The sequence below is a fragment of the Vicia villosa genome, linkage group LG1 (assembly GCF_029867415.1).
Source record: "Vicia villosa cultivar HV-30 ecotype Madison, WI linkage group LG1, Vvil1.0, whole genome shotgun sequence".
NCBI lineage: Eukaryota > Viridiplantae > Streptophyta > Magnoliopsida > Fabales > Fabaceae > Vicia > Vicia villosa.
Genome location: NC_081180.1, coordinates 184972827 through 185044915, shown reverse-complemented (window position 1 = coordinate 185044915; position 72089 = coordinate 184972827). Strand labels below are relative to the sequence as shown.

At 36.1% G+C, this 72089-nt stretch overlaps 4 protein-coding genes and 2 long non-coding RNA genes across 12 annotated transcripts; 2 read left to right on the top strand and 4 right to left on the bottom strand.

Annotated features, from left to right (window-relative positions):
- The first annotated feature begins 12914 nt into the window (after nucleotides 1–12914).
- On the top strand, nucleotides 12915–23063 carry LOC131621113 (uncharacterized). Its single transcript, XR_009289448.1, has 3 exons — nucleotides 12915–13180; nucleotides 13302–13586; nucleotides 22993–23063. It is a non-coding gene; the product is annotated as an uncharacterized LOC131621113 (long non-coding RNA).
- A 7766-nt stretch (nucleotides 23064–30829) lies between these two features.
- On the bottom strand, nucleotides 30830–31159 carry LOC131661009 (uncharacterized mitochondrial protein AtMg00810-like). Its single transcript, XM_058930404.1, has one exon. The coding sequence runs from the start codon at nucleotides 31157–31159 to the stop codon at nucleotides 30830–30832; it is 330 nt and encodes a 109-aa protein (XP_058786387.1).
- Nucleotides 31160–33165: 2006 nt separating this feature from the next.
- LOC131621105 (NDR1/HIN1-like protein 10) lies at nucleotides 33166–35160 on the bottom strand. The gene has a single exon (XM_058892324.1). The coding sequence runs from the start codon at nucleotides 35086–35088 to the stop codon at nucleotides 34459–34461; it is 630 nt and encodes a 209-aa protein (XP_058748307.1). The 5' UTR covers nucleotides 35089–35160; the 3' UTR covers nucleotides 33166–34458.
- Nucleotides 35161–35835: 675 nt separating this feature from the next.
- LOC131661002 (protein FAR1-RELATED SEQUENCE 5-like) lies at nucleotides 35836–36699 on the bottom strand. Its single transcript, XM_058930394.1, has one exon. The coding sequence runs from the start codon at nucleotides 36697–36699 to the stop codon at nucleotides 35836–35838; it is 864 nt and encodes a 287-aa protein (XP_058786377.1).
- A 6135-nt stretch (nucleotides 36700–42834) lies between these two features.
- LOC131621082 (uncharacterized) lies at nucleotides 42835–45529 on the top strand. Of its 7 annotated transcripts, none has more exons than XR_009289445.1 (6): nucleotides 42835–43200; nucleotides 43384–43964; nucleotides 44227–44276; nucleotides 44520–44576; nucleotides 44703–45058; nucleotides 45150–45529. It is a non-coding gene; the product is annotated as an uncharacterized LOC131621082 (long non-coding RNA). The 7 variants fall into 7 exon arrangements; XR_009289444.1 differs by having other exon boundaries at nucleotides 42835–43964; nucleotides 45185–45244; nucleotides 45310–45529; XR_009289446.1 differs by having other exon boundaries at nucleotides 42835–43964; nucleotides 44703–44876; nucleotides 45175–45529.
- Nucleotides 45530–50615: 5086 nt separating this feature from the next.
- On the bottom strand, nucleotides 50616–51513 carry LOC131621073 (NDR1/HIN1-like protein 3). Its single transcript, XM_058892286.1, has one exon. It carries the CDS (start codon nucleotides 51421–51423, stop codon nucleotides 50809–50811), a length of 615 nt encoding a protein of 204 aa, XP_058748269.1. The 5' UTR covers nucleotides 51424–51513; the 3' UTR covers nucleotides 50616–50808.
- Between the last annotated feature and the right edge of the window lie 20576 nt (nucleotides 51514–72089).

Genomic DNA, 72089 nt, shown 5'->3' with positions numbered 1-72089 from the left:
CATTCAGAAGATGGTCATCACTTACAAGGATTGGTGTGAAATGCTCCCGTATGCTCTTCATGGTTACCGTACATCAGTACGTACTTCGACTGGAGCAACTCCTTTCTCCCTTGTATATGGCATGGAGGCAGTCCTACCAATAGAGGTTGAGATTCCATCAATGAGAGTCTTGATGGAAGCAAAATTAACAGAAGCCGAGTGGTGTCAAAGCAGATTCGATGAATTGAACTTAATCGAAGAAAAGCGCATGACAGCTTTATGCCACGGACAGCTATATCAACAAAGAATGAAGAAATCTTTCGACAAAAAGGTTCGACCTCGCACAATCAAAGAAGGCGACCTTGTACTCAAAAAGATTCAATCTTTTCTCACAGATTCGAGAGGGAAATGGACTCCCAATTATGACGGCCCCTACGTGGTCAAGAGAGCTTTCTCAGGAGGAGCCTTAATACTCACGACTATGGATGGAGAAGAATTCACCCGTCCTGTGAACGTCGACGCAGTCAAGAAATACTTCGCCTAAATAATTAAAAGAACAGCTCGCTAAGTTGAAAACTCGCAAAGAGCGGCTTAGGCAAAAAAGAGCGTCTCGGTGAATCGAAAACCCGAAAGGGCGGTTCAGGCAAAAGTTAGAGACATATAAAAAAAATAATGATAATAATAATCAATCCCGGTAAACTTAAAACCCGAAAGGGGTAGTTTACGCAAAAGTTAGGGATATATGGCAAGTAACTGTGTTCAGGACAAACTTGATCATTCAAAATCCATAGCGGAGTGTTCATCAGCAGTAGGTCATCTTCTACGAAGCACGAATACAGCGCGACTTGGAGTGGAAGGGAAAGATAACGGTCGTCACGTTTCATCGTAGCCCTTTTCCCAAAAAAATTACCAATTTCCCACTTTGTAAATACTCCATGGAATCAAGCATTTGGCTGATTACCATTCCATATATAATAATTTGAGCCTTGTGCTTTCCTTTGCAATCTAGTCTTATTCAGTTTCTTGGAATGCATTTTAAGTTTAAACAGTCAATTTCTTGAAACAAATGTTTTCATAAAATAAAAATGAATTTACTTGCAAAAATAAAGGTGAAATTTCTTTCTAAGGTTTACAAACAATAGGAAGAATGCAAACAGTTGCTCCGAGAACGGTTGAGATTCCGGGAATCAAGATTTCCCTATGAGGTCGCTTTGCGAACATCTCCCGATGACGGATCTTTACTTCAATTCATACTACTTACTTCGGACAGCGGACAACTGATAACCAGATATTCCCAACGGAGTTCGAACTCCAAGAAGAGGACATCTTCTGATCCACAAGAATTTCAGTCGTATCATAGGATTTTACATCCGCGACAATTCCATTCACATTCACTTTACATTTTATCATTGTCATAATATTCATGCATACATTACATCATAATTGCATAGTCGAATCAGGCTTTGATCCTGTGAATGCCTAAGTCATTGAGGCATGGACTCGAGTTTCCCCTGCAAGTTCCGGAGAAACTTTTTCCTTCGAGACAACAGTTCATACACAAGGATCTCCCCAAGCAAGTCAATAGATGGTAGTCTCCCTCAAAGAGATAGTTTGTTCACTTTTGGAAATCCTCAGCCGAGATTCTCCTGTAGAGCGACACTCGACAGTCTTCTTCAGATAAGACAGTCTGCTTCGCATTTTGGAATTCCCTACAAATTTGGTATTTTCCCAGCAAGATCCGGAAATGCCCCTTTTTGAAAGTAATTCAGAATCTCCCAGCAAGATTGACAAATGATTCCCCCCAGCAGAATCAGTGAATGGTAGTCTTCGTCCAGAAGATAGTTCATGATCCCCAGCGGAGTCAACAAATGGTAGTCGTTCCCCAAGGAAAGACAGTTTGTCTGTTAAATACTCAAGAGATCGACAAACGGCGGTTTCTTCAAACGGTTTGTCTGTTTCTGGGATGCTTAGTTCCCCACAGAGTCGATGAATGGTAGTTTTCCTCTTAGTAAAACAGTTTGTTGATTCCCCAGGCACCAGTCGACGGATGGCAGTTTTCACCCCGAAAACAGTTCGCCGCCTTCAAACAAAGTCATTAGCCCCTCAAAAGAGCGCGGGCCCATATGACAATCTTTCAAGGATGCCAAGTCAAAAGGGAAGATGGTGAAGTTTCTTTATTACCGTCAAATGGTATCTCATCTCCAAGTGCTGATGAGAAGTTTGATGAGGAAACAAACCACTTGAAGTTTCTTTATTACCATCAAATGGTATCTCATCTCCAAGTGCTGATGAGAAGTTTGATGAGGAAACAAACCTTGAAGTTTCTTTATTACCGTCAAATGGTATCTCATCTCCAAGTGTTGGTGAGAAGTTTGATGAGGAAACAAACCTTTGAAGTTTCTTTATTACCATCAAATGGTATCTTACCTCCAAGTGCTGGTAAGAAGTTTGATGAGGAAACAAACCTTTGAAGTTTCTTTATTACCATCAAATGGTATCTCATCTCCAAGTGCTGATGAGAAGTTTGATGAGGAAACAATCCCTTGAAGTTTCTTTATTACCATCAAATGGTATCTTATCTCCAAGTGCTGATGAGAAGTTTGATGAGGAAACAAACCCTTGAAGTTTCTTTATTACCATCAAATGGTATCTCATCTCCAAGTGTTGGTGAGAAGTTTGATGAGGAAACAAACCTTTGAAGTTTCTTTATTACCATCAAATGGTATCTTACCTCCAAGTGCTGGTAAGAAGTTTGATGAGGAAACAAACCGTTGGAAATTTTCTCTTTATCTGAGATATTGTCCAAACACAACTAAGACCAGTTTTGAGATATGAACGTCCGAAACAAGGAGGAGGTTGTTTACCTTTTTCTAAGTATCAACACTTAGTTAAAGAAGATGGATTGCGCATCCTACACTGCCATCCATTCGCCAGAATCCACATCAAGTATTTCTGCAGAAGTTTGTTTCCTCATCCCCGCCGAGTGCGACAACGGGATCAAAGTCATGCAAAGATTATGTCAATTACAACATCTCAGGAGCGCCCAGAAATTCGGGCATTCCTCGATATTTAAGTCTCTTTTACGCAGGAGAGATCGAGATATTAATCTCTCTCCCTCCAGATAAAAGAAACTTAAATAGGGGCATCTGTCATACCCTAATTTTTGACCCCCCCTGAGATGACATATCTTCAGGATTTTCATCAAGTCAGAGTAAGTACCTAGAGCAGTCTGACATTCAATCGAGGGTGTTCAAAGACAGGAAAACTCAGGCAAAGGATCAATCAATAGGAGGATTAGTCTCTAATACAATCATAAGACTCAAGAGCTTCATTATTTCACCTATGATTGATTAGACACCCAGTCATATAAGTACAAAATTACTCAGATCCACAAACTAGGGTTTTGAGCCTTATCAAGTACTAAAATCAGGGATCACCTTTGGGAAACCATAAAAAGCCCTAGGGGATCATTCAAAGACATCAATCATCTTCAAATAACTCATATGACAAGATCCACTGGACATCACACCTCATTTCAAAGTCTACAGTCATTATTTTCATCTGGTCGACAATTAGGGTTTTTGACCTAATTCACCAGGATAGTTGACTTTTAATCAGGGCATGAATCCAAAACTCAAGACATGATTCAAGAATCTCTAATACCTCAATATAATCCATTTACATCATTCATTTGAGGAAAAGATCTTGATTCTACACAAAAGTCCAAAATCTCACCTTATCTGGAAAAAGTCAACTATATAGGATCACCATTGACTTTTGAGATCTTTGGTCAGAAAATGACTTTCAAGGATCAATATCATCAATATATGGATGGTAAAGTCATTTGACCAAAGAAATTCAAAGAAATTCATCAAGGAGCAAAAAGTCGGGAATTAGGGTTTTTTAAGGCATGGTGAGAACTCAAAATTTCACCTACACAACTCAAAAAACTTCCAACATGAAAGTTGTAGATCTTGCAAAATAAAACAACATCTTACAAAGGAACTTTTTCCAAAAGATCAATCATTTAAGAGTTTTAGAAGTTTTGGAGTTTTAGGTCATAAACACTTAGGAATTTTTCTAAGTGTTTTAACCTAGTTTTCTTCCAACTTTGGCCTCATTTTTCACAAATTTGCCAAAGGATTTTGAAGAAACTCCAAACTAATGATTTGAAGTAGATGTTTAGGGCTTTCCAAATTGTGTTCAACCTTCTCCAAATTCATTTTGAGCTAAGAGTTATGCTTGTTCAAAGTTGGCCTCATGAAGTGAAATTATAGGTCATGCATCATTTTTGAACTTTGAAATTTTGTGCACATGACCTCAAATATGGATGCTACACGACCCATAACACATCTGAAAACATGCCATGCATTCATTTTCACCATGCCATGATAATTGAGGAAGATTCCTAAAACAAGAACATGTGATTATGTAATGATTACATTTGTGAATTTATGGCAAATTGATGAATCACCCAAGGAATCTTCTCACCAACCAATTAGAGCTCACTTTGCATCTGAAATGTTCCCTAAGATCAGATAGAATCAATGGATGGGGGAGCTGGCTCAAAAATGCAATGATCACACTTGGATATTCTTTGAAATTTCTTCATGGCTAAGAAACCAAACTTGCTTCACTAAGCAAGCTCACTCTCTCAATCATTACTGAGTCATTTGCCTATAAATAGGAGAGCATACTTCAGTAGAAAAACACACCAAAGCAACCATATTCCTTGCTTTCTCTTTCTCTTCTCATGCTTATTGTTTTTCAAAGTTCTTTGGCAAGAAGAATCGATTTCTTCAAACCAGAGCTTATCTTTGGAAAGTAAGCATTCTAACATCTCAAGGGAGGTCATTTGAGGTGATCCAAGCACCTGGATCATTTCTGCAAGTGGAGGAACACCATTGTTGCTCTCACTTAGGAGCAGTTGCAGTTGGAGGTCCATAGTGCAATTCAGAAGGTTTCCAATCAAGCTAAGCATCCAGGCACGTTCCATAGGAGGTAGTGAAGCTGTTCAGATGGCTGCAGCTCATCTGTAACTCAAGAATCATCACCCTCCATGTTCACTTGAAGCTGAAATCGAGGGAGGTCCATAGAGTAATTCAGGAAGATTGAGGTTACTAAAAGCATTCAGTTAGCATCACTGAGTCACAAGGAAGCTTTTGGGATCATTCATACAAGCTCAGTTGCTCTCTATCATCCTCACGACTTCCATTTTCAGAGGTAAGTTTCTGAACCTCACCTCTTTAATTTAAGCATTCTTTAAGAAATAGCTCGATTCTATCTTGTTCAGCATCATCAGAGGATTGAAAACCCTCTATCATCATTCATTTATCTTTCAGCATAGCCATTTAATTTGATTTTTAAGTTTTAGGGTTCTTCACGATTTCTGGTAAATTAGTTAGATATAGTTGATATAAATTTATGATAGTTACATATTTAGAATCGTGAGTGAATTTAGAGCAAGTTTGGTCTTTACATCTTTGCAAATGGTTGAGAAATGAGCAAGTTCATAAATTTGAAATTTGAGAGCTTGAGGTTGAAGACGAAGATGGTGGTGGCGCGCAATTTTCAAACTCAGGTCTAAGTTTATTTTATTTTAATTGATACCTGTTTCATTAACGACTAAAACGTGATAGCCCAGTGGTAAAGAGTGTTTGTGTGTTGCGCGTGCCCAAGGTCTGGGGTTCGAATCCCCCTCGCCCCAGACCTTTTGATTTTATTTCTTTTTTCACTTCTATGCATTTGAGTAATATATGAATTGCAATGGAACCATGCATATGACACCAAGCGCGCGTTGGCTCAGTGGTGTTGTTTTGGGCTGGTAATACAAAGGGCGTGGGTTCAAACCTGGTTGGTGACAAAACCCTATTTTTTACCACTTTTTCCCATTTAATTTCTTCACAACTTTAACCAATTATTTAACCTATCAAATTAATTTATTTTTACTTCATTTTTCACACACTTGTCATTTAATATATCTATTTTGTGAATAATAAAAAAAATCATAAAAATATTATTTATTTCATATATTTTTATTAGGTTTAAAATAGTATGTTTTAAGAGTTTTTCTTAAATACTTTAAATATACATTCACTTTGTTTTAACCTAATCATTTTGTAAATAAGGTTTATGATAAAACCCTGTTTGTTTTGGTTTTAATTAGGCATAGGTCTTCATCTTTACCTTAATTAAGTTGACTTTTGTCAATTTTCAAAACTGTTTTCAATCTCCGAATAAGTCAAATGATTAGGGTTTTCAAACAACAAAACCTTGTATCATTCTAAATCATTTTCCAACTGTTTTTATAACCAGTACTGTAAAGTACTGGGCCTCTAATAGAGTGTAAGTCCCAAAAACCTTCTCTTCTTAGCTTGTTTTCAAAACTGTATTTTCAAAATCTTCTTTCTGTTTTCAAAACATTCTTCTGGTATTTGAAGGGCATTATTCCCGGAGAAACTCTTCAGATACCTATGTGACCTTTGTCCATCTTCACTTCTTCTGTTTTCAAAAACCATTAACTGTTTATCATATATATATTCAACTGTTATCAACAAAACAACAAAAATTACTGTTGAGGCTCTGTACATACTTCTCCAAAGGCCTCCACTCCATCCAGGTTAGGCTTTACAAGCTTTCAATTTACAGTCTTTATTTAAATTACTGTCAAATATAAACTGTGCATATATTAGTTTAGAACTACGTTTGAGTATAAACCCTAGGACAGTTAAACCATATATATATATATTATAGGAATATGGCCTAGGATTGAGAATGTCTTCCCGGTGAAGGCTCTTTCCTAATTAGAGATCTGTAGTTCAAACCCCCAAGATGAATTATTCCCGGTGAAACATCTTGGTAAAAACCTTAGAATCCAAATAATAGGACACATCCACCCAAAGAGGAATTATTCCCGGTGAAACCTCTTACCCATTTGCTTAGAGCCAAAATAAGTTCAAAACTGCATAGCTTTCTCTTGTGCTATAACAAGGACCCTCGATTAGCCTCCTCTTGGGCTTTGTACAAGGACCCACAGGCTTCTTAAAAGCATTTCCACCTTCCTCTTGAGCTTGTATACAAGGACCCATCAGGTTTCTTATAAACATAGGAACAGGTCTTTAGTCACCTTTTAGCCTACCCTGGTGAGTTTCTTCCAATTTAAACTAGACCTTAAACAAGCTAAGTTTGTCTCAATTTTGCATTGAGTACACCTTTTGGAATGAGAGACATGGACAGTCTCTGTCACCCTTATCTTCATCAATCTTCCTTAGCAGAGTCTAGGATCTATGTTTATTTTCTCCTCAGCATGAGTCAGCCTTCATCTTGGGCTTTAAACAAGAAGTCTCCACTAGATAATCTTTCTGCCAATCATTTCAATAAAATTCCCTGGAAAGGGTTAGCTTCCACACATTCCTTCATGTTAATAAAAAATCCCCTGGAAAGGGTTAGCCTCCAAAGTCAATTAATAAATAAATAAAGATTCATTTCTCCTAGGAGATAATTTCCCCAAAAGAGTCAAAACCCCTGGAAAGGGTCAGCCTCCAAAAACATGATAAAGTCAGTCTTTTACCAAATAATTCCTCCAGCTGAGTCAAAATCCCTGGAAAGGGTTAGCTTCCAAAGAAAAACAGTCTTTCAATAAATAAAATCTCCTCAATAAAGTCAAAACCAACAAAAACAGTTAGCCTCAACCTTGGGCTTCATACAAGGCACCAAACAATAAAACTCCCTTGTCAAAGAGTCTGCCACAACCTTGGGCTTTGTACAAGGCAGAAAATAATGTTTTCCCTAGCTAGAGTTAGCCACAACCTTGGGCTTTGTACAAGGCACACAAAATAGAGTCATTCATAGTCTCAAAAATTCAGTTATCCTTAGCAGTTAGCCACAACCTTGGGCTTTGTACAAGGCACACAAATAGAGTCTCCCTAATTAGAGTCAGCCTCAATTCTGGGCTTTGTACAGAACACCAAATAAAAATCCATCAAATAAACACTCTCCAATTAGAGTCAGCCTCAATTCTGGGCTTTGTATAGAACACCAAAAACTCCTTAGTTTAAATTCTCCCCAGTAGAGTTATTATTTCAATAAATCAATAAAATCAATCAAAAAGCCTCAAGCTTGGGCCTCATACAAGCCAGTTAAAATTTAAATCTTTTATACAGTAGATAGACATAGCTTATCTCTATAGAGAGATATTTTTACTACTCTACCACATTCAAACAAACATTACATTTCATTTCAATTTTAATCAAGTCTCCCATTTAGGATTTTGAAAGGCATGAGCTGGCAGTAAAACCCAGACATGTGGTAACTTTCCCTAATTTGGATGAGCATCTTTCTTTCATTTAAGAGGCATTTTGACTGGTATACTTGCACATACACAAGTAAGGTCCCCCTCTTGAATGAAATGAATTCAGTTATTCTGTCACTCCTTTAAATGTTTGTGGTAGAATAGTACTAATACCTCTCTGTAAAGATGATTTCATGTCTCTTTACTGTAAACAGAGATTTAATTCAAGCTTCAACCTTGAGCTTCAAGCAAGGCACAAAAAATAATTAATTTCCCTAGTTAGTTCCCCGAACTACATTAAGCTCTGACTTCCACTAGGGATATGTAGGCATGAGGTTCACAAGGAACCTCAGCGAGCTAATAAAATACCAAAAATAGTCAGTCTGTCAGTCTGTCTGTCTTTCTTTAATCAATTCATTTCCTTCTCCTAATACAAATGAGAAACTTTCCCAATCATTAGCAATAAACACAAACACAATGACACAGAGAAGGTTCCTGTAGAGTACTACAGATATGTAGGGTGTTTAAACACTTCCCTATGTATAACCGACCCCCCGGACTCCAGAATTTCTAGTCTAGGTGAAATCCCCACACTTAGCAAACTCCTAGGGTTTAGTTGAGATCTTTTTTCCCCTTTCCTACTCGTAGGACAAATAAGAAAGTTCGTGTGATATCGTAGGAAGAACTGAAATAAAATTCATCCCACCACGGGCGCATTCTCCTTCCAAATTTCGCGTGAAGGGTTTAGCGTGCCGTCCTCCCAAGTGAAACGGGGAGGTAAAGAAAACGACCACCACACCAATCCAAGTATATTGCCAACATTCTTGAACAGACTCGTCTTTCTGATACTAGAATAGCAGATAGTCCTCTTGAGTTGAATGTGAAACACGCTCCATCTGACGGTATTCCTCTGCCAGATCCCACCTTATATCGTACTTTGGTTGGCAGCCTGGTGTATCTTACGATTACTAGACCAGACATTGCATATGCGGTTCATGTTGTTAGCCAGTTTGTTGTATCTCCTACTACAGTGCATTGGGCAGTTGTTCTTCGCATATGTCGTTATCTTCGGGGAACCCAGTTTCAAAGCCTTCTCTTTCCCTCATCATCATCATTGGAACTTCGTGCTTATTCTGATGCAGATTGGGCTGGTGACCCCACATATCGTAAATCTACCACGGGGTTTTGTGTCTTTCTTGGAGATTCTCTTATTTCTTGGAAGAGTAAGAAACAAGATATTGTCTCTCGTTCTTCTACAGAAGCTGAGTATCGTGCTATGGCATCTACCACTACAGAAATAGTTTGGTTACGATGGTTACTTTCTGATATGGGCGTCACTTTTGCTGAACCAACTCCTATGTATTGTGATAACAAAAGTGCAACTCAAATTGCCCACAACTCGGTCTTTCATGAACGTACCAAACATATCGAGATTGATTGTCACTTCACTCGTCATCATCTTCAGCATGGAACAATTACTCTACCGTTTGTCCCCTCTAATTTGCAGATTGCTGATTTGTTTACGAAGACGCATTCCATTAAACGTTTTCGTTTTTTGATTGACAAACTCTCGATGCTCTCTGCTAATGCATCTTGAGTTTGAGGGGAGATGTTAGTTATTAATATTACTATTATTATATTATTTTATTGTATCTTTGTAAGGGTAGTTTAGTCTTATCTAGCTTTTAGTATTTATACTCTTGTGTAACCCTTACTCTTCAGTTTTTGTTCATTCTATTGGAACCCTAAATCAAAAGGTCTTTCTTATTCTCTATGTTTGTATACGTTTACTATTGTTAACAGTCTTTTGGTTGTATAAGGGATTTGGATAGTTGTGTGTCTAGAGAGGATTTTTTATTTTTCTGTTCAAATATAGTTTGTTGAGAGGGTTTCTATTTTTCTGTTCAAAAATAGTTTGTTTAGAGTTTTTCAATTTTTCTTCCAAAATTTGTAGTTGATAGAGGGTTTTGCAATTTTTCTGCCAGGAAATTGTAATTAAGATAGGGTTTACAATTTTATGTCCAAAAATTATAATTTTGAGCGGGTTTTTAATTTTTTCATTCAAAATTTGTAATTGGGAGGGTTTACAATTTTCTCCTTAAAAATTGCAACTGTATGAGAGGGTTTGTAATTTTTTCATTTGTAAAAATTACAAGTTGAATAATAAATTTGAGTTTCATTTTTGATTTTTTTCTTTTTTCGTGGGTATGCTTCTGCGTGCATAAAAATTTAGGTCTTGTTATTTTCCCAACAACTGGTATCAGAGCTAAGGTTCCAATTAAGGGAGGAAGGAAGCCTGACAAAAATTCTGGTCAAGCAAAAAAGGAAGAGTCACAAAAAATTCGGATAAAGAGAAGGGACGAGTAATAAAAATTAGGCAAAATACCCTTTTTGGTCCCTTATGTTAACCTCGGGGTTCATTTTGGTCCCTTAACTCCAAAAAGTGTCATATTGGTTCCTTAACTCTTCAAAAGGTGTCATTTTGGTCCTTTTTGTCATATTAGCGACTGATTTAGCGACCAATTTTTGAGTTTTTCCGTCGCTAATGTGACAAAAAGGACTAAAATGACACCTTTTGAAGAGTTAAGAGACCAATATGACACTTTTTGAAGTTAAGGGACCAAAATGAACCCCGAGGTTAACATAAGGGACCAAAAAGGGTATTTTGCCTAAAAATTATGATCTAGGGAGTGTTTACAGTGATTTCTGGTAAGCAATCGCTAATCTTCCAAATTATTAAATATATATTTTGGTTACTCGCAGGATCGACTAGATTGATCCTAGGACATATGTCGAAGAGTGTCTATCATAATGATTGTAGTCATATTTCTGAGTTTTAGTTCTACAAAAAATATTGTAATCTAAGGTTTGATGTAAAAGAAAAATATAAAGTGCAATGCAACGAAAGGAATTGCAGAAAAGAATTCGAAAGTAACTTGACTGTGAATGGAAATGACTTAAACTGGAAATGTAAATATATTTAATTGACTTGTGTTTATAAAGTAAAGACAATTGTTAGAAATACAAATGGTGTTATACGTACATTCTCAGCGAAACTCTTTCTCTTACGCTTGGTACTTGAGTGATTTGTGAGTAATTTGTACAAAATGAACACCTCATTGGATCCTACTGTCGCACGCTCGCGAAAAATGATGAACAGAGTCGCCACCAATATATTTATCCCATAAGGGAAAGGAATACTAGATAACCTAACTCAGAATAAGAACAAGGTCTTTCGACCAGAGAACAGGGCACGGGAGTCGGTTACGCAAGGGGAAGGTACTAGCACCCCTCACGCCCATCGTACTCGATGGTATCCACCTACGTTTGTTGCTATCTAAAGGGTGTATAAATCTAAAGCTTAATTACTAAGGGAATGCATGCAAATGAAAGAAAGAAACACGGGGAAAATAAGGTTTTTAAATAGTTGTGCTCGCTTAGGCCCCGCGACCTAATGCCTACGTATCCTTTTCAGGAATCAGAGCGCCGTAGTTCGGCTCTTTAGTTTTTGTTTGTTTTTGTGTTTTTTAATAGACGAAGTTACATTCGCACTCCGCTGCTCGACCTCTGGAGTCTTAAGCTGGGAATGGAGCGGAAATAACGTGTCCGATTAAAGAATGCCTCGGAGGCGAGATGAAGAAGAGATTTTGAACGTTTCGAGTGGAACCCTAAAGCAAGGGAGACTCGAGTTGCTCTTTGGTTTGTGTTTTTTAGAAGTTGGGAACTTACGCCTGAATGGAACCCTAAAGCAAGGGAGATCCAAGCACTCGAACGTTCCCTAAAGCAAGGGACGTTCAAGCTTCCATTCCCTTTTTAAGAATTTTCACTTTTTTATTAGTGTTTTTTTTTGTATTTTTTTATGGGATTTAATTCAAGTATTTATTAGATGTTTTAATGTTGAAAAGGAAAAGAAACTAGCCTAAGCAAACTAGCCTAATATGAAGGGAATTTTTACCTAATGTTATCATGGTTTCTACCTAAGGTTAGGATTAAAAGAAACATGAAAATTAAAGATCACAATTAGAAGTCAACAAGTAGGATACATGAAAATAGTACAAGAGCATGAAATAGAACAAGTCAAAATATAGCACAAAAGTGAGTTAAAAGTACTATTATTTTTATATTGATTTTTATGGGAGAAGTTGACTACAAATCAAGTAAAAAGACTAAAAACAAATAGCCTAAAAACTAATATTTTTTATGATTAAAAAATGCCTAAAATTCTAACAGATTTGATGGTTTTTATTGTTTTGGAACTTAGAAATTAGTAGGAAAAATCAAGTGAAACTATTAAATCTAAAATGACAAATGCTAAGTCAGAGGGGGTGTTAAAGTGAGATTAAGGGTGCACAGTGAGTAACCAGCGCAGGCCCAGTGCAGTATTGGCCCAAAGGAGTTTTTTTTGTTTCAGAATTTTTATAGCCAAAAAAGAGCATGGGCCAAGGGGGTGTGAATAGCATAGCAGGCCCAAGGTTTGTTGTGATCAGATTTTTACTTAGCACACCAAAAAAGATGTGTGACGGGCCACTATGGGGGTGCGAACTTAAAATAAGGCCCAGTATTGATCCAAGAGTTGTCATCTTATTTTTGATAAAAAAAAAGATTAAATAAAATTAATAAAAATAACAAAGAAGAAGAGGATTAGGGTTAGAAAAGGGGGCGCCGAATCGTGTACCTGAGGACGCTCTCTTCTTCACGAGGTCGCGACGGCGGAATGGGGACGGCGTCGGAGTTTTGCCTCTCTGATAAAGACTTCTGATTCAGCAAAAGCTTACTCACTTCGTTCTTCTCTCCGAACTCAGGCTTACGATACAATCTCTTCCGTCTCGATCTCAAACTCGCACCGTGATTCAAGCTTCGCTATCTCCATTCGCACATCTCCTTCGATCTCATCGTTGCTCTTATCCTCTGGTTAGAGACGAGTTTTCTTTCTGTTCGGTTCCTCTCCTCTTTTCGTTTCCAATTCCCGTTGATGATGAATGTTGTTGTTGTAATGATGATGATTATTGATGGTGTGTCGATGTTGTTGCAGGGGGAAGCTGAAGATGATGCTGAGATGAGTTGAAGAGGTTCAAGGTTGCGATGTGAAGAGTGAAGGTATGTGTTGCAGAATGAAGAATTGAAGATGATGGTGATTTGCTGAGAAAGTGAAGAAGGTGAAGGTGATTCGTGGAGTGAGGATGGTGATGAAGATTTGCAGAATCTATGGCGGATTGAAGGTGATGAATCTAGGTGAAGATGAAGGTTGATTGATTATGAAGGTTTTGAAGAATGAAGAAGATGATCATGAGATTGATGGAGTGGTGAAGGGAGAGTGGTTGATGAAGAAGCAGGGTGGTTGAAGGAATTGATTCAGAGAGAGTGAAGGTGAAGGAAAAATGGAGGAGAAATGGCGTGGACCTTTGAAGAATGAAGAAGGTGATCTTATATAGAGGTATCTAAGGTTAGTTCTCCATTGATTTTTCTGTTATAATTCAGTTAGGTCTGTTAGAGATCAATAACTGATTCTGTTATGAGGTTGTTAGGGTTGGTTATAGGTTTGTTAATTCTGTTTTTTGTTGGTTAGAAATTCTGTTATGAACTTTTGGTTAGAGGAAAGGTTTAGAGGTTATGAACTGGTTGGAAAAGCTGCAGGGTTAATGTATGGTTAGGTTTAGACATTATGGTATGCGGCTGAACCGGTTTTATTCGGTTTTGTGAGAATTGCTATGCTGAACTGCATTTGTATTGATGCTGCAGGTTTGGAAGAGAGATGGCTAATGAAGTCACCTGAGCATGTGTTGATTGGAAGTCTACCCTTGACATCTCATACTGTAGGTATGCTGAAAGTGTTTGTTTGATTTTTCTGTTTTGCAACTATTCGTATGTACTATATTCAGAACTGTGTGGCTGACTTTCTCAATTCACACCTGTCTTAGTGCATTTCTACACTGCCTCAATTTGGGTTTGCATTTGAGTATGAGTCCTGTTTGACATGGTGCTGATGTTTGTACCTTATTTTTTTGAAACAGCCTCGTGTCAATTGTGTAAGTTATGATTTGAAATCACGAACATGGTTTGAAGATTTGAGAACGAGATCACGAGATAGAGGTTGCGGAGACTTCGCGGAGTAGAGCAAAGCTTAACAAGTGGATATCATGATGGTGCTTAGAGAGAACCAAAGTTTATGTACTGATTTATTTTTTTGTAGTAATATAATGTAATGATAACACGACAGGAGTGGAATGGTTGAGGAAAATGAAATGGTCTCTTAGATATATACTGGATCTTGTGTTGGATTTCGAAATGTCTTTTTGTAATTCCTTTTTCCTTGTATTGTACACAAAATAACCAAAAGAATAAAGCATAGGGTATGAAACGATAATCTGATGAGTGATGAATTAGACAGCCATAATAATATCAATCAAAACGCCAATTCTCTTGAGGAATACGCAAAATCTTAACTGACTCATAAGAATATATATATGCTCTTGATTACCACATGAATAGGGAAATAAACCCTAATCCATATTGTTACCTTTAATCCATCCCCACTGATTTGATGACCCAATAATAATCTTGATGAATGAATCCATGATGCGTGGGATGACCTATGGAAAGATGCGGATGAATGAGAAACATAATCCAGTTATAAATAAATTAAGATGGGCAAATTTTGGGGTGCAACAGCTGCCCCTATTTAATCGTCTTAAACCTGAAGGTGAGATTGGCTGCTAGCCTTTCGAGCATTCACGGTAGAAGAAGATTAAATATCAAGTGAACCTGAAAATTTGCCTTATGAGAGGTAGGATCCACTGAGGAAGATGCATCAATTCTGGATTGATTGAATTAACTCTGAGTTAGAAATGAAATAGTACTCAACTCCGGGTTGAAAAAGAAAGGTGGGTCGACTCTGGGTCGAAGAATAAAGGGAAGTCAACTCTGGATTGGATAAGAGGTAAACATCAATTCTGGATTGAGAATAGAAAGGGAAATCAGTATTAATGGGACAAGATATGGGTATCAACTCTGGATTTGAAGAAAAGAAAATCAACTCTGGGTTAAAGACAATGGGTAGACACCAACTCTGGGTTGAGAGAAGGTAATTCAACTCTGGGTTGAAAGAGGAAAGATGATCAATTAGGAATAACCATCAACTCTGGGTTGAATGGGAAAGAAAGAAGATAACCGTCAACTCTGGGTTGAGTGGGAAAAAGATCAACTCTGGGTTGAATAAAAGATAACCGTCAACTCTGGGTTGAGTGGGAAAAAGACAAGAGGTAACCGTCAACTCTGGGTTGAGCGGGAAAGGAGGAGTCAATTCTGGATTGAACAAGGGATAACCATCAACTATGGGTTGAGAGGGAAAAAGATCAGGGATCAACTCTGGGTTGAATAAAAGGTAAACGTCAACTCTGGGTTGAGTGAGAAAGAGATCAACTCTGGGTTGAATAAAAGATAACCGTCAACTCTGGGTTGAGTGGGAAAGAGAAAAGATAACCGTCAACTCTGGGTTGAAAAAAGGGTAACCGTCAACTCTGGGTTGAGTGGGAAAGAAAACAAGATAACCGTCAACTCTGGGTTGAAAAAAGGGTAACCGTCAACTCTGGGTTGAGTGGGAAAGAAAGAAGATAACCGTCAACTCTGGGTTGAGAGAGAAATAACCATCAACTCTGGGTTGAGTGGGAAAAGAGAAATCAATAAGAAGTATCCATCAACTCTGGGTTGAGAGGGAAAAGATAAAAGATAACCGTCAACTCTGGGTTGAGTGGGAAAGAAAGAAGATAACCGTCAACTCTGGGTTGAGTGAGAAAGAAAGAAGATAACCATCAACTCTGGGTTGAGTGGGAAAGAGAAAAGATAATCAATTCTGGATTGAACAAAGGATAACCGTCAACTCAGGGTGAGAGGGAAAAGATAATTAACTCGGGGTTAAAAGATGAAAGGAAAATCAACTCTGGGTCGAACACAAAAAACATCAACTCTGAGTTGAAGAAAGATGAACATGATTGACTTTGGTAGATGACACCACAATGGTAACTCTGAGTGATCCAGTGGAATATCAATTGAATGCTTTATAGGGACCTCATCTGATGAGTAACTTGGCTTATGCTTCATATGCAATGTTTGATTTATTGTATGCACTTCTGAAGACGCGATGCAATGAATTCTATATGCAGTGTACTGATTGATTGTTCAGGGTTTCTGCTATTGTGGGGAATAGATTAGATGGAGTTCTGAAACTTTGCTTGAGAATCAAGGTGGGGTGGATGCCCCTGCTTTATTGATGATTGGATCATGTGGGAGAAATGATAATGAGAATGCAATGATATGCATGATGTATGTATGATTATGAATGGAATGATTGTTTCCATGATATAAGGAGTGGATGGAGGATGCCTTTGCGGAAAGGTCCTTGCTTGAAGGATAGAACTTGTGAAGGTGAAGTATTTAGCTTGACTCCTCGACACTTGTCTTGATATCTGACACTTGATTGAAGATGAAGAAATGACTTGTTTCTATCTTGCCCCAGCTTGTATGATCTTTTGAGATAGAACTTTGATATGCTTGAATCATGGAGATTTGCGATGGTCTGCCCCAGTGTTGATCATGGAATGAATGCCCCAGATTGAAAGGAACTCTTCCACCAAATGGATGCTTGATATATTTGCTCTGCGGATGACCAACCTTTGCCTTTGTAAGATCACTCGATGGAATTTCAATGTCAACTTTCCTTGGTATCAAGTACTTGCTTTCATATTAGAGACAATTCTGTTTTGAAAGAGGTAATGAGAATGCAATGCACATGTTAATCTCAAAGAAAAGTTTTTATTTGTCAAAATGTTGTACTGATACTAACACAAGTGACAAGCAACATTAGGAGTCAGTTTTGACATGAGTTTACAGTTTGTATGCTTTCGGAACGAACCCTGCTTCAATTAGGACTTTTTAGGATTGTAACGTGGTCGGGTTCACGGTTTAAGAAACAAAGGATAAAGGCTCAAGTTCTACTTAACCCACCCCTTCTTCGTGATGTTCTCCAGTCCTACGTTCAGTTAGTTCGACACGAGTATTCACCTTTCAGGAAGGATTGTGATGGATGAGGATCCTTTATGGCTTTGATGGAGGTGGCAGTCACCCTTTGGTGCTTTCATTGATGATTATAACAACTCGTCCCTTGGAGGATTTTTGTTCTTGTTCTTGTTCTTTTCTTTTGCTTTCCCTAACTTTTGCCTGGACAGAAAGTTTCTTTTGATTTTGGTTTCCGTTGTCCAGCGGGATATGCCCTAATTTTTGCCTAAGTCGTTTGCTTCAAAGCTTTTCTTTTCTTTTTTTTGACTTAGCGGGCTATTGTTTCTTTCTTTCTTTTTTTTATCATGATTCATAACTTTCTTTTCATTCTCTTTTTTTGTCTCGTTCGGGAACAAGTTGTATGACTTTGGTGATTGACTTGATGAAAAGGTTGTGACTGCCTTCTTCTTAGTGAATGGGAGACATCCATTGTGGATTGTGCTCTTCTTCTTTTGTTGTGAGAGACGGAATATGATTGATCCTCTGATGGAATACCTGAAAGTTGAGCGCTCGATCGCACTAACTGAAGACTACCCTGCCCCTGGTTAATATTGAGGGTTTTGTATTTTTGAAAAGAAACTACTACTCCTTAGGCTCAAAGGGGTTGACGAGGGTTTCACTCCCTTATAACTCCAGTGTTTGGGAATTGAAACAATGCCTGTACATCGTCAGCAGGATCTTTGTTCCAAAAGCATACAATCAGTGATTCATGTGTTTTTGATTTTCATCATTCTCCCTTTTTAATTGCTTAAGACAAATGAGTGAAGTATCAATGAACATAATGACAAAGATGAAATGATTTGAGAAAAACATGTATATTACATTTTTTTTTATTCAAACAGAATGAGTTTCTTACAATGGATAGTACTTGATAACAACAAAAGTAGTACAATTGAAAATACTAAAGAAATCTATACAATGGCAAGTTTGGCCTTATTCTAATGCAAATGAAATGTTTTCTGACAAACATAAAAGTCTTCATGTTCCACTGGTGGAAGCTCCATTGTGAGGTGGCATGGGATTGTTGACCACATTAGGTGCCGCAGGTGTGAATGTAATCTCCTTTGCATCAAGCAGATCCTGAACCTTGTCTTTGAGAACTCTGCACTCTTCAGTGGTGTGACCAGATCCTCCAGAGTGGAATTCACACTTGGCATTAATCTTGTAATTTGGAGGGAGAGGATCAGGAGGAGGCCTCGCTTCAGCTAATTGAATCAGTTTTTGATCAAGCAAGGCGGCGAGAAGTTGGCTATAGGTCATTGGTACACGATCATACACCCTTTTAGGCCTATTCTGCCTCTGTTGACCTTGTCTCTGCTGATAACCTTGTTGTTGGAAACCTTGTTGTTGTTGTTGGACATATTGTTGATAAGGGACCCAAGGTTGTTGACCAACAGGTGCCACATAAGCTTGAGGGGCGGTGGCGGCCACTTGATAGCAAGGAGCTTGATCTTGAGCATAGGTGGCACTGGTCTCGCCTTCTTTCTTCTTGGCAAAGTTACCCTGAGGTTTCTTGTACCCATATTGGTTTGCAGCAGCAGCATTGGCGGGATTCTGGATCTTACCAATTTTCAAACCATTCTCAATTCTTTCACCAATCCTAACTAGATCGGAGAAGCCGGAAGAAACACTACCCACCATCCTTTCATAGTAATGTCCTTGAAGAGTGTTCATGAACATATCAACCAGCTCGGATTCAGAAAGTGGTGGATTAACTTGAGCAGCCATTTCTCTCCACCTTTGGGCATATTCTTTGAATGTCTCATTGGTCCTTTGCGCTTGATTCTGAAGTTGCAACCTAGTCGGTGCCATGTCGATGTTGTATTGGTATTGCTTGAGAAAGGCATCATACAAATCCTTCCAAGATCGGATCCTATTACGCTCCAGATTCATATACCAGTTCAGAGATGCCCCAGACAAGCTATCTTGAAAGCAATGGATGAGCAATGGTTCATTGTGAATGTGAGAAGCCATCTTACGACAGTACATGATAATGTGGCTCTTCGGACAGCTTAAACCCTTGTACTTCTGAAAGTCGGGAGTCTTGAACTTGGGAGGAATAACCAAATTAGGAACCAAGCACATTTCTTCAGCGTTCATCCCATAGGCACTAAAACCTTCGATAGCTCGGATCCTTTCCTCAAGAATCTTATACTTCTCAGCAGATCTCTCAACAGGTTGAGCTCTTTCAGCAGTTGGTATTGGATGCATTTCTGGATTAGCAAACTGAGGACCACAAAAAGCAGGATGAGGAACTTCTGAATGAGGAGGTGGAGTAGGAAATGGGAAAACAGGCCCATTCATAGTTAGCACTCCAGAGGTTAAGGGCATGGACCCTCCTTGGTTTGAAGCTCCAAGAGTATCAGCAGTCATGAAGCTAAATGGCATCCCAAGAGTAGCATTAGTCCTTGGTTGGAACTCAGGTGGATTAGTAGAAGGTGGGATGACATCAGGTTGACTAGCAGCAGCTTGATTAGCATCAACAGGAATCTCTTGTGCAACAGGAATCCTTTCATTCCTCAAAGCTTGGAGGGCTTCCAAAATAGCATCAACCTTGCCCTTCATTTGGTCTATCTCTTCTCTAATGGCAGCTTGATCTTGTTCATAGCTCTCCATGATTCTTCTTCTGTGAGCTCTTGTCAGATATCGGTGTGGAGGAATCGTCTTGACTGATCTGATGGAGAGGAAGAGTGGTAAGAGTCTTGATAACCATGGATGCACATGCATGAATGCAAAAATGTTAATGAAGATGCAAATGTATCATAAATCGGGATCAAGGATCAAGGCCTCTTGGATAACAACTTCTCATGGTCAATAAGATATGGTCGAATCCTCCAGATTCAGAGGTTCGACGTTGCTCTCTGGATAAATAGCTTGTGCATAAGTCAAAGATGGTCGAACCCTCCAGATTCAGAGGTTCGACGTTGATTCTGATAGATAACCTTTGCATAAGTCAAATAAGGTCAAACCTCCAGATTCAGAGGTTCGACGTTGATAGATAACTGATGTAGAACTTCTATATAAGTCAAATGTCCCAGGATCAAAGGTTCGACGCCTTTTATTGAATAGCAGAAATCCGGGTATGATGGAGGTCAAGTTTCCTGTCCCACCCCAATCTCACGGGTATGTAGTCTAGACACGGACAAGTGGTCCCTAATGGTCACTAGGGTCTACAGTTCCCATGGGGTACAAAGTGTTTGAGGCAACAAGGGTGCCAGACACAGTGTTCCATGAAAGAACCTCGCCCAGTTGTGGTACCCCATGTTGAACTCGATCGTAGCAAGGGCCACGGGAGTCAACCCGAGCATCCACGCTAATCCTATGTGTCACTGGCCTGGGTAGTGGGCCTTTTACCTCACAAAAACCCCCCACCTGCAAAACAGAACAGAAGACCCCAAGGAACACAAAATATAATCCATATGCATGATGTGCAAGCAGAAAATAAACATGCAAACATATATACAAGATATAGACATAAAACAAATAAACACCCAATAAAATAAAACAAACAAAGGCTAGGATCGACTTGCTTAGGTCATCCCCAGCAGAGTCGCCAGCTGTCGCACGCTCGCGAAAAATGATGAACAGAGTCGCCACCAATATATTTATCCCATAAGGGAAAGGAATACTAGATAACCTAACTCAGAATAAGAACAAGGTCTTTCGACCAGAGAACAGGGCACGGGAGTCGGTTACGCAAGGGGAAGGTACTAGCACCCCTCACGCCCATCGTACTCGATGGTATCCACCTACGTTTGTTGCTATCTAAAGGGTGTATAAATCTAAAGCTTAATTACTAAGGGAATGCATGCAAATGAAAGAAAGAAACACGGGGAAAATAAGGTTTTTAAATAGTTGTGCTCGCTTAGGCCCCGCGACCTAATGCCTACGTATCCTTTTCAGGAATCAGAGCGCCGTAGTTCGGCTCTTTAGTTTTTGTTTGTTTTTGTGTTTTTTAATAGACGAAGTTACATTCGCACTCCGCTGCTCGACCTCTGGAGTCTTAAGCTGGGAATGGAGCGGAAATAACGTGTCCGATTAAAGAATGCCTCGGAGGCGAGATGAAGAAGAGATTTTGAACGTTTCGAGTGGAACCCTAAAGCAAGGGAGACTCGAGTTGCTCTTTGGTTTGTGTTTTTTAGAAGTTGGGAACTTACGCCTGAATGGAACCCTAAAGCAAGGGAGATCCAAGCACTCGAACGTTCCCTAAAGCAAGGGACGTTCAAGCTTCCATTCCCTTTTTAAGAATTTTCACTTTTTTATTAGTGTTTTTTTTTGTATTTTTTTATGGGATTTAATTCAAGTATTTATTAGATGTTTTAATGTTGAAAAGGAAAAGAAACTAGCCTAAGCAAACTAGCCTAATATGAAGGGAATTTTTACCTAATGTTATCATGGTTTCTACCTAAGGTTAGGATTAAAAGAAACATGAAAATTAAAGATCACAATTAGAAGTCAACAAGTAGGATACATGAAAATAGTACAAGAGCATGAAATAGAACAAGTCAAAATATAGCACAAAAGTGAGTTAAAAGTACTATTATTTTTATATTGATTTTTATGGGAGAAGTTGACTACAAATCAAGTAAAAAGACTAAAAACAAATAGCCTAAAAACTAATATTTTTTATGATTAAAAAATGCCTAAAATTCTAACAGATTTGATGGTTTTTATTGTTTTGGAACTTAGAAATTAGTAGGAAAAATCAAGTGAAACTATTAAATCTAAAATGACAAATGCTAAGTCAGAGGGGGTGTTAAAGTGAGATTAAGGGTGCACAGTGAGTAACCAGCGCAGGCCCAGTGCAGTATTGGCCCAAAGGAGTTTTTTTTGTTTCAGAATTTTTATAGCCAAAAAAGAGCATGGGCCAAGGGGGTGTGAATAGCATAGCAGGCCCAAGGTTTGTTGTGATCAGATTTTTACTTAGCACACCAAAAAAGATGTGTGACGGGCCACTATGGGGGTGCGAACTTAAAATAAGGCCCAGTATTGATCCAAGAGTTGTCATCTTATTTTTGATAAAAAAAAAGATTAAATAAAATTAATAAAAATAACAAAGAAGAAGAGGATTAGGGTTAGAAAAGGGGGCGCCGAATCGTGTACCTGAGGACGCTCTCTTCTTCACGAGGTCGCGACGGCGGAATGGGGACGGCGTCGGAGTTTTGCCTCTCTGATAAAGACTTCTGATTCAGCAAAAGCTTACTCACTTCGTTCTTCTCTCCGAACTCAGGCTTACGATACAATCTCTTCCGTCTCGATCTCAAACTCGCACCGTGATTCAAGCTTCGCTATCTCCATTCGCACATCTCCTTCGATCTCATCGTTGCTCTTATCCTCTGGTTAGAGACGAGTTTTCTTTCTGTTCGGTTCCTCTCCTCTTTTCGTTTCCAATTCCCGTTGATGATGAATGTTGTTGTTGTAATGATGATGATTATTGATGGTGTGTCGATGTTGTTGCAGGGGGAAGCTGAAGATGATGCTGAGATGAGTTGAAGAGGTTCAAGGTTGCGATGTGAAGAGTGAAGGTATGTGTTGCAGAATGAAGAATTGAAGATGATGGTGATTTGCTGAGAAAGTGAAGAAGGTGAAGGTGATTCGTGGAGTGAGGATGGTGATGAAGATTTGCAGAATCTATGGCGGATTGAAGGTGATGAATCTAGGTGAAGATGAAGGTTGATTGATTATGAAGGTTTTGAAGAATGAAGAAGATGATCATGAGATTGATGGAGTGGTGAAGGGAGAGTGGTTGATGAAGAAGCAGGGTGGTTGAAGGAATTGATTCAGAGAGAGTGAAGGTGAAGGAAAAATGGAGGAGAAATGGCGTGGACCTTTGAAGAATGAAGAAGGTGATCTTATATAGAGGTATCTAAGGTTAGTTCTCCATTGATTTTTCTGTTATAATTCAGTTAGGTCTGTTAGAGATCAATAACTGATTCTGTTATGAGGTTGTTAGGGTTGGTTATAGGTTTGTTAATTCTGTTTTTTGTTGGTTAGAAATTCTGTTATGAACTTTTGGTTAGAGGAAAGGTTTAGAGGTTATGAACTGGTTGGAAAAGCTGCAGGGTTAATGTATGGTTAGGTTTAGACATTATGGTATGCGGCTGAACCGGTTTTATTCGGTTTTGTGAGAATTGCTATGCTGAACTGCATTTGTATTGATGCTGCAGGTTTGGAAGAGAGATGGCTAATGAAGTCACCTGAGCATGTGTTGATTGGAAGTCTACCCTTGACATCTCATACTGTAGGTATGCTGAAAGTGTTTGTTTGATTTTTCTGTTTTGCAACTATTCGTATGTACTATATTCAGAACTGTGTGGCTGACTTTCTCAATTCACACCTGTCTTAGTGCATTTCTACACTGCCTCAATTTGGGTTTGCATTTGAGTATGAGTCCTGTTTGACATGGTGCTGATGTTTGTACCTTATTTTTTTGAAACAGCCTCGTGTCAATTGTGTAAGTTATGATTTGAAATCACGAACATGGTTTGAAGATTTGAGAACGAGATCACGAGATAGAGGTTGCGGAGACTTCGCGGAGTAGAGCAAAGCTTAACAAGTGGATATCATGATGGTGCTTAGAGAGAACCAAAGTTTATGTACTGATTTATTTTTTTGTAGTAATATAATGTAATGATAACACGACAGGAGTGGAATGGTTGAGGAAAATGAAATGGTCTCTTAGATATATACTGGATCTTGTGTTGGATTTCGAAATGTCTTTTTGTAATTCCTTTTTCCTTGTATTGTACACAAAATAACCAAAAGAATAAAGCATAGGGTATGAAACGATAATCTGATGAGTGATGAATTAGACAGCCATAATAATATCAATCAAAACGCCAATTCTCTTGAGGAATACGCAAAATCTTAACTGACTCATAAGAATATATATATGCTCTTGATTACCACATGAATAGGGAAATAAACCCTAATCCATATTGTTACCTTTAATCCATCCCCACTGATTTGATGACCCAATAATAATCTTGATGAATGAATCCATGATGCGTGGGATGACCTATGGAAAGATGCGGATGAATGAGAAACATAAGCCAGTTATAAATAAATTAAGATGGGCAAATTTTGGGGTGCAACACCTACCACTACGATCCTTATTTATACTAATTCGACCCTAACGGTCTTAATCTAATGAGGCGCCACGTTGCATGCACTTCGAATTCCTGGAGTTCCACGCGTCCTTTTGATTCAAACGAAACATTTTAAAATTCAAATATTCCCGTTCGAAACTCTTCAACGCGAAATAACGTGTCTTTAAAAAAAATGTCAGAATATCCTAAGTCTTTTATTCCTTAGACTTCGAAGATAATCCATTTAATACCTTACTTCGACTAGAAAATAATTCTGACATATAGTAATTCTAGAAATAGCTATTCAAAGCCATTCTTTCTTCGAGACATATGACTTCGAAGAACATAGACATCATGTCAAAATCTTCAGCTAACAAATTGCCCCCAATAAATGTCTATTTCGAAAAACAAGTAGAAATAGGCATTTCTTGATACTTTTATTTTTCGACATTTCAAAAACTCTTGGGTTCCAAGATTCTAAATGGCGTCAGACTCATTATGACCTTTCTTTCAAAATGTCTTCTCAAAACCATGCGCCATTACATTTAATCATTACTCCTAGGAACTAGGAGTGAGGCCATTAACTGTGAAACCGCCTGGCAGACCAATCATTTATGGGCACGTGCCCCACTTACTTCATTTAATAAATTAATTAGAAATTTGAAGGGGCTAGATTCTAACCCTTTAAATAGTGACCTTAGTCACTTATGTAATTTTTCCATTTATTTCACCATCACGCTTTTTCTCTTTCTCTGAGGCACACTAAAAACCCTTCAAACTTTCATCATATTCTTCAAATAAATCTCTTCATCAATGGTTTCCTCACATGAACAAGCCCAACAACTGCAAACCGTGGAAGCTTCTCAACCAGTTCTAAAGCTTAAGCGCCCTGTACTTGTTGGAAACCATGAGTACATTCAAGAACCTTACTTAAAGGGAAAATGCACCATTTACGCTTCTCAAGCAATAATTCCTTTTGAAATTGCTGGAAAAACGCATGCATTCATGGGTCCTCTTCCTGGTTGTGATGTACACTTGCAAATTGACTTTTTTCCTGCTTATCATAAGACTAGGCCTCTAGCTAGTAAAAACAAACTAGATGATAATGGTAAACTGCTATTTGTTGAGAACAAAGACGCTGCTGGTTCTTCGACTGGGACTTCTATAGCCCAAGAGACCATCAGATTAGAGTATATGACTAATACCCCTAGGGTATTTAGGGCCATCCCTCTAGCGAAAGATCTTGAACCTTACTACGCCTGATTAGCTAAGGTCGAATCCAAGAAAGCCCCATTATGGAAGGAATTAAGGCTTTACGACCTGATCTAATTTTCGGAAATTGGGTTAGAGTACAACCAAACTATGCTGGTTACGTCTTTATATTTCTGGGACGCAACTCACAACACCTTCCATCTCCCATGTGGGATGGTTACCCCCACCCTATTCGATATAGTTGCTATTACAGGGCTTCGACCAATTAGGGTAGACTCCGACCCCAACTATATGGATACTGATACCATCAAGTTTGGTGAAAGTAAAACCACTTATACTATTTTCACTATAAAACACCACAACAAAGATAACGATGAAGTTTCTGACGAAGAGCATATCGCGTTCTCGGCGCTCCGGCTCTCGAGGTGTGTCTTCTACTCGAGGTCTCTTCAAGTGGCGAAGAGGTATCTTGCCATGGTGAACCAACTCAATTCTGGAAAAAAATTGGATTTGAGCCAAATGATTCTAGGGTGTCTTTACGAATGCCTTGGCGAATCTGTTGATTTCTTAAAGGCATACGAAGCTGGGACTTCTTTGCTTTTTGCTGGGCCCTTCTGGATGTTACAATTATGGCTTAATGCCGCTTTCGAAATCGTTCTCCCGAAGAAAGGACTGGTTGACGAAGATGATGCAACCATCAAGAACTGGGCAGTCGAGGGGACAAGGCTAACCCACTTAACTCCCCAAGAAGAAGGAGGTCAACTGCCAGAGGCGTTTCGAGCCTATATAATGATGTTTTCTAAACGTTATCGTTTTAGCCCTTCGATGGCTCCATTCGTCAAAAGGAAAGTAGGCCCTGAATGGTTTACATGAGAATTTCCTACTTCCTCTCCAAATCAACATGCTGAATTGATGGCTATTTGGGAAGCATTCCCGACTCCTAAAATGCTATCTCACCGACTGCGGATAACAAAGAGCCATTATGGTCTTCTCAGCTACCAACCAAATCTTGTCTCGAGACATTTTGGGCTTGTTCAATTTAAACCCATATGTTTGTATGACAAGAAAAGTCATATGTGTTTACACACCATGTATTCGAACGAAGAGAACTTCGAATCAAAAACTGCCAGATACATTGGTGTCACCTCCCTTACTCCTATCTCCGTCGAACCTTCATTCTACACCATCATGGAATTTCACAAATGGTGGGATGACTACTACAACCAACAAATCTTTGATGTTCATGGTCTTTCGCGCGAACTGACTGCAGCTTTTGCTTCTACGCAGGAGCGTTTCCAAAAAGGTACTTCGACACATATTAAAGAAATACAAGCATTCCAAAAGTTCTTTGAAACTACTTATAGGCCTAGTGATCTTAGTCGGACCGTTAGTGAGGCAGCGTTTACTTTACGCGAAAAAGTTTCTTAAAAGCTGGATAAACTGAAATTACCCTCATACGTTCGTCCTGAACAACGTTATGAGATGACTTTCAAAATGTATCTTCCAAAATTCCCTTCACTACACAGTGCTGATTTTGGTGTGGCTTTAAGCCCCCCTTTTCCGGACTAGTTTGTTTGTGGGAATGTCCCAAAAATTCTTTGTGAAGAATCTAAAAAATGTGTCGAACGAATGCTTCTGACTAAGCATACCTTGGGAAGTTTCAAAGGATATCTTCATATTCGCCTCGAACACGTTCGTATTCTAACTCCAATACCCGAAGGTTTGGAACTGGAGAAACCTTTCGATTGATTTTTACCCCTTTTTTCTCTTTATACTAACTTTTTTTGTCTTGATTACTGCTCTTGGTCGAAGACAGAATATCAAGGAACCTGCTGCCAACACTTGAAAGTATGATGTTCTTTCGAAGGATAAGAAGACTTGTGAAGATTATAGCAACATCACCAAACCAAAAAATGTGGTAACCATTCTTCTCCTGGCTTGCAAAACTTTACTTTTTACGCAATTCTAACATATTTCCTTTCAGAATACTCAAAAGCCACCACCAACTCCAAAAAAGAGGAAAACTACCCCTGAAAGCATCACAATTGAATTAGACGGTGAGGATAAGTCTCCTCCTCACACAAAATTGGTGATCAAGAAAAGGAAGAGAGCCATCACTACTTCGGTTCAAGAGAAGGATTTGGGACTTTGAAGCCTACAACTTCGAGTGGTAAAAAATCATCTGACGAACAGCCTCAAAAGCTTGTTGGGAACATCCCCATCGTCGAAAGCCACAACTCTAGCCCAAATAATATTCTTACCAAGGTAGGAACTTACTTTATTATTTTACTACAAGTTTCATATTGACTTTTGACTCGAGCTAATCTTTTCTGTATGTGTAGGATGATGCAGGCACTGCCACCTCTAATCTCAAAATAAATATTCCTTCGAACGACATCCCTTTATTTGAAAATCCTCCTGGTATGTACCTGTGTTTCTCTGTTTCATTTAACAAAGTTTTCCTTCAAAAGATCTGATTGAGGACTTGATGATTTTTCGCAGTATCTCCAAAACAGACTTCACAAACCAATCCTCCTATCACTTTAGAAACTGCAAGTGATGATGCTCTGAAAAATTCTCCAAATTCTAAACATGTCAAAGACAACCTTCAAATGATTCATCTCTAGAAATTCCCCATATAGACCTAGATGTCTACATGGAGGACAACCCTCAAATATCCAACATTGATGAAGGTGATGAACAATCTGCAGGGAGCGAAAGAGCTGATTCTATGGATAAAAATAAAACCAGGGATGAAGCTTCTAGTCAACTCGAATCTGAAAAGGAAAAAAACCAACCCTTTGGGAAGGTTACAATACATGCGACAGTTTCGACCAATAATCCTTCACTCTCTTCTCCAGCTGAATTGGAAAACCTCAAGGCCACGAATTCTGCTGGCTTTCTCAAAGCCATGATGAGTGCAAGGAGTAGTTCGTCTAGTAAGAGTGGGATATCCTCGACAGATTCTGGTGAAAAAGTTGTAGAGTTTCCTATCCAGAGTCTTCTTCGCCAGATAAAAGAGAAATTCTTTGATGTTGACTTGGTTCAGGCGATACGGAAGGATGCTATCGTTTGCTTTGGTTTAAAGAGTTTGTTCATAATCTTGGAGATCAAGATGGATTTTTGGGCTTTTGGATATGGGTTATTTCCTTTTATGGATTTTTAACCTAATTTCCATCTCTATAAAAGGGGTCTTGGCAACCCTAAAAGGGACCTCTTTTTCACTTTCACGTACAATTTTCACAAATTTCCAACACACATACACACATTTTAATCTAGGCTTCTCTTCTCCCTCTGAGGGTTTGTCTTAGGGTTGTCTAGAACAAACCTAACCTGTCGTTGTCGATTAACTGACAACGACCGACAAATCCCTCAACTCAAATCAAAAACAAACTGTTGGCCGATGATTAATCTATGAGGCCTCCCTTATTTAAAACCTTTTCTTTTCAAAACTTTTGGCCAATGATTGTTATGAGGCCCTTTTCTCTTCCAAAAACCTTTTTGGCCAATGACGTTATCTGAGGCCTGCTTTTGTTTTAAAATCATTGTTTTGGCCAATGATTTAACATGAGGCCCCCTTTAAAAAAATGTTTTTTGGCCAATGATGATACACGAGGCCTTCCCTTTTCCCCCATATTGTATTGTTGCTACAATTTAGTTTAAACATCTTTTGGCCTTTGGCCATTATTGTCTCGATCTGACAATGACCCTATCTTATTTTTTCTATACTCGACCTTTGGCCTTTGGCCATTATTGTCTCTATTTGACAATGGCCTTATCTCATTTTATTTTTGCTATACACGGTTTTTGGCCTTTGGTCATTGTTGTCTCGATCTGACATTGACCCTAGCAAAACCTACCTTTGGGATTTTACCCTTTTGGCCAGGCCTATTTTTTAATTTATTAATCAACAATTATAAAAAAAACTTTTTATAAAATACCTGAAGGCTAAATGGGTCCCCTTTAGTACAAGGGAGGCAAAGGGTGTCTAACACCTTCCCTTTTCCTAATTTACCTACTTACCCAAAATCTCTCATTTTTGTAAAGGGTTTCTCACTTGACTATAAAACAAATAGTGGGTGGCGACTCATTTAAACGTAAATTTTAAGGCAGGTTGCTACAGTTATGTAGAAAGATTTGGAAAGTCAACTAAAAATTCACAAAGAACCTTTAAATCTTCAGGAGATGTGATACAATGAACCTGTGCTTTTCTTCTTGTAATGTGATTTTCATAAATAACTAGAGTATTTGAAGAACTGGGATGAGCAGTTGACGAAGAAACAGTTGATGTTGACGGAGCAACGATTAAAGTTACAGACCTAGACGGCTTTAAGCTTCTCTCGAACTGTTGAGAAAACTTGACTACCTCTTGCTGTTGAGTGTTCATGATGATGTTGTTGAAGAAATTGAAGAACTTGATGAAGAAGATAAAGAACACTTTGAAGAGCGGATGAACAGTTGGGAGCACAAGGTTTAGGGTTTCTAACGAAAGCGTGTGGAAGTGAAAAGTGAGGTTGTGTGTGAACTGTATAGAGTATTTTGGGAAGAGAGAGAAAACATAAAAAGCATAATCATTAAAGGTAATAAGCGATAGTCTTAATTTTGATTTTAATCCATTCCAAGAAAATAAAACACACTACTCGAGTGGCACTAGGTAGATTTAATGATTAGCATAACCAAGGCTACACACACTAAACATGCCTGAGTGACACGTTTTAATATTCTCAGAATATGGAAGATCAGATGATCTCCATCTGATCAGAGACGTTTCTGACTGAAACATCTTCTGATGACTGGGGTTTTGAATAAAGAAAAAAATGTTTTATTTAAGTCAGAATCTCATTTCTTTTGACTATGAATCAACACATTCAATTCTGATGAGATCTTATTCTGGAAAATAGTGCATTTTTAGATGCTTCAAAATGAATAGAAATCTATCTTCAGCTAAGGGTTTTGTAAAGATATCATCCCATTGATGCTCTCTACCTATGAATTTTAAAACCAGAATCCCTTTCTGAACATAGTCTCTGATAAAATGATGTTTTATCTCTATGTGTTTTGCCCTAGAATTCAAGATAAGAGTTCTACTTAAACAAATAGTAGCAGTATTATCACAAAACATAGGGATGTTACTCTCATAAATTTGATAATCCTCCAACTGACTCTTCATCCATAGCATCTGAGTGCTGCACAGAGAAGCTGAGATGTATTATGCTTCTGCTATTGAAAGAGTAATTGTTGATTGCCTCTTGCTTGACCATGAGATCAGGTTGTTTCCTAGAAATTGACAATTTCCAGAAGTGCTCTTACTTTCTAATCTGTCTCCAGCATAATCTGCACCACAGAAACCATAACGAGTATACTCGAATGTTTTCTCATACATCAAGCAAAGGTTAGTTGTTCCTTTTAGATACCTCAGAATCCTCTTAACAGCGGTTAAATGAGATTCTCTATGATCAGATTGAAATCTAGCACACAAATGAACACTAAATAAAATACCAGGTCTAGAAGCAGATAGATATAGAAGGGAGCCTATCATACCACGATATAGCTTCTGACATACCTTTCTAATTACCTCTTCTTTCTTCAGAATGCATGTTAGATGCGTTAGAGTCTTAGCTAACTTGCAATCTAGCATATTGAATTTCTTCCGAAGTTCTTTAGTGTACTTACTCTGATGAATGTAAGTATCCTCCAGTCTTTAATCAATTTGAATTCCCAGAAATAATTTCAATTCTCCCACAATCTGTGTTTCTGTGTTATAGATTATGTAGCATTTTGAGCTTTTACAGTATCCTAACAATAAACCCTTTATTACCTATGGTTTCAGAGCCGATAATCTTGCCTTTCTGATTACCTGTGAAACCAACAGCGTCTGCAGGCTTAAGTTCCAAATCTTGGAACATATGCCTTTCTTCCTTCGTGTGTCGTAAGCAACCATTCTTCTTGATCATCAGAGTTTGACTCATCATCAGTTGTCAGTTCACTCTCTAAGATACCTCCACTTGTGTTGGCTTCAACCATGAGTGCAACGTTAACCTGTTCTTCATCAGAATCTTCCTCTTTTGAATCAGAATCATCCCATGTTTCCATGAGAATCTTCTTGGCTTTGAACACTTTCTTAGGCTTCTTATCTTTCCTAAGCTTTGGACATTCATACTTGTAGTGTCCAGGTTCTTTGCACTCGTAACATATGACTTCAATCCCATCTTCTTTCTTCTGAGGTTCATCTTCTTAAAGCTCAATCTCATGACTTCTTAAAGAACTAATCAGTTCCTCAAGACTGATGCTGTTCAGATCCTTTGAGAGCTTCAAAGTAGTTACTATTGGTCTTCATTTCTTAAGTAGACTCCTGATAATCTTCTTAACATGATCTGATGTAGAATATCCTTTGTCCAGAATCTTAAGTCCTGCAACAAGCATATGGAATCTCGTTTCCACAGATTCATCTTCTTCCATCTTGAAGGCTTCATATTTTTGGATTAGGGCCAGAGCCTTTATCTCCTTAACTTGAGTGTTGCCTTCATGAGTAATTTGAAGAGAATAAAATATGGACTTAACAGTCTCATTATCAATGATCTTCTCATACTCAACATGAGAATTAACAGATAACAAAATAGACCTAGCTTTGAAATTATACTTGTAAGCTTTCTTTTGGTCATCTATCATTGCACTTCTTGCAATCTTGACACCAATTACATCTACTGGATATCTGTAGCCCTCAACTACCAGATCCCAAAGATCAAATTAAAATGCCATGAAATAAGTTTCAATTCTATCCTTCTAATAGTCAAACTTTTCTCCACCAAACATAGGAGGTTTAGCTCTATACTAATCTCTATCCCTATTATCAATAGTAACATTGTTGGTAGGAGTACATGTGGGAGTAGCCATTGTTTTACACACAATCTGGATCGGTACTGAACACTGTTAGGTGCTTGATAAAGATTCAAACTCTTTATCACCACTCAGAACCGTATCTCTGATGCAAACTAAAGGTGTGAAAAACACTAGAAAGGGGAGTTTGAATAGGGTTTTTAAAAACAAAGCTTTATAAAAAATAACTCCCCTCTTTAAAACAACAAATACTTCACTCTTGATAATAACAATAGATCACAAGAAGGAAAGAACAAGGTGTGTTCATACTAGTTCACTTGAAAATTATCAAGCTAATCTAGTTCATCCACCAAGGTGATTTCGCCTCTCTCAAACAAGGTCTTAATCCACTATAACCAAACTGATTACCATTGCATAGGGTAACTGTCAATGACTAACACAATACAATCTTTAAGACGCATAAGTCCTAAACTTCTCAAGAAATTCTGACCAACTGGTCTCTTGAGGACAAACTTTAAGACACACTAATCTTACACTTCTCAAGAAATTCTGACCAACTGGTCTCTTGAGAAACAATCAAACAACAGTTGAATAAATGCTTTTACACAAGCTGAATGTAAACGATATTTTTTCAGATTCTAGACTTTTAAAGAGAATGAAGCTATGAACAGTCTTTCAAGAATGTATATGATCTTGAATTAGCAGCTTCCTCTTTGAGTCTTCAAGTCTTTATATAGACAATATAATAATATACCCGTTAGAGGGCAAATCTAGAAACTCTAGAAGTTTGGCGGCTTGAACGTAGTGGGGGACAAGATCGTACAACGCGTCCGTCCTTTTCATGGCAGTGGAGCTAAACATTCATTTTGAGCCACGCACTATGTACTACATATCGTTATCTTATATTCTTCTTGATCTTCAGAGGCTGACCGCATGAGTTGGAAGAAAGAAAATAATCCTTGGGTCTTCAGAACTTTAAGTCTTCTGAGTCTTCAGCACTTGGTCTTCAGTACCCTTTGTCTTTAGAAACATAAATCTTCAGAGCTTCAAGTCTTCAGAGTCTTCAGATCAGTGTCTTCAGAGTCTTAAGCACTTGGTCTTTAGATTGGTTTCTTCAGACTTCATATAAGAGTCACAACTTCAGAGTCTTCTAAAGTGGTTTGCTACTGTTCATCAGAACTTGTGTAGTGCAGAAGCGGAACTTGGTATCTTCTTATGTGTTGGCCACACCTTTCATCAGATTCAGAACTTGTTTGTTAAAAGCTCAAAGCAACAGACATTAGAGTACCAAAATTGTTCATACAAACATACTCATTGTATCATCAAAACTCAGAGATATATAGCAGAACCAAATCTTGTTCTAACAGAAGATGCATCTAAGCTTGGTTAGCTAACCTTCCATGAGTGGCAAGATTGGTTTTTAGCCCAAAATCTAAGGGAAACACAAGGTGATAACATGGAGTTGGTTAATTGGAGCCTGCCTCCTATTGGTTGGTTTAAATGTAATGCCGATGTTAAGTTTATAAAACATCAAATAAATATGGTTGCCCATACCTTAGTCAAGGCGGCCAATTCTTGGACTCGATATTATATGTTTGATGAGATTCCTCCTTGTATCACTTTATATTTGATTAATGAAAGCAAATAAAGTTTGTTTTTGTAAAAAAAAATAAATTAATAATTGAAAGTTCCACCTTCATATTTAAATTTCTGTAAATAAAAACATTAGAGACCGAGTTCATCCATCACATCCATCACATAATTGTTTAAAAAATAAACTCCGTTGAATTTATCATTCAACTACCTATAATATCCAAAATTAAATTTATCATTCAGTTGAAATACGTATATAATCCAGAATTATATCTGCATCTACATGGTTAAATTCGTATCTACATGGGTAAAAAATTACACAATCTATGAAAATGTTTTCATGAATCCAAAATATAACCAAAAAGAAAAAAAAAAACACAAACACAAAAATTCATCCAAATAGGTGATTTAAAAATTAACTTCACATGTGGTGGGTTCAAATGAATTCATGAGCTTAGTCCCATTAGAAGCAAAAGGAACATCAATCCCACATTTAATGTTGCCCTTAATATCTGGAAAAATAAAATTCCCAAGCCTAAACCTCATCGTAAAGTATAATTTCACATCAAAATGAAAAACTCCATCGTTCTTATCACGTTGAAAATCAGAAACCTGATCATGGTCAAAAGCCATCACACGTTGCCCAGAATAAACACCACTCATAGGGCTCGAGCTTCTCGTGTATTGACGGAAAGAATTTAACCACGTTATTACGTCCGTTGATGCAAACCTGGTTCTTTTGTAGGATACATGTCCTTCAATTGCATCGTAGTAGATGTTGAGTTTTTTGTTTGGGTTATGTGCCGTGAAGTTGAGTACGAGGTTGTAGTGGAGGGTGTTGGTGTTGGTGGTGTAGTTGAATTGGGTGAGTTTGGCTTCTTTGACACTGAATTTGAAGGATCGTGGTTGGATGATAAGGAACAAAACAAGGAATATAAGAGCAACGATGAAAACTATTGCTACGAGGAGCTTCCAAATTAAGCTGAACAGGCAGCAACAACATCTTCTGCTACGGTTGCGGGGTTGTGCTTGTGCCATATAGATGCTGAAAAATTAGGAAATTTGTTCAAGTTTGATAAAAAAAGAGTTTAAAAGGAATTGAATATTGAAATGTATTTTGTGGTGAATGATGCATATATAAGCAAGCACGTAAGGATATGAGGCGTTGACAATTCAGTTGAATAGTTCAGAATAGGTGTGCCTGTTTAGTTATCTTGATGTCCACTTGAAATTTAAGCTTGACGTGTGGACCATTCAAAGGCGTTAGTTTGATCTGAGTAGACCTTCATTGCTTATCATAATATGAAGTGGCCATTCACAAATGATTGAAGTGCTTGATGATTCAAACAATAGTTGCTTAATCAAGAGAACCTATATATATATATATATATATATATATATATATATATATATATATATATATATATATATATATATATATATATATATATATATATAGGGGCCATATCTAATGAGAAAGTTTTTTTTATGTGAGAGTGAGAGGATCTCTTTTAACTTTTGGATTATAATGGATGGTGGAGATTATAATATAAAAATAAGTGAGTCACGTGCTGTTTCAAGTTTATTAAAGGAGCTATTATTATTTTTCATCTTTCTTCTCTCTCCTCTTTCTCTCACCAAGTTGTTATTTGTTTTGTTGAATCTTTCTTCTCTCTCCTCTTCTCTCTCTTGTAACTTTTCATCTGCATTAATGATATTACTTTGCCATAACATACCAAGAAAACTCACCAAAATAGTATATTAAAAAATAACAAGTTTCTTCCTTCATGGTTCGTCAAGTAACACCGATGTTCTATACTTGTTTGTACTGTATGTTGTGTCAAATGAAATCACATCTCCAAATAAAGAGTAATTTTTTCGACAAATACTATCAGCCCAAAATACATATTTCAGCCTACCTTCATCATCAACCGCATAGTCATAGAAAAATGAATGGTTCATCTCGTGTTTTCTTCTAAAATTATCAATGAACATGTGTGCATCCGAGTCTTTGATCAGTTCTTTCAAATCTCTTGAATAGTTTTGAAAATCTCTTTGTGTACATCCTATATTTTCATAACCCCCAACTTGCTCTTTCAATAATTGATAAACTTTGGAAGTTCCCACATTAGCTTTGTTACAAGAAAATAATAGTTTCTTGTGAGCATTGTTAAGACTCCTTGCTGATCTTAGGAGCTGTTTCTTTCTAGGTGTGACTAATGCATGTGTATGACCTTCATAAAATTTTGCAACTTCATATCTACCATCTATTGTCCTCCTAAAAGCAATTTTTGCATTGCATCCTTCCCTTGTCAATTTTCTTTTTCTCACTTTAGGCAAACTATCTTCACTAATAACCAATCCATGCAAGGTTACCGGTTTTTCTACTTTAAAACCTTCTTTTGAGCATAAAAAGTACTTCCATTTCAGCCCATTTTTATCCTTTGTTTGAGATGAATTACGCACACTAAATCCAACAGAATGTGCATACATTTTATAAAATTTCTCTCCTTCTTCTAAAGAATCAAATATCTTACCGATTATAGGTTTGGATTCATCTTCACATATAGGAATCCACTCTTCTGACATGTTCTCTATAACATCTAAACTTTTTGATGCCGATGCTAAATCAACTCTATCATCACTCATTTCCATACGAATATTCCTATAATAAGTAAAAAATACATGTAAATAAAATCAATAAACAAATAAATAAATAACAATAAAAAAATAACAAAAAAAAATTCAAATTAATTTGAATATATTCATCTCTACATATCAAATAAAAATAAATTGTATTTCAAAACAGTAGATACTAAATATTTTTTAAATATTAAATTTAACACATAGCAAACTATTTATATTTCAAAAGTAGTATATACTGCATATTTTTTTTTAATAATAAGTGTTGTTTCATTTTATTTGTATAAACAGATATATGACCATATAAGTAGCAGAATATCACTATCGTAGAAATAGTTACGCAAATAGTAGAAAACAACTAATATTGAAATATTAAAGCAAACAGTAGATGGAGAGAAAGGAAATAAACTTACCAAATTGTTGAAGATTGGAACAAAATGAAAGTAGTGTAGCAGGTAGTAGGTAAAGAGCTTTAGCAGATAGTAGGCGAAGAGGTTCAAGACTTTAGTAAAGAAGAGTAAAAGTTGTAGTTATCAGTAAAATATTGCAAAATTTGAGTAGGGAAGAGAAAGAGTTTTATTAAAAGAAAACCCAATTAAATAGATAGAAACAAACTCACGTGATAACTTAAAACACTATTTAATTTTAGTCATAAATTTTGATCCAATGGTCTATAATTACTCCTCTCACTCTCATATAAAGACCCCTTTCCTACTTGATATGGCCCCTATATATATATATATATATATATATATATATATATATATATATATATATATATATATATATATATATATATATATATATATATATATATGGTATATTCTTAATTCAAGAGTATCTTATTACTACGTATTAGACATCCTGACTATTAATTCTTTTTAAGCTAATGATTAAAAATAATAAGTAATAATTTTCTCTCCTCATATTTTATTACTTTATATTTTTAATTAGTTGATTGAAAAAAACTAATGGTGAGGATGTGGGATGTGGAGTAAGTCGAAATAAATTACTCGGTAGAATATTTCTCTTCATATATATATATATATATATATATATATATATATATATATATATATATATATATATATATATATATATATATATATATATACTAGTAAGAGACCCGTGCTGCCGCACGGGTAAGTTCATTTATAATTTAGATCATTTAATAATATGACTAATAACTATGGTATTTACAAATATTTTGTTGATTAAAATAAAAAAGAAATTGTGATAATAGTGATTCGCAAAATAATATTATTTTGATTATTAATAATAAAACATAAAATAAGCCGATAAAAATTTAATTAAGGGTTATTGTAAGTCCATGTCAATGTGAAATTAATATTAAGTGTAATGAGTATACAATGATGACTAATTATATATGTTAATTAATTTGATTTATGATTGAGAGGTGTTTTCATATATAATGTAGAAACTTTTTAAATATGATTATTTACATTATTGAGAATTTAGAGTACAATAATTAATAACTGCAAATATTAGAAAGGTAATGTGGTGATAATGACCCGTGAAATAACTGATCACAGAAATAGTAGTTTGTTCAAATTCTACTATGCATGGAAAAGGAAAATGTGAGTTATTTTATATTTTACTAAGATATTATTATGTCGCCCGGGTTCATTATTTATGGTGTTGTATTTTTTGAACGATACGAAAAAATGTGAAGTAAAAAAGTTTGACCAAATTGCATATGTAAAATGAAAATTAACCATTTAAAAAAAGTTTTACTAATAAGATATTAGTAGTATGCAAAATTAGGTTATAAGTTAAAATAATGATTCACAAAAAAAGTTTAAGATAGGTCAAGAACACAATAGCAAAATATGGCCAAATAATTTAATAATTAACGGTCCAATAACAATTAAAAGAAAGGGATATGGATCATTATAGGTTAAAGAGTAAATAAAATTAAAAAAAAAAATCATTAAAGGTATAGTCACATGTGAACATTCCAGAAAGACATGAGATAAAAGTTTTAAGCCTAATACACCTCTAATAGAAGACCCTTACATTATTTGATAAGACTTGGTTATTGGTGATAATATAATTATTATAAAATCACTAATAACTAAAAATATTTAAAGTAAATATGTAGCAAATCACCGACATGATAAAATCAATACGTCTAAAATAAAAATTAAGAAAAAGGGATTTTTAATAAGTATAAATATTTAAAAATATTTTATTAACTAAAATAAAAAAGGGATTATGGTGATAGTGTCCCGTGAAAATTGTGATATTTTTGTCTGATTTAGTTGATTCCCGTAACACTTTATGATATTGTTAAATTGAATAAAAAAAATTTATTTTCTACAAATTTTAAAAAATTGATAATTTGATACTTTTGGTAATAATAAATTAATGATAAGAATAATTTGATACATGATAAAAACTATAAATTATAAATTAATATAATAAAATTGCGGACATGCAAAATTAAACACAGTATTTACATTATGATTTTAACAAAATATTAGTAAGTTAAATAAACACAACTTTTATCTCTACTTTTCTATTTTATTTTGATTGTAATTGTTCTCTTCTTGTCTCTATTTCTCTAATTGCAAATATTTTTTTTTAAATGAGTTTGTAGTGTGACAATGAGTTCAAACATAAAAGTGAAATAGAAAAATACCACTACCTTTAAAGTAAGAGATTAGTTCACTGTAAAGTTTTTACTCAAAAGAGATTATTTTTTAAATGTATAAATAAATTATAATAATGACTATTAATCAGTTTCTGTTTTATAATAATTGCCATTAATCAATGTTTAAATTTTGCAATTGATCAAAATATGGGAAAAAATATCTACATTTATTGTATCTGTCCATACTCATTTTACAAATTTTTATGCCATAATTAAATATGATTTTCATCATCCATGTAAGCCATGCGATGCCGTCATTCATACATATGCATAAAATATCACTTATTCAACATAATATAGTTTACACCAAAAAGAATGAAAATCAAAGCAGAACACTATGAGATCATCACACAGAAAACAGAATGACTAAAATTACAAGCAATAGATACTATTTTTTATAGAAGTAATTCTGAATCTTGGAAATATTTAAATCCTTCATTCACTTCAAAAATCTCTTGCTGATTCACCACAACTCTGAGCTCTCCTCCTCTTCATTGTAGTCTTGTTCATAATTTCTCTTCAACTAATAATTAATAGTACATTTGAATAGTAATTATAAAAAGTCACAAAACATGAGTAAAAGTAAAAAAAAAAAATTCTACAGCATTATTATTACATCATGTGTAAAAGTGAATAGTAATTATAAAAAGTCACAAAACATGAGTAAAAGTAACAGAAAAACATATTCTACAGCATTATTATTACCTCATGTGTAAAAGTAAGAGCCACCTTAATATCACCACAATATTCATCTTCCTTCACAAGTTAGTAAACACTCTATGGAAGACTATCCTCTTCAAGCACTGAATCCAAAGGAATTCTACACAGAAATGAATGCATATTTAGTATGCAAAATCTATCAAAATATAGATATCAAAATATGGAAAAACATTGTGAATAATCACTGTCAAGGTAATGGTCACCTTAAATGACAATCTTGCATTCCTTTCAGCTACTATTTTAAGCCACATCGGCCTATCTAATGTAATATTCTTGGCCATTTCTACTAAATGATATGAGAAATGGAAGGGTCGAGAAAAATTCAAAAAAAGAGTATTCCAATAATTACTTTTCAATCTCTGATATAATTGAATTGTATGGCCTGATCTCTATGTTTGCTTTCTTCAAGTGGTCATCCACCTCTTTAGTAACTTTTGAATTGCCGATAAATAATTTAGCTCCATCAATCTCCATAATCAAATATGCATACACGACAGGTGAATGTGGGATATCGCTGCCTCTCTTCAAAGAAAAAGTCAAAAGTTACTCTCACTGATTAAACCATCAACAGAGAAAAGCAGAGGAAGCAAGGAAATCAATGAGCAACTTATATTAGACCTAAACAGCTTGAAAATACCCGGAATGAAGCTTTACAATGATATGTGATTGCATACAAATAACAATCAGCAATACATCAAGTTAATAGGTGATGTTAAGATGCATTACCAAGTTCAACAGCCACGCAATTTCATCAAGCGCAGAGACGGTAATTGCAGATGAACCAGCCTTAGCAAGTTCGGACCTCAGAGTTGACAACTTCGACGCAACATCGAAACCAGCATACTTTAAGTCGTGCACTCTAACCGGCTCATTCGCAGTCGTAATTAAAATCCTTTGATATAATTGCTACAAGTATGGGTTTGGTTGAGAGGTGGACAACTGCCAGTTACCACCATAATTTAGGTGTTTTTCAAACACAGCACCTTGGAGGTGATTAGATGAAAACCTCAATCTCTATTTTATACCTAATATAAAAGGAATGGATAGGTGATTAGATACAACCATTCACGATTGATTCATATTATCACGGTAAGTCAGTATAGAAATGATTACTTGGTGATTGGAGGCTACTTAATCCCGAATACACATTATAAACTTTCCTTGATCACGACGACAGCTGCCGCAACCTGCAACGTAATAAACTTTCCTTGAAAACACATTATTTTCATGAGAATCATAAGCTATAGTGAAGCCGTAATTATGTCGAAACCGTAAATATGTCAAAACGGTAATTATGTCAAACCAAAACCAGCTTAGAATTAGAATCTATAGCGAAACTGTGATTATGTCAAAACTGCAAAAACAAAGCTTACCGTGTTTAAACAGTAAAACTAATGTTGTAACTATATTCTGAACCAATTTAAAATGTTGCAATGAACTATCGAAACAAAACAGTCTCTGATTCGAAATCAAATGCTAACACAAAGACCATAGAATCAAAACAGTCCCATGATTCAACAATTTTGTTCCTGCATAAACCAAACAATTAAAGTCATGTTTTTAACAACACTTAGATAAAGATATTAGAAGAAATGACACATTTTGAAACACTGAATGTGGAATTAAAAGTGTTTAAGGTACTATGGCATAATTGCACACTAAAATGAGTCTAACCATATGTATGATCAATTAAACTTTCAAATTGAATTATCGGTTAACAGGAAGGGAAATATATTAAATTTGTTTCTTACCAATACAAATGCCACAGTAAGGCGCTAAAACACCTAAAGTCATGATGTAAACTCAAACATGGCCTCCAGACTATTGAACAAACAATAAACATATCCAGACCATTGAACAGCTAACAGATATGAGAATAACATCAAAAATTTACTTCAACTAACAAACCCATTGTTTTTCAGTGATCGTAACAAACAAATTTGCAGTAAAAAAATCCCCAAACCAAAAACAATAAATTAATCACAAGAACAACACATGATCAGATCCATAAACTGAACAAATCCAACGAATTAAAAAGAGAAAAGAGAAAATTGTGAAAGAAAGGAGGAGAATACCGACCACAGTTACGAAGACGGTGGTTGAAGGGCTGACACTTCTCGTCGTCGGCCAAGGGTTTAAGTGTGGCGGGGTCTGTGGCTTTTTTCCAGACACTTTTAGGGTTTGATGAGAGAGAAGAGAGCAGAAGAAATGAGAGAGAGATGGAAAAAGTTTATATCAGAAAAGGAGAAATTAGAAAAGGAGAAAGAGAAACAAATGAAAATGGTGTTTGGGACAAGTTGTTGGAATGGACCAATAAGAAAGATACAATTGGCATAGGTGAATATTGAATTTGTTAATTACATGATTAACCTTTTGTAAGGGAGGAAAAAAAAGTGAAAGGGCACAATAGTAAGTTTGGGCAATTTCCTAGTAATGGGTAGATAGTTGATATATATCTACTATCTACCCATTACTAATCAATTGGCCAAACATCCCAAAATGCCCTTTTCTCAACATTTTATTACACACACAAAAGGGCAAATTCGTAACTAGCAAAATAGCATATCACTTTCAATATTCAGGTCCCAAGTGTTCAATTTTCATTGGTCCATATTAAAATACACTTTTTCCTCCAACCTAATCTTACACTCAATTCAAACGCTTCTCTTTCTCATTGTCTTTCCTCTCTCTCTCTCTCTCTCTCTCTCTCTCTCTCTCTCTCTCTCTCTCTCTCTCTCTCTCTCTCTCTCTCTCTCCCGTAGACTCTCTTCTCCCTCTTTTTCTCTCAAACCCTAAAATTTCGCCGCCGACAACAACAAAGTTTCACCATGGAAAAGATGCACGGCTATGAAAATCAAGGATTTGGAAAAACTATGAAAATGAAAACGATGCACGGCTATGAAAAGTTAGGGTTTCTGTTAACAATGGGTTTAATCAAGAGAAGGGGCACGATTCATTCACTCTATTTCTCTTTCATTTGTATAACTCTTTTTATAGCTCACATGTGTTTGAGTTTATTATGATGTTGTGGTCTGATTTCCTATGTGCAGGTTCAAGCATCCCACAATTTCGATCTGATTAGGGCTACTGTTTTTTCTTGATACTTCTCATCAGTATTTTCAATAACTTATGTTTTTTCTTGAAGAAAATGCCTCTGTTTACTTATATCTTCTTTTTGTTTAAATATCCATAACTTTTTCCTCATTTCATTGTTAAGGAGTTACAACTATCACTCTACAATTTTTCATAGCTTTAGTGTTTCTCAGTCTGATAAGCTTCTCATCCCTAATTTTCAGCCTTTGATTCAACCGCGGATTCATTTTCTTCCAACAAACCGTCAAATCTTGCTGCACTAATCAAGCAAAAGTTTTCCAATTTCAGTCCTGCAACCATTACAGCCAATAATGGCTCACGGTCGTATCCCTCTCCAGACCAAAACAAATCGCCAGCAACTCCATTTGACATGGGAAGCGGTTTTGTAAACGCTACCGCATCATGAAACTTGGGATTGCTTTTTGATTCAAATAAGCCACTTAATGAACTTCTAAATCTTTTTATTATATTTAGAATGTCTATAAGCTTATTTGAACTGTGTATATGGCATGTATTTCTTTGTAGGTTATGATGATTACATGTCTTTTTTATGCAGGAATGGTCTTTTGTCTATCTATTAGAACAAATAATATTTTATTGTTTTAACTTTCAACAGTACAATATATGAATATGAAGATTTTCTTTTGTCCTTCATTCAAATAACTTGATATTTATGGAAGATCATGCAACAGTCAAGCTAGCAGATTTTGGTTTAGCGAGAGAAGAGTCTTTAACTGAGATGATGACAGCTGAAACGGAAACATACCATTGGATGGCTCTAGAGGTATATTGACGAATGGATGTAATATTTTTGTAGTCTGATTCATATTTTTGTATTTCTTGGACTAGAGCAATACTCTATGCACTAAAATTTTCTGATATTAGTTTTTCTTCAGCTCACGGTCCGGTAGGATTGCAATTATGTGTAGTCTGATTGATCTTTAAGTTGCTTTGTTGTGTTTTCAATTTCACTTGATTGCGTTTTTAAATCCAAGAGTGATGGTTAGGCTTATGATTTGTTTCTTCTGTTGCATTGACATTGGCAGGGTGAGAGCTGAAGTCTAAAAAGAATTTCAGAGTTTGGTTATTTAAGAGGGTGAGAGCTGAAGTCTAAAAAGAATTTCAGAGTTTGGTTATTTAAGAGCACATGCTACTAAAATTGATTTAAACTTGGAGTTTTTTTTTTATTCATTTTCTCTACACCATTTAGTATTTATTTTCTTATATATTTTTTAACTATTAGTGGATTTTAGTTTATGGGTATTATTATATGTGAATGTTATAGAAAATGAATCCATTCACTTCCCCAACTCATGTTTCTTGTGTTTTTGGCTTCTAGGAAATGATTGAATGTTATAGAAAAGAAAAAGAAGCCAGAAGTGCAGCTGAGCAGAAGGTAATGCAATGTTATTACTGTTACTGCTTAAATATTTAAGTCCACAAGTCCCAGAGGATATTGATTTTACCAGCTGGTTGCCTCAATAATTTCCCCCATTCCTTTTGTTATTGTTGATTTTTGCAGGCCATTGCAACTGAGGACCTGTACAAGCGATCACAAGAGTGTAATATCAGTTTGCTATAGTATAATAGTCAGCTTCAGTAAATTCTAAAAGCAGTTAACGAGGAAAATAAACGACTGGAAATAGAGAAATCAAGTATTGTTGAGAACCTTAGCAGTGTAAGAGGCCACAATAAGGTATTGCACGAGCAACTAACATCTCTACAAATAAGTTATTTATTGTTGATTAATATCATCAGGCCTATCATTTATGATGTCTATTGTCTGCCGATAACCCGAAGTGTTTTAAATTACGTGATGTGAAGTTCCTGTTGTGGACAAATAGATATGTTGCAGCAACTGAAAAAGACAAGTTGAAGGTACAAAGTTATATTTAAGTTTGCATGTGTGTGCTTCGATTTTCCCTTTATTAATTTAATTCGGAAATTTACTTCACATTATTGAAATTAGGGTGGAGTTTGATCTGTGTCTGTAGCTAATTGCAGGCCATAACAAAATGAATGTAAATAGGCTGCACGAGCTACACTAAGCAATAAAATCTGGAGGTACACACACTGTTTGGAGTCTCTCAAGCATTAATGAAGAACTAATGAGTTTGCATTTGGTGCAGAACCTCATTTTGAGAATAATGAGTTTAAAAGATGATTCAAATCAATGTTAATTGGAAATGGAGACAATTTTTCTTATGTATTCCGAGCAAAACATGCGGATCATACCTCATAAACATGTATGAATTTGTTTTAAGAGCTGTGGCCATACAGAACTAAGAAGAATCTAAGAACATACCTCATAAACATTTGTGAATTTTAATAGTAATTATAATTCTGTTTTATTCCAATGTTGTTTCTATTTTTGTTTTCAACTCAAATGTTTGTGCTGGAGTTACAAAGTTTCAAGGTGACATGGGTTATTTAAGAGATATAATTTAAGAGATATAAGTAACCACTTGAGTTCCATTTGTTTTTTAATTTCATATTATCATTAGATCAAATGATGATTTAGATGAAGATAAAAAGAGAATAAGCTAGAATGTAACCTCGGTTCTATAATTCTATTGTATTATTAGCTCTATGACTATTTTTTCATATCGAAAATTAGCTCTAAAACTCTTTTCTTACACGCGGGCACGCTTTCTATAACTTTTTTCATTTTCAAATTTCAAATGTATAGTATATTGTTTATAGACACTGAGATTCAGTTTTGGTTTTGCGAGAAATTGACAACTTTGTTACTTTCATTTTAAATTTTCTACATTTACCTATTATCACACAAAAAATATTAATAACATATTTTTTAATTTTAATAAAATTAAATATTTATTTATCTCACGGGTCACTATGAACACAATATTTAATTTATTTTATCGATCATTACACACTTTCTCTATCTTAATTAAAATTTCAAATTTCTCTCACATTTTTTCCCACACTTTCTTACTTTCATTTTAATTCTTTTCTTTTTAGTTATTATCCCTTAAAAATAATTTATTTTTTAATTTTAATAAAATTAAAAATTTTGTTATCAGACGGGTCACTATCAACATAATATTTATTTTATTTTAATCAATCATTGTTTTAATTTGAGAGATAATATTCTTATTTTTATGACGGGTCACTATCAAAACGATTCATTTTTTTATGATTATTTAATATAATTAAATATATATGATTATTATTCACTTTACATTTGTATTTAAATATATTTTATATCGCATCAAATAAATCTTTTATTTCACGGATCATTATCAATACAATATCTTTTTTATTTTAATCAACAATTCCTATAAATTGAGAGACAATTTTTATTTTTAAATTTTTAAATTTTATTTTTATTATCTTCATCCTACAGATTCTTTTTTTATATGATTATTTAATATAATTGAATTTATATAATCATTTTTCATTTATAATTAAACCATTCATTTTAAATTTATACGTATTTAATTAAATTTTATACAACATCAAATAAATTTACCCGTGCGGCAGCACGGGTATCTTACTAGTATATATATATATATATATATATATATATATATATATATATATATATATATATATATATATATATATATATATATATATATATATATATATATATATATATATATATATATATATATATATATGAACTTTATTGAATTAAAAAAGAAAAAAGAAATAGAATGAGGAGACGTACAATCCAACCCGTCAAAAAGTAGTAAAAATGATAATTAGACATCTTTAATCTATCTCTTGAAAAACTTTCGTGAACATAGATAAGAAGTCAATGCAATCAAGTGTCATAATCAATAAAAAACATGCATTGCATAATCTCTATCTGCACGTGCACTACATTCTTTGAAAGTGAAATGAAATGGGTGTTACATGTTAGAGCATCTCCAATGGTAGTATTTTTCTTAGGTTCTCCAGCTGGACATCAATATAATAATTAAATATTGAAATAATTTGTCATGTCATAGTAGAGTTGCATTGCAATGCAACTAGTAAAAAATTGTAGTACCCAATCAAATTAATGTATAAGGTAAAGTTGTGGGACCCATTAGAATTATACCAATAAAATAAAAATTAAATAAATTATTTTGAGATGATATGGCTGGTGGAACCCATAAAAAACTCTAAAATGGGTTGCACCATTGGAGATGGTCTTAGAGATGAAATAATTGGCATTTGAATTTGGTCAATTAGGAAAATCATGTTATTACGTTAGGGGTAACAATTGAATCCATTAAGAAGAAATCTATCCAATCCAACTAAAAAAAATTCATCCAATCCATCCATTACATAAAAAATAAATTAATGTATGGGATTAAATTCATTAATTAATATACATGGATGGATCCAATTCATCTAACACATTTTGATGATTCAATGAATTATTTTTACTTTATACTTTAAATTCATGAAATTAATTTTTTTTTAATTGTTCAAAATAAAAAAAAATCGATTTTTTTCAGAAAACAAAAAATTGAGATTTTTTTTTGAAAAACGAAAAAAAAGTCGAATAGGAAAACACGAAAAATCTAGTTTTTCGAAAACACAAAAATCGAGTTTCTTGGAAATACGTAAAATCGATTTTTTTCAAAAAAACTAAAAAATCAAGTTTTCGAAAACACAAAATGGAGCTTTCAGAAACACGAAAAATCGAGTTTTTCATAAATACGAAAAATCGAGTGTTTTCTAAAAAATGCAAAAAAATCGAGTTTTCGGAAACACAAAAAATTGAGTTTTTACAAAACACAAAAATTGAGTTTTTTTCGAAAAAAATTGAGTTTTTCGGAGATAGAAAAAATCGAGTTTTCAGAAACACGAAAAAATCGAGTTTTCAAAAACACAAAAAATCGAGTTTTTCGGAAATACAAAAATACGAGTTTTTTCGAAAAAACCAAAAAAACTTAGTTTTTTCGAAATACAAAAAAATCGAGTTTTTTTTTCGAAAAAACGGGTTTTGGGGAAATTCGAAAAATTGATTTTTCGGAAACACGAAAAATCATGTTTTTCAGAAAAACAAAAAAGTCAAATTATTCGGAATTACAAAAAATCGAGTTTTTCTTTAATACGGAAAATTGTGTTTTTTCGGAAAAATGAAAAATTGAGTTTTTTGAAAAATCAATTTTTTTTAAAAATAGGAAAAAAACGAGTTTTCGGAAACACGAAAAATTGAGTTTTTTAAGAAAAACAAAAAAGCCGGGTGTTTTTGTAAAAAACAAAAAATATCGAGTTTTTAAGAATTACAAAAAAACGAGTTTTCTCGAAAATACGAAATATCAATTTTTTTAGAAATATGAACTAAGGACCGTAGCTCTGCCTTTGGTGTCGACGGTGGTCCACGGGTCCAGGGGAAGGCGTTCTTGAATGTCCCTTCGACCGAGGTGACGGGGTACGACGACGAGACCGGTGGTCTTCTTTGCTTGTTCTGGCAATAGTGGAACGATGTTCACGCCGGGGAGGAGAATGATGACGCTTCTTGGATACTAGAGAGTCCTGCTCGGGACCTGAATGTCTGTGAGGAGGAGTCTTGGCACGGTGCTTCTGCTCCAATGCTCCAATCCGCTTGTTCTGCTGGCGGATCAGAGCACTGGTTTGGTTCAGGGCTACGAATATGGCAGCATCGGCATGTGACGGTTCTGTGATCAAGAGAGTGTTCTCAAGAAGAGGAACTTGATGACTCTTGCCGCATGTACTTCGGTGATAGAAAGTGGGAGTCTTCCTGACATCTTCCGAGGAGGGAGACGTCGTGAGGCCATCACGGGGCTGAGATACATCATTCTTGGAAAGAGGTACGATGAGTTCAACATCATTTTTGCCCATCTGTGCGAGCGCAGTGTCAAGAGCAGAAGGATTCTCGTTGTTGCCGGCCATGAAATATGAAAGGTGATAGATTTTGTTTCTGGGTTCTTGGTCGTGCAAGAAAACGATCAAGAAGGTGAAAGAAAGAGAAATGAGGAAGCAAGGTTTCCCACAGACGGCGCCACTGTTCGGGATGAGTTGGAACAGATGGTCAACAACGACGACTTGATCTTCGGTGATGGTTGAGGGAAGAAAAGGTTGTACCTACAAGATACTCCGATGCCAAAGTAAGAAAGAGAACAAAGGTACAACAAAAAGTATGAATTTTTGGGCAAAGTTTGGATTACCTTGCCCTCTAGGAATAGAGGGCTATTTATAATGTTTTCTTTAGGGGTGGACTAGGTCGTCCTATTTTTGTGGGTCTGGGCGTGATTTCCGGGACCAGAATATATGAAACAGTAGAAAAGGTCTTGGTTAGCCAAGCAAGGAGAACTAGCCGTTGGCAGGGACGGAAGCCCGGCATGCTCGGATAGTCCTATGCTGTAGGAGACCTATTAATGAGTCATGATCGGTCGAAGGGGAGGTTCGTCCTCTCCTTGTTCCATGAAGTGGGTCAACACTTAATGGGCCTCTTCACACTAATAGGTGGGTTGGACCAATTAAGACAATTAGGCTTGTCAAGAACAATAACGATATGCAATAAATATTGACATTGTGAGTTAAAATGTGAAAATAATAATGATACAGTATTAATATCAATATTGTGAGTAAATAATAATCAAGGTTAATAATAATCATTTATTACTATTAATCCTTATTGTTTAATAAAAAAAATATAATATTATTATTATTATTAATATTTAATTTTTGAAATTTTTAATATCGAAAATTGAATATTTATGATATATTTTACTTTAAACCCTAAGTATTTTAAGAATTTAATTGAAATACACTGACAGTGTAAAGAAGTTTTACATTGTCAGTAATCTCAACCGTTTATTTGTTAAAATTACTTGATTTTTATTTTAATTTTTATTAAAGTAATTCGTTTGAATGGTGATGATGTGTTGAGGGTGTAAAATTTTCTAAACTAACAGTACATACAAATTAATCTCATATTTTAATTAAGCCATCTTTTATTAAATTTAATTTATAGTTCTTATGCAACGGTGATGATTACTACTTTTGAAATATTTTTTAATCAAAATAAATAAATAAAATTCATTCTCATATGAATATTTTTAAGACATATCATTTATTTAATATATGATGATAATATCTTCATTTAATTTTTGAAATTATTTGAAATTTTATTCCAGTTATAACAATCAAATATTATAAGAGAATAAAATACTTAATTTAACCCGTGTAAAATCCTACTATACTAATTATTAAAATCATGTCTTACTAATTTCTCATCGTCTTTTTATGTTCCAAAACTTGAATTTCTATTTAAATTATAATGCATTAGTATTTCTGATTGACAAAATAAGGGTATAATTGACAAATTATAACATTAAACTATAAAAACAACATTTAAATAAAAACAAAAAAATTCTTCTAAAACAACACTTAAAAGTGAACGGAGAAAATAACATTTATACTAAAAATTGATATAATATTTATTTCGACAAAAAAATGAAACAACTATGATATTTGAAAAACACAATTTTCTTATGAAATAATTAAATTTGTCATTATTCTTATAAAGAATGACACAATTTGTGAACATTTTCATGAAATCTAAATTTTTACAAAAAAAAAAAAAATAGCAAAAGAAAAATTCCTAAAACAAACATGTGATCCACGATACAGGATAACCCTTAAAAGTTAACTTCACATGTGGTGGGTTCAAATGCATTCATGACCTTAATCCCATTAGAAGCAAAAGGAACATCAACACCACATTTAATGTTGCCTTTAGTATATGGAAAAATATAATCACCAAGCCTAAACCTCATCGTAAAGTATAATTTCACATCAATACGAAAAACTCCATCATTCTTATCACGTTCAAAATCAGAAACCTGGTCATGGTCAAAAACCATCACACGTTGTCCTGACAAAACACCACTCATAGGGCTCGAGCTTTTCGGGTATTGACGGAACGAACATGGTACATCCGTTGATGCAAACCTTGTTCCTTGGTAGGATACATGTCCTTCAATTGCATCGTAATAGATGTTGAGCTTTTTGTTTGGGTTATGTGCCGTGAAGTTGAGTACGAGGTTGTAGTGGAGGGTGTTGGTGGTGTAGTTGAATTGGGAGAGTTTGGCTTCTTTGACACTGAATTTGAAGGATCGTGGTTGGACGATGCAGAATAAGATGATGAATATGAGAAAAAGGATGAAAGCTATTGCTATGACGAGCTTCAAAATTACGCTGAAGAAGCAGCAACAGCATCTTCTACAACGGTTGTGGGGTTGCGGTTGTGCCATAATATAGTTGCTGGAAAATTATGAAATTGAAAATTTTGATAGAAGAGTTTAAAAGAAAGTGAATATTGAAATATGTTGTGTTTAGTGGAATGATGTATATATAAGCATGTAAACATGCATAAAAGGCGTTGAAAATTCAGTTGAAAAGTTCAGAATAGGTGTGCTTGTTTGGTTATCTAGTTATCTACTTGAAATTGAAGATTCTACATGTTGACCTGTATGGTACGAACACGTTAGGCCATTACCATTCACTCGATCCAGTTGGATCACAAGCCCAATCAGACGCGTAGGTTTGGTCTAGGAGACTTTCAATGCTCATCATATGAAGGGTCATTCACAAGATGAAGTAAGTTAGAAATAAAAGTTTGTTGGGTAGCTGTCCTTATCATCACAACTAATTTTGATTTTTTTTTGGAGTTTTAGTGTCTTTTTTGGTTACAATATTGAAATTTGAATTACCTACATCCAGGGCTATTTTTGGAGCTGAAGAACCGAAAACCACCTAGAAACCAGTCTATTGGAATATGATTGTTGAACCGGCCGAAACGTCTTTTGGTTTAGTAATGGGTATAATTTTAATCTGTATCCAAAATAAAGAACCGGACCATTTATCCAACGGATATCCGGTAAACATTGATAAAAATTCTTTAGTTTTTTCATTTTTTCATTTTTTCCTCTCTCAAACACACACTTCCGTTCCATCTTTGTCTCTTAGCGTTTCGTCTTCCTTCAAATTCCGATCAAGCCACAATGGATGAAAATAAGAATGATAATTTATGTTATTTGTTTGGCAACTTCAATGATAAAATAGATTAAAATTAGCCTAATTTTAAAAAATTCAATAGGTCTAAAAAACTTATAAAAGTGAAAGTTTAATTATATTAAAAAACTAAAATATAAAAGTGGCAGCTTTTATATATATATATATATATATATATATATATATATATATATATATATATATATATATATATATATATATATATATATATATATATATATATATATATATATGAGGAGGGATCAAATTACACCAATATGTTACACTTATAGTTACTCTCATTGATAACCTTTGATTTTATTTTAATCCAATGGTTAAAAATGTCTAATTAGTGACTCATGATTCTTACTTAAAATAGTTTGATTCTATTTTTGGTAGTCAATAATTCTGATTTTATAAAATTAAAATTTATTCTTCTTCTTATAAAATTAATTATAACTCTCCTAATTTTCTAACAATTAAATCACTCTATTTGTATATAATCTAAGTTTATTTATATAAAAAACAAAAAATTCATTTAAAGTTAAAAAAAATTGTATATAAAAATAATTTTGATATTAATAAATATTTAAATCATATATTTTTAAGAAATATTAATAAGAATATGTGAATAGAATATAATTTTATATTATTATAAACTTGTGATTTGTTTAAAATTGATAGTAAATTGATGAAAAATGATATTTGCTACTAAGAAAAATATAAAAATTCACTTATTTAAAAAAAAATCACATGATTTTTACTAATATTCTTAAAATAATCAATTTTTATCATTTCTTTATAAAACTATAATTTATTTAATAAGAAAAACTTGTATTCTTAATTTTAAACAAATTTCACTATTTTTTAAAATAAAATTGTATTTGATTCACGATTAAATTATTATGTACTAATTATTTATTATTTAGGTTTTTTTATTTTTTATACATATTTTGAGTATTGCTTTGTATTGTATTTAAAAATTAAACAATTCTATTATTTGCATTAAACGAACATAGTATTATTTTCTTTAAAATAAATTATATATTTTTTCTTTAACCTAAATCATATTATATTCGCTTAATATAACTAATAAAATTGTTTCATTTTTAAATGTTATACAAAATAATACTCAAAATATGTATAAAAATACAAAAAAAAACTAAATAATAATTAATTAGTACATAATAATTTAGCTGTGGATCAAATACAAATTTATTTTAAAAAATAGTGAAATTTGTTTAAAATTAAGAATACAATTTTTTTAATTAAAAAATTATAGTTTTATAAAGAAATCGTAAAAATAACTTATTTTAAGAATATTAGCAAAAATCATGTGATTTTCATTAATATTAAAAAAACGTGAACCTTTATATTTCTTAGTAACAAAATTAATATTTTTCATCAGTTTTATAAAATTATATTCTACTCACTTATTCTTTTTAATGTTTCTTAAAAATATATGAATTTTAATAATGATTAATATAAAAACTTATTACTATAATTGTTAGAAAATTAGGAGAGTTCTAATTAATTTTATAATAAAAAAATAAATTTTAATTTGATAAAATTAGAATTATTAATTACCAAAAATAGAATCAAACTATTTTAAGTAATAATGGTGAGTCACTAATTAGACATTTTTTACCATTGGATTAAAATAAAATCAAAGGTTATTAATGAGTGTAACTATAAGTGTAACATATTGGTGTAATTTGATCCCTCATATATATATATATATATATATATATATATATATATATATATATAGAGGAGGGATCAAATTACACCCGAAGAGTTACACCACGAGTTACACTCGTTCAATAACTACATCTCGAATTAATATTTTTTAAATTCAACCGTTGGATTGAAACATAATATCATATAGATCATACCTATAAAGTTTGAGCTTAATCTATAATGATTTACTATATCATCAAGATATCCAAAGATTAACGTCAAAATGAGCTTTCATATAACGTTAATTTTAATGTAATTCAATGACATAGTAAATCATTATAGATTAAGCTCAAACTTTATAGGTATGATCTATATGATATTATGTTTCAATCCAACGGTTGAATTTAAAAAATATTAATTCGAGATGTAGTTATTGAACGAGTGTAACTCGTGGTGTAACTCTTCGGGTGTAATTTGATCCCTCCTCATATATATATATATATATATATATATATATATATATATATATATATATATATATAATTTTTTTGGATTTTTCAGAACTGGTTCAATTAGGTCTAGCCAGTAATAAAAAAATTGGCTAATTTTTGTATTTTGGTTTATTTTGAAGCAACCCATTAATTAAATAAACTCGAAATTAACCGGTTAATATAACTAGACTGAATGAATCCGAATCTGAAAATAACCGGTCGAAAGTAGGGCCTAACAATTACACTTGTGAGTTGGTTCGGTTGGTTGGTTTGGGCCCAAGTCCGAACCAAATCGATATCCACTCCTAAACTCGGTTATAATTTATTATTCGGATAATATTCTATTTACTTGAATATAATATATATGGTATTATTATTTCATATTTTTATCATTGAAAGATTACTTTGATGCAATCTACTGCTACTTCATTTGCAAATTATCCTCATCACCATATACTCATTTGGCATATGTTGTTTCCTCACCTAAATTATAGGCTTGTAATGAGAGAAAGAGTATGAGAGAAATAGCCCTTCTTTAAACTAAAATTGATTGATTTGGATAATAAAATAATCATATTAAATGGTGAAATCAATATATTTGACAACAAATTATTGTCAAATATGTTGATTCCACCATTTAGTGTGATTATTTTATTATTTAAACAAATCAATTTTAACTGACGCAACCCATAACCTACCTAAATTCGTTCATTTACGAGTATATCCAATTCAACCTGCAACAATCCATATAATTTTGTGGTTCGAGTATCAGGTTTGAGTTTTGCAACTCGCACACCCATTGATTCAACGGATTGAAGTGACATTAATAATTTCTTATTTATTATTATTATTTTAAATAGAAATATAAATTATTATCTTAGTACTGACCATAATTTTTCTAAAAAAAACTTTATTCTCCGGTCTCCACCAATAATACTACTAGATCAATGAGTTTAAGTAATTCTAAAACTAAATGTTTTCTTTTTTCTTTTATATCATTCCCAACTTACGTATTTTTTTCTGTTATCAATGATATATTAAGGTGAGAACCCAAGTTCTCCAAACAGACTGATACAAAAGAGACAAACTACAGCCATGAAAGAAAAGTTACACACCAATTGCTATCTACGATAAATACAACAACGGATTTTTGGTAAAATCGTAAAAATCACAAATGGGATGTTTAATTTTTCCTATGTGAGCCCATCTCCACGCCAAAGATTTAATCTCCCAAACGATATCCGAAACATTCCACATGTCGTTTCTGAAAATGATACCATTTCTAGTCAACCAAAAAGTCCAAACTGCCGCTAGCCACACTACCCCCTCCTTTCGTTTATATGCTTTTCTCATCTTGCAGTAGGAAAACCATTTCATAAAACCTTTCTTAAACGTTTCAACAAGATAATCCTCAATACCAATCCAAGATGCCACTTCTTTCCAAACAATAAGAATATTCTTACACAACATAAAAGAATGAAGAGAGGATTCTTCACTTCTTTCACAAAAAACACACATTGAGATAGAAGAGGGAGAAATACCTCTACAAGCCAGAAGATCTTTAGTTGGCAATAAGTTTTGAAAACACCGCCACCGGAAAATACTTATTTTTACCGGAACCTTCGTCTTCCACACTAATTGAAGAGCCTTGTCAAAGCAATCAACTGGGCCGAAAGGAACATGTTGCACGACTAAACATCTGTAACAGTTTGCTACCGAAAATACTTATTTTTACCGGAACCTTCGTCTTCCACACTAATTGAAGAGCCTTGTCAAAGCAATCAACTGGGCCGAAAGGAACATGTTGCACGACTAAACACCTGTAACAGTTTGCTACCGAAAAGACGTCGAAATCTTCAAGAGACCAACGGTGGGCATCCTTGATGCCGCTGCGCAGCTGCTGTTGCAGCAGAAGAACTACAAGCAGCTCTAAATTTGCTGCTATACGAGGCTGCAGCATACTTGACGGCAGAATACCGAGGTCGCTCCACCTCCATAAGCCGTTATCTCAACCACACAAAGCTGCAACAGAAACATCTTGCAACACAGAAACAACAAATAAAGAAGGAAAAACCTCCTTTAGGATTCCTATCCCAGTCCAATCCAAATGCCAAAACGGTGTCGTGAATCTATCTCTCAGCTCAAACTTGCAGCCACGAATATACACTTCCTCCTTTAAAACATTCTTTATTGCAACTAAATCTGCCTACCACGATGAACAAGCCTCCTTTCCCTTATGAATGTCTCAACCGATAGCTATCCGACAATTGACATCTCCGTACCTTGCCTTTAGCACTTCGTACCACTTCTCGTCGTTACCCTCCACAATCCTCCATTTCCACTTGTAAAGAAGTGCTACGTTAAATTCCTTAATTCTCCTTAACCCCAAACCTCCCTTATCTATCGGTAAACAAACTAAACTCCACCTCGACCAATGAATACGTCTCCTTTCCCCCGTTCCTCCCCATAAAAAGTTGCTTTGTACCTTAGTGATAATCTTGACTATACCCTTTGGAGCCTTGTAAAAAGAAAGCATGAAAAGTTGTTTTGAATATTTGCCTTGATTGTAAGGATGCCAACAAGTAATGGGCTTACAGATTATAACTGCGAGGATGACGACCCTGACGGTTCTCAAGTTCATAAGTTGTTTAGCTCACACCCGAACTTTAAATTGAACACCTCCTGATGAGGAAAGAATGCCACTGTAAATTTCTTTGCCATAGCCTGTAAGGACTTTGAAGAAATTCGTCTCGTAAGGAATTCTTGAGATTCGTGCTATCATAGCCAACTTGCCCCAATATCATGAACTTTGAAACCGTGCCTCTGCATGGCCTGTGTTGGAAATAGCTTCAGCTACGCTTGGGTGAATGCCCCTGATTGCTTAGCATTTTGAGAGATTCTTCGAATCTTGACTTGATTGCCTTAGATTGACTGAATTTACTCGATAGAGTATTCAAATGCTTTTGTACCCCCTGAGGGTGATTAGACTCCGAAATATGGCTTCCTCTACTCAACGGAGTTCTGAAGACAACTTGTACTTCGGGAGGATAGAACTTTTCATCTGAAGTTCATGATGGAAACTTCCTTGATGTCAAGCACTTGTTCATATGCAAAGAATGTTTATTATGAGAAATATAATTCTAATGCAAAGAGTATGTTTGTCCCGAAGTTTAAAGAAACTTTTCGAAAAGATATCGTAACATCGAGTTTTTTCGTGAAAGAAAGAAAAGATGGTGTGATACCAACTCAAGCGCTTAGCGGATCTCCTAGGAGTCAGCTTACCGTATTCTAGTGTATAGTCTGCTTTCGAATTAACCCATGCTTCAGTTAGGACTTTTAAGGGTTGTAACGTGACCAGGTTCACGGTTTTTAGAAAAAAGGATTTTTAGGCTCAAATTATTTGGTGCCCACCCCCTTCGTGATGTTCTCCAATCCTAAGTTCAGTTAACTCGACACGAGCATCCATCTTTCAAAAGGAGTTTGAGATGATCGAGGAATCGATGAGGTCTTCTGGACACGACAATCACTCTACCTTTCTTTATCCTCTGATTTAACATCACACGACTTTGCCCTTGCTCAGCAATTTCATTATCATTTCCTCCTTTTTCTTTCCCCAACCTTTTGAAAGACAACCATTCTTATGTCATTGGATGCGTACTCCTGATGAATTTTGAATGCCCAATCATGTTAACTGAATACTACCTGCCCCTAGGTTAAATGTGAGGTTTTTTTTTGAGAAAAAAAACTTCTACTTCGAAGGCTCTGAGGGGTTAACGAGGGTTTCACTCCCTTATATCTCCAGTGTTTGGGAATTTGAAACAATGCATGTACATCATCAACTGGGTTCTACTGAAAAGCAGACCATTTGAGGTTATCGGTATTATTTTCATCATTCTCCCTACGGAGTTATCATGCTTTATTAATAAGAGTTGAGTATCACAAAAAGCATAGAGAAACATATAAGAGAAAAAGCGAATGGATTTTTTCAAGACAAACATATCCAATGCATTATGATTATAGTTCAAAAATAAACAAGTTTTGCATGCAACAATATTGAACAAAGCAAGAAAGCTTAAACATGAACATGCATGATGATTTAAGAATTGCCAATGTTGAGGAGATCCTTTCCGTATGGACTTATTGCTTCAGAAGATCCGGTGAGTCAGAGGAGAACTTCAATTCTGGCCTTCAAGTGCGAATGTGATAGCCTTGGTGTCAATCAGGTCTCGAACCTTGTCTCTGAATGACTGACAGCCTCCAATCAGATAACCAAGTGCCCCAGAGTGGAAAGCACACCAAGAATAAGCATATGTTCCTATAGAACACTTTAGATTACTTTCCAGAAGAAGACTTCGGCGAGGCCATACAATAGTTGTAAGTGCTCAGCTTTAGGGATTTGAGCTGTGCCAGTGGTGCACAAACTCAAGATACAAGGCGTCTTGCTTATCCCTCGGTCAGGAGCCCTAAAAAACAGCAACTCGAGTTTGTGAATGCTTTAGGGATTTGAGCTGCCAACGATGCGAACTCAAGAACACGGAGTCTTGCTTATCCCTCGGTCGGGAGCCCTAAATATACCTGCTGAAACAGAAAACACCACCATGAATGGAGGAAACTTTATACTATTATTGGTGAACAACAATAACCTCTGCTGTTTGGCCATCAAAGTTCTGACTTGGAACACACAACAGTTCTTGGGAAGGAAGCCTCTGGCAGTACAAGTTGCAAGTGATTCTCATGAGTTATTCCTCGAGGAAGAACAAACATTCTACTTGCAGAAGATGAAATAGGATCAGCCAGTGGAAACCATTATGAATAAACTCAAATATCTCTGTATCGAGCAAGTCCTGGACTCTTTGTACCTCAACACCTTGTAAGGCTTGACATTATGGTCAGGTGCCTTAGAATGGAAAACACCGAGTATTATCATCGAAATCAGGAGAGCCATATGTGGTGAAAAACACCCAAAGCACAAATCTTAACCAACTGAAATTTCAAAAATCAGGGATGTAACTGAACATAAGGCATTAGAATTACATCGGCTTGTTTCTCATATTCTTTATGTCTCTGTTGACAAGCGACGGCTACTGAATAGGAAACTCCAGGAAAGGAGGAGGTGACTCAGGATATGAAGCTGAAGCTTTAGAATGAGAGGTGTCTCTGCATAACACTTTTGATCATTGCTTGGCAAAAGATCCTGGCGAAGTCACACAGAATTTGTAATGCTTTAGGTATTCGAGCAATGCAAATGGTGCAATGCTCAAGATAGACAATGTCTTGCTTATCCCTCGTTTGGGAGCCCCAAGCAACTTCAAAGATTGCAAATCCTAACACCACGACCAGGTGCCCCAGAATAGAACTCACACCTAGTGTCCTCATCATCAAGCAGAGAGTCTGTAGATATCCACACAGTACAGAGCTTAACCAGTTGCAAATAAAGCAAGCCTAGAAGCAAATGAGCATAAGGTCCGAGAATCCGATAGATTTGTCTTTCAGCCCTTTTTTTGTCGAGAACATACCCCTTGAATTCACGTGAGAAAAGAGATTAGCCGCTGACGGGGAACTTTAGAAACCGCACAATTGTGGAAGAGATCCACGAAGTACTCCCTGAGTTTTTTCCTAAGAGTCCTTGAGCATTGGTCACAACTTACATGTCTTCATAAACAACCCCAACTGAACTTTCTTCTTTGTCAACTCCCCACAAAGTTGTTCCATGACTAATCTTTGATCACACAACAATAACAAGTCAAGTGTGCGAGTTTGAAGAGAGCACCAAGTCTAAATAAGAAATCCTCGATCCTGAACACCTGTCATGCATGAAATATATGAGATGCATGATATGCGTGCAATTCCGTGTTCATTCGATTTCCAAGGAATCCCCGTGTTTTTATTTTTAACAAGCAAGAGATGGAAATGCTCGGCACGAGGCTTAAAGATATGATTCCTTGGAAATGGAAGGAACATGTATCCTAGTTATTTTCTGTACATCATTTTTTGGAAAGTAAATATGTAAAGATGCAAGGTGATGGGACTTTTGATGTCTCCCACCGGGCATTCTGGATTGCCGATAACACACATAGTACAAAATCATAGTTTTGGCCCCAAATGGTATACCACATGGAACACGGAATGTCAATCCACGGAACCAAAACCCATAGTCAAAACACACTGGAATTGAACACAGATTACCACTCGAATAAGAACCATAGTACCCCATGAACAGGAACCAATAGTACACTCGACCAAGATCAACGGTAACTCACGAACAAGGACCATGGTAACTACCTTCGAACGAGAACATCGGTAACCCAAGAACGAGGATAGCGGTAACCCACAAACGAGAACAGAGGTAACCCACGAACGAGAACATCGGTCACCAACAATGTACCTGTTATATGATCATTGATTCCCGCCCCACTCACGGGTAAAATCTAGGCCAGGGTAAGGTCATGAAACGCAGTATACGGTCCGCCCGAAGATAAGCACCGTCACAGCGCGGATGCGGGTGACGATAATACCTCCGTTTGAAACCACTACTCTGCTCGTGGTCACATAATAAATCCCGAGGCGTACACCTCGAGACAAACCATGCTCCCACTCTATCCTAGGGTTCCTATGGTCCACACATAGCCTGGGTATTGGGCCTTTTACCTCTTGAAACACCCACCCTACAGACAGAAATCCAGACAGTCCAGAATATGATGCAGAAAAGTAAAAGCGCACATAGAATGCAATGCAAACAGGTAAATATGCAAAGCAGTAAAGCACCCAAAGGTAAACACACAAGCTCTAGGATCGACTCGCTAAGTCCGGACCTACAATAGGTCGAGGCGTCCCTAATAGAGTCGCTAGCTGTCGCTACCGCGAAAATGAACAGAGTCGCCACCAACATATTTATCCTGAAAAGGAAGGGAATGCCAGCAAACCACGAAATAAAACAGCGGTCTCACAACCAGAGAATAAGGGTAAAGGAGTCGGTTACGTGAGGGGAAGGTGCTAGCACCCCTCGTACTCGATGGTATCCACGCTCGTGTCTAAAATTATCAGTGTGTAACAAATTTACGCCTAATCTAAACTAAAATGCATGCAAAATGTAGGGAAAAGAAAGAGTTATACTCGCACGGGCCCTACCCCGCTGCCTACGTATATGTTTTGCGAAATCAGAGGTATCGTAGCTTGGCTAACTAGTTTCTGTTTGTTTTGTGTATTTTAGGTGAATGAGTTACATTCGCACTCCGCTGCTCGATCTTTGGAGGCTTATGCTTGGGAATGGAGCGGAAATAACAAGCTCTTAAGAAAAGAAAATCAAAGAGTGTGGTTTGTGTTTTAAAGAATGCATGAGGAAAACCTAAGCTAAGGGGGAAAGCTTGCTACCTAATGTTATCATACAAAGGGTACAAGTCTAAACTAAGCTAACAACCTATGGGAAAAAAGGAGAAAGCAAACAATAATATCATACAAACGAGCTCTGCTCGTAAAGAAAACAAAACCAACGGCACTAGCCAAGTGGTAGAAAAGCGGTCCCGCCATAGCCAAGGGGAGCGAATCACTCGAGTCAACTAAGCATTAGACCTCACGAAAATGATCGGGCCATAGACAAGAGGAGCGAGTCCCTCTCAGCAACCAAGCCGTCACAGATCCAAAAGGAAAATGGTGCGTGCGTACACCGAGCGTCAACGTCGATCAACGTGAGCTATAGGAAATGCGGGGGTCCGATTGCATGAACCCTTTACCTGACATACTCGATAACAAGATCTTGTGCTGGTTCAGAAGCAAGCAACGCGTAGCGTGCGCTTACTGAACGGAATCGATGTGACTAGGCGGGGGTTGATTGCTAACCCTTTCCGCATGCCTTCCATGAGGACTTAACGGAGCGCCATATAGGTCTTATTACACCGTGACTCCCTGCCGCAAAGCACAAATATAAACACACCAACAAAAACTGAGCCTCTTTCGAGGGCTTGGCCAGATGAATGTCTAAGTCCTACTTCTCATGTTAAAGGATGATGCAAAAAAGCGATAAAGTGCAAGAAAAATAAAATGAAACGGGATCAATACCAAAAGGATTATGATCCGTAAACTGCAGCGAAGAGAGAAAGAAAACTAGGGATCCCGCGAGCGAGCTAGCAAAGGCAATAGCAAATAGTCAGCACACAGATTAGCCATGTAAACAAACAAGGGTCGACGTATGCGTCGAGCATAATCACAATACACCTACAAGAGGAACAAGCAATCCAAGCAAACAGATATAAAGTAAAAGAAACGTGTCTCCAAGATGAGAACACGACACGAGTGAATGAAATTGTGTTCCGCAAATAAAGCGAAACACTCAAGTGATAAGCGTCGATCGGTGACTATCCAAATGCCTTGCATACTAGCACACAAGTTAGAGATATCAAACATCGCAATCGGAATTGCGTTGGTGCTTTACACCGAAAAAGGATAACGAAATGAGAAGTTTGACATTAATACACTTTTAAAACATAAATCGAGCGAAAGTAAGATTACAACCAGAAATAGCACTCAAATGTTAGTCAAATATGTACACAAGTATTATGGAAACCAAAGCAAGTATTTACAAGTCAAAAGGTACACTGAAACGGTAAAATCGGGTAAAAACGATAAAAAGTAAACTTGTCGGAATTAAACCAAAATTTTATGGAAAGCTAGAAACATGCCAAAGAACTCAAATATGCAGTCGGAATTTACAAAATCGGCCCGGAAGTGCGACTTTCGGAACAGGGGCAGTGGCGAAAACAGTAAAAAAAGTCGGCCGAAACTGAAAATAAACTGTTCAAACAGCTCCGAAAACATTATTCCACTCAAGAAACATTATTCATATGCGTTAAAACTCTAAGCGGATCCAAAGATATGATAAAACACATTACCGAACAAATTACGTCCATTTACGGCAAACATAACATAACAAGCAAACGCCTTGAGACGCTATATAAAACCAATACAAAATTCTAGCAAGAAACATTATCATTTATCAGAATTTTCAGTGATGATTTCCACGCAATCGGACTCGGCAAAACGGTCGATTCAGGCAATTTTTGGCCTAAAAAGCCAATTTTCGCACTTGCTGTCACAACTTCCAGAATTGACCAAAAATTACCCGAATCAAAATTTCATTTGCGTGGAAAGCTTCAGAATCCTTGAATTAGTATGGATACATGTATAGAAGTCGAAAAAACTCCTCACGGATCAAAAGATATGACATTTTTAGCAAAGCAGACGTATCGCGCGCGTTGTGGAAAATTGAGAAAAAAAAGCCACAAGCAAAGCATAGCAGAAATTTCCAGCAAGTAAGAGCAACAATTAACATGCAAACAAACTTTATTATCACTTTGAATCAACACTAAACCATAAGCAAATGTCAACAACTAACAACCACAACATTGCCTTTCAATCTTTCATCAATTATAGTCAAACATAAACTCTCACATTCATTTTATCAAACATGTAAGAGCAACAATTAACATGCAAACAAACTTTATTATCACTTTGAATCAACACTAAACCATAAGCAAATGTCAACAACTAACAACCACAACATTGCCTTTCAATCTTTCATCAATTATAGTCAAACATAAACTCTCACATTCATTTTATCAAACATGTTATGTGCCAATTTTGAAATCAAGAACAAACTCAATATCATCAACAATCAATTACCAAGCAACAATCAACTCTCATATTCGAATCAATTCAACATGTAGTATGTCAATTCACATCATCAAACATCAATTACATGCCACAATTATTAGATCTAATTAAACTTCATATAGTATGCACCAAATCAATCACCGACATGCAAATTCACCTATCAATCATCATCAATCATCATTAATCAAAAATAAAACCTAGATCTAGATTCAAATTCATGTAATGATCAACAATTAAGCACTTAATTCAAGATCCGAAAGCTTACCGAATGAAGTTCTAATCCGACGCGCGAACACGACACGAACGCGAACACGAAGCGAAGTCGAAACGCGAATCTCAAGGGAGAGGAGAGAGAGGCGCGCGTGATATGTAGGAGAGAAGGAGAATTCGAACTCGAGATCTTGATCTTCAATCCATGTTGTTCTTGAATTTGATGAAGATCAATGAATGTTCATGAAGATTGATGAAAGTTTTATAGAATTTGTGGTTTTGATTTGAGAAAATTGAGAGAGAATTGGGATAAAGTGTTTTTGACTATTTTTGGTGAAGTGAAGTTGTAAGAGAAAAAGAGGGAAAAAAGTATATATAGTTTAAGTGGTGAAATGTCAAAAATGCCGCTGACGTATCTCTTTTTTTGCTCGTTTTCAGGGAAAAGTGACTCAGTGCGAAATTCGAAAATGGGACCAACGTTAACTCGAAGATGACTAAATTTGTGACTCGTAGCCGCGAGAATCGTCTTAATCCGACAAATGGTGAGGAAATTATGCGCGTTTGAATGACGAGAAATATCGGTTCATCTGGTGCGACTATACAGAATTTTGTGCGTACCGCTCAAAGAACTCGATAAAACTCATCCTTTGGCTCGAAATCTGAACAAGCATGTGTGACGAAGAATCAAATCTAACAAAATTTCCGAGAAAATGCCGCTGGAATGGACTTCATACGATAAAAATCGAAGAAGTTATGAATTTCCAAACTTGTCGCGACATACCCGAAAACACACTTTTTACCGAAAGATTACGGCGTTCTTCAAAATGCTGGGAATTTTCAGTGCATAATTGGTCTTCGGTCCAAACATATGAAATGTCGGGAATATTAGTACGGAGCTTCAGTTAAAATATCGAGTGAATCGGACGAATGAATTGTGAGATATGAATTTTTTATTGTCCGAAAACCTGCGGTTCAGCACCATTTTTCACTGTGAAATCTCGATTAATTTGAAAATTCGACAACCTTCCTCATGGAATTGGTTTCTGAGTCAAACACAAAAGTTGTAGATAACGTCGAAACAGTCGGGACAATGCAGGAACCAAGCTCATATCATCTTCCAAATAAGACCTGTGAATTTTCTTGTATTTCCACTGTATAAACCACATTTCACACTATATCTTCTTAAACCCATGAAAACTTTTTATTATTTTTCTTCTTTTCGGACGACGAAATAAATTTCTTGGATAACTTATAGCTCAAATAAAGAGGGCAAATTTTGGGGTGCAACAGCTGCCCCTATTCAAACTTCTTGAACCTGACGAGCGAGAAACGAAAATTTCGAACCGTTAAGGTGGAAGTAGATTGAATACTAGAATGAACTCGAAAATTTGCGCTCTTGATAATTAACTGATCCTACTTGCAACAAGAAAGACCAGGCAACCCCATTGCTGAGGGAAAAAACTTCGATTGGTCTGGGCACCAAGAGAAGGTCGACATCCTCGGTTGATCTGTATATCAAAACGAAATAGACGTCTTTGGCCGATCTGAATATCGGAAATAAGAATGTCTTCAACTGATCTAGGGACATCAGGACTGAGCAGAAATATCTTCTTCTGAACAAACTAAATCGTCAGGGAATGGATATTTCTGACTGATCTGAGGCATCAGAGGGCTAGCTCCTTAGGAAGATCTTAGAGGTCCGGAGGCAGTTCTTTCAACTAAACTGAATTTCAGGATAAGAACAAATATCCTCAACCGATATGGGGACATCAGGAATAGGAGTGTCTTCAACTGACCTGGCGATATCAGGAACAATAGACAATCCTCTTCTGATGAAATAAATCACCAGGAGATATCTCCGACTAATCTGAGGCATCAGTGGGCTAGCTCCTTCGGAAGATCTTGGGAGATCCAGAGGCGGTTCCTTCAACTGATCTGGATATTAGGATAGGAACAAATATCTTAAACCGATCTAGGGACATTGGGAATAAGCATGGCTTTCATCTGGTTTGACAATGTCAGGGAGAGGGAGACAAACTTCTTCTGATTTAGATATCAGGATAAGAGCCTGTAGTGATTAGGCGAGATGCTTTCTAGGAAGCATTTTGAGATTTGGATGACTTTCCTGTAGAAAAAAACCGATGTGATATGATTTATGCATGATGCATGTATGAATGTTTGTGGAATAACGTTCATGAGAAGGAAGACGCTATACGCTTTTGCGAATGTTATGCAAATGATGCATGATTCAAACGTTGCCTGGGGAAACAATGGAGGAGCACTGAATTGCTGAAGAATTCCTGGAGAGAGTACAGAACTCTGCGGGGATGACAAGATGAGTGACCAAGTTTCACCATTGCGAGCTGACAAAGATGTATCAGAAATCTGCTGGAGATGATCAAGTCTAGACACGAGCTCTGGATGGGGGAATAAATCCTGCTTGGGGATAAGAACATCTCAATTAACTGCTTGGGGAATACCCTGGTAACTTAATTGGAGAAGCAAATTCTCAACACTCTGGGGATGCTGGAGGTAAGGGTAAGCCATGGGGACAACCCTGATGGGGAGTACCACTTGCTGGTGTAGGACCCGTTCCGCTGGGGAAATCCTGGATGGGAACAGATTCTGCTGAGGATGCATGCGAATCTCTACTGAGGAAAGACTCAAAGGGAAAGATGAATACTTCTGCATAATGGTCCATTGAGAAGATAAGAAACCCGCTAGGGATAAGGAACTCGGCATAAGAATCTCTTGTTAAGATAACTCCACTGGGGAATAAGATGACTCTCTTAAGGAAAACAGGTCAATCTGTTGGGGAGAGAAACACTCTACTAGGGAGAATGAGGGATTCGGACAAGGAACCTCATTAAGAGCTTGCTGGGGAATTAGATACCATTCAATCATGATTCAACTAGGGAGAAGACATTCCACTGAGGAACAAGAATTCAAACATACGAAAATCTATTTGAAATGAGCTTTGCTGAGGAGATGGGAATCTTGGAACAGAAGAAAACCTCATCAAGATGCAATCAGTTGGGGAATGAAGATTAATCACTCAGCTAAATCTGTCAATACGCTGATATGGTGCACTCGAAAGGATGTACCTGCGAGGTAAACCGATGAAAATGCCCCAGGATGTAGCATGACATCTTTACGGGGTTTCCTCATATGGCAGAGGATGGTGATGCTCGCCCACAATAGGAAAATGCAAGAGCAAACAGATTATCAGACATCTGGGCTTTGAAACTTTCCAAACAGGCAATAGATTCAATGAGCTGATAGGCAATCAATGATTAGAACACCAAACAAGTATCGTTCGAAGCATCAAACAGGCATTGGTTCTTCAAGGGAAAGCCACCAGGAAGTGGGCTTAATGGGTCAAGCAAGTATTGACTTCAAAGGGACCAAACAAGCATTGGCTTTCATAGTGTTTTGAATATTTGCCTTGATTGTAAGGATGCCAACAAGTAATGGGCTTACAGATTCTAACTGCTAAGAATAACGACCCTGACAGTTCTCAAGTTCATAAGTTGTCTAGCTCACACCCGAACTTTAAATTGAACACCTCCTGATGAGGAAAGAATGCCACTGCAAATTGCTTTGCCCCAGCCTGTAAGGACTTTGAAGAAATTCGTCTTGTAAGGAATTCTTGAGATTCGTGCTATCATAGCCAACTTGTCCCAATATCATGAACTTTGAAACCGTGCCTCTGCATGGCCTATGTTGGAGGTAGCTTCAGCTACGCTTGGGTGAATGCCCATGATTTCTTAGCATTTTGAGAGATTCTTCGAATCTTAACTTGATTGCCTCAGATTGACTGAATTTACTCGATAGATTATTCAAATGCTTTTGTGCCCCCTGAGGGTGATTAGACTCTGAAATATGGCTGCCTCTGCTCAACGGAGTTCTGAAGACAACTTGTACTTCAAGAGGATAGAACTTTTCATCTGAACTTCATGATGGAAACTTCCTTGATGTCAAGCACTTGTTCATATGCAAAGAATGTTTATTATGAGAAATATAATTCTAATGCAAAGAGTATGTTTGTCCCGAAGTTTAAAGAAACTTTTCGAAAAGATATCGTAACATCGAGTTTTTTCGTGAAAGAAAGAAAAGACGGTGTGATACCAACTCAAGCGCTTAGCGGAACTCCTAGGAGTCAGCTTACCGTATTTTCGTGTATAGTCTGCTTTCGAATTAACCCATGTTTCAGTTAGGACTTTTAAGGGTTGTAACGTGGCCAGGTTCACGGTTTTTAGAAAAAAGGATTTTTAGGCTCAAATTATTTGGTGCCCACCCCATTCGTGATGTTCTCCAATCCTAAGTTCAGTTAACTCGACACGAGCATCCATCTTTCAAGAGGAGTTTGATATGATCGAGGAATCGATGAGGTCTTCTGGAAACGACAATCACTTTACCTTTCTTTATCCTCTGATTTAACATCACACGACTTTGTCCTTGCTCAGCAATTTCATTATCATTTCCTCTTTTTTCTTTACTTTTCTTTTTTTTTTTTTCTCTTTTTTGTCTTTCTTTTTTTCTCTCTTTTATTTCCTTTCTCCTTTTCTGTTGACAAGTCGTGTGATCCCGCACTACCTCTGATTTGTTTGAAGTGATTGTGACTGCCTGAATTCTTGGTAGATGAAGAATTACCATTGTGGTATCGTCATTGTTCGACCTCCTGATGTAAGGGATAATCTTGATGTCTCGACCTCTTGAGACGAGGGTAAAATGTTGTGGATTTGACTTTCCTCAACCTTTTGAAAGACAACCATTGTTATGTCCTTGGATGCGTACTCCTGATGAATTTTGAATGCCCAATCATGTTAACTGAATACTACCTGTCCCTAGGTTAAATGTGAGGGTTTTTTTTTGAGAAAAAAAACTCCTACTTCGAAGGCTCTGAGGGGTTAACGAGGGTTTCACTCCCTTATATCTCCAGTGTTTGGGAATTTGAAACAATGCCTGTACATCATCAACAGGGTTCTACTCAAAAGCATACCATTTGAGGTTATCGGTAATATGTTCATCATTCTCCCTACGGAGTTATCATGCTTTATTAACAAGAGTTGAGTATCACAAAAAGCATAGAGAAACATATAAGAGCAAAAGCGAATGGATTTTTTCAAGACAAACATATCCAATGCATTATGATTATAGTTCAAAAATAAAAAAGTTTTGCATGCAACAATATTGAACAAAGCAAGAAAGCTTAAACATGAACATGCATGATGATTTAAGAATTGCCAATGTTGAGGAGATCCTTTCCGTATGGACTTATTGCTTCTGAAGATCCGCTGAGTCAGAGGAGAACTTCAATTCTGGCCTTCAAGTGCGAATGTGATAGCCTTGGTGTCAATCAGGTCTCGAACCTTGTCTCTGAATGACTGACAGCCTCCAATCAGATAACCAAGTGCCCCCAGAGTGGAAAGCACACCAAGAATAAGCATATGTTCCTGTAGAACACTTTAGATTACTTTCCAGAAGAAGACTTCGGCAAGGCCATACAATAGTTGTAAGTGCTCAGCTTTAGGGATTTGAGCTGTGCCAGTGGTGCACAAACTCAAGATACAAGGCGTCTTGCTTATCCCTCGGTCAGGAGCCCTAAAAAACAGCAACTGGAGTTTGTGAATGCTTTAGGGATTTGAGCTGCCAACAATGCGAACTCAAGAACACGGAGTCTTGCTTATCCCTCGGTCGGGAGCCCTAAATATATATGCTGAAACAGAAAACACCACCATGAATGGGGGAAACTTTGTACTATTATTGGTGAACAACAATAACCTCTGCTGTTTGGCCATCAAAGTTCTGACTTGGAACACACAACAGTTGTTGGGAAGGAAGCCTCTGGCAGTACAAGTTGCAAGTGATTCTCATGAGTTATTCCTCGAGGAAGAACAAACATTCTACTTGCAGAAGATGAAATGGGATCAGCCAGTGGAAACCATTATGAATAAACTCAAAGATCTCTGTATCGAGCAAGTCCTGGACTCTTTGTACCTCAACACCTTGTAAGGCTTGACATTATGGTCAAGTGCCCTAGAATGGAAAACACCGAGTATTATCATCGAAATCAGGAGGGCCATATGTGGTGAGAAACACCCAAAGCACAAATCTTAACCAACTGAAATTTCAACAATCAGGGATGTAACTGAACATAAGGCATTAGAATTACATTATCTTGTTTCTCATATTCTTTATGTCTCTGTTGACAAGCGACGGCTACTGAATAGGAAACTCCAGGAAAGGAGGAGGTGACTCAGGATATGAAGCTGAAGCTTGAGAATGAGAGGTGTCTCTGCATAACACTTTTGATCATTGCTTGGCAGAAGACCCTGGCGAAGTCACACAGAATTTGTAATGCTTTAGGGATTCGAGCAATGCAAATGGTGCAATGCTCAAGATAGACAATGTCTTGCTTATCCCTCGTTTGGGAGCCCCAAGAAACTTCAAAGATTGCAAATCCTAACACCACGACCAGGTGCCCCAGAATAGAACTCACACCTAGTGTCCTCATCATCAAGCAGAGAGTCTATAGATATCCACACAGTACGGAGCTTAACCAGTTGCAAATAAAGCAAGCATAGAAGCAAATGAGCATAAGGTCTGAGAATCAGATAGATTTGTCTTTCGGCCCTTTTTTTGTCGAGAACATACCCCTTGAATTCACGTGAGAAAAGAGATTAGCCGCTGACGGGGAACTTTAGAAACCGCACTGTAATACGGTGAACTGACTTTTAATCGAAATGTTGCGGATAGCATGAGTCGCCACCGACTTTTATTTTATCCAATTGGAAAGGCAAAAAGAACAGGAAAGACCTTTGAAAGATTTTGAGTTCGGGGGGTAGGTTATACAAAGGGAAGGTGTAAGGCACCCTTTGCATCCATGGTTATCCATGGGCTCTTAATTTCTTAGCTCACTTGTTTGAATGTTTGAAAAGTTTGAAGTGTCGTGTGTGAATAGTAAAAAGATTTCGTTAAGGACTTTAGCTTGTAGATAAGCGTGGCCTTGTTTTGAAATTGTTTTGAAAGGAGGTGTGAAAAGTATTTCGAATTTGTTTAAATTGAGCAAGCAATTGAGAACTACCTACCCTAAGTTTGTCTTTCTTGTTCTTTAAGTCTTTCGGGCGAAAGGGTCTATCCATACCATGAGGGGGCAGGAAGTCTTTCAATGGGATGTGCGGGTCATCGAAGGGTCATCGAGAGGTATCGTTCGCCACAAGACTGTCCCTACCATAGAGAGGGCAGGTAGTCTAAGGGAAGGACATAATAGTCATTTAGGCAACAGTAAGGATACCTTAGTATTCGAAGGGACTATCACCATTTAATCGAGGGACGAGATCATATTTATCGTAGGCAACTCGAAGGGACTATGATCTTTTATCGGAGGGACACAGTGATTTTTGAATCGAAGGCAGCAAGCTAAGGTATCCCTACGCTCGAAGGGACTTGACTATTTGATCGAAATCGAAGGCAACAGGCAACAAGAGGGGTACCCTAAAGGTGAGTGTGTGTAGCAATCATATGGTTAATTCAGATATATTTGATCTTGGATTAGTGAGCTACGTCCAGTTTTTATTCTTGCCACTCCCTATTTTACTAACCACGCAGTTAAATATTGTACAAGAGTTAAAGTGCGGAAAGTAAAGACCTACGCTATTACAAGTTTAGGGATGAGGGATTTACAATAAACACCTGTAGGGGGTATGCGGAAAGTAAAGACGGGAATTAAAATCCTATTTAACTATTACATTCCAAAAAATATTCAGATAAAACTTGAATCGTCGTCAAGTCTTCAATAACCTGAAAATCAAGAATAAGAAGAATAAAAGAAAATTAGTGCACCAAAGAACTATTTA

Coding starts and splice junctions, on each gene's coding strand:
- LOC131661009 (XM_058930404.1), bottom strand. CDS start 31,159: ATGATAGGCTCCCTTCTATATCTATCTGCTTCTAGACCTGGTATTTTA.
- LOC131661002 (XM_058930394.1), bottom strand. CDS start 36,699: ATGAGTGATGATAGAGTTGATTTAGCATCGGCATCAAAAAGTTTAGAT.
- LOC131621073 (XM_058892286.1), bottom strand. CDS start 51,423: ATGGCACAACCGCAACCCCACAACCGTTGTAGAAGATGCTGTTGCTGC.
- LOC131621105 (XM_058892324.1), bottom strand. CDS start 35,088: ATGGCACAAGCACAACCCCGCAACCGTAGCAGAAGATGTTGTTGCTGC.